Here is a 69,334-nt window from a genome sequence, read left to right as displayed (position 1 = left end):
GAGACTGACATGCCGTTCATATAAGTGCAAGGTTACAAGCAAACTAGCAGCAAAGAGGATGGGAGAGAGAGGGAGATCAGCATCAGAAAGACAGCGAAAAGACGGTGCGACACAGGAAAGGATAAGATAAAGGAAACAAGCAACATACAAAGATGGACAGATTTGGGACTGGTAGCAAGCGCAAATCAAAAAACTACCTCAACAACAGCCAAAAATAGATAAAAGCTAGAAACGAGGCATATCTGCCCCTGAGCCTTACAAGCTCTATTGTGAACATTGAACGCTGACAGAACAAATTTGGGAAACACTGACCTACACTGACACATTCATATGATTGGTACTTGCCGAGAGTCAGTTGCATGGTACGGTTCAAACAATAGAGAGGGACATATTTGTCGAGCGTGCATGCTATATAACAAAAAAAAAAACTGAAAACCATTGACAATAGAAAAACTCCCCAAAAAATGAAAAACCCTTCGATGGGGAGAATAAAGGAAAGAAGCCTTAGGCAGAACGTCAGAGGGGGATCCCTCTCCCGGGATGGACAGAATGCAACACCATAAAAGATGTACAATATGTTCAATTTCAAACTACAAGAATGGTTCAAATATACACATTACTGAGATTGATTTGAATCATCGGGTTAATTTAAGATGGCTAATAGTTAACAATTGAAATGCTCAATAAACTAGTAGTCTAGTTGTGTAAGCCTGCCACGGTGGAGTGGTGGTTAGTACGGTCGCCTGACAGCACGAAGGTCATGGGTTGGAACCACCCTTTCTGTGTGGAGTGCATGTTCTCCCCGTGTATCTCTGGGTACAGTCCAAAGATGCTCTGGGGGTTAGTTGGCGACTCTAAATTACCTGTAGGTGTGTGAATGGTTGATTGTCTCTATGTCTGCCCTGTGATATACTGGTCCAGGGAGACCAGTCCAGGGTGTGTCCTGTCTCAGGTAACGTTTGGCAGATAAATTGGTGCATCTCTAATAACTGAAAAACAAATTGTAGCACTTTAATTAATGGCTCTTATCTATAGCAAGTTGTAAATCGGCATATTTGTTGAAATTGCACTTTCTTGTTTCTGGTCTTCTGGGTTTTGTATCCTCATGGCTGAAATGCACTTATTGTAAGTCGCTTTGGATAAAAGCGTCAGCTAAATGACATGTAATGTAATCTTTATTGATTTGTTACACAATAACATGTGAGGTATCTTCAGCGATTAGACCCATTGCCATGTGGTATATTTAGTGCAGGAGTCTAGACACTGTTGCTGTTAGTGAGGAGAGTTTATCTGAAGAGATTAGCACTTTTTTATATTCAGTGTATCCGAATGTGCGAAGTGATTAGATAATGGTGACACGAATAGTCCCAGGAGGATTCAAGTGCACAACTCTTGATACAGATGGGAAAGACGCAGGTAGTTCCTTTGTAGACATTGTCAATGAGAGGCAAGGTTCGGTACACAAAATAGTGGAAGGAGACAGTAGAAGAGGGTCAGGCAAAGACAGAATCCCCAAAAAACATAACCGGAGTCATAGACCTAATCAAAAAACTAGGCCTGAGACAAAGGCTGCCGACACGTGACGAACTGGCAACAAATAACTCTGAGCACGGCACTTCAGTACACAAAGGGGGGGTCAACAAGACATACGTGGACACAATCAGGAAGGGAAGACATGGTGAGTGTGTAGAATGAGTGCAAGAGGATAGTTTATCCTAATCCAAATGGGGAGAGAATAGATTGGTATGAGTTGGGTAACTAAACAAAGGCCAAAGTGACTTCTCCAGAGGCAGTCGCTCCCCTGGAGGAAGGGCCGTGGAGAGGGGAAATCCTCTCCACAATTAAGAGGCAATCAGGGAACAGGGGTGTGCAATCTCCCACGCTCTCCCGGGAAGCCACCGCCGCCGGCAGGCGAGCAGATGAAGGGCGGGGTCGTAACAGTGTGTGTGTGTGTGTGTGTGTGTGTTATTCCAGGTGCACGCTGCACTTTCCCAGGTTCCTAACATGCGTGTCTATACCAGACAGGAGATCCCTGAACGTTTCCACTTCAAAGGTGGGAGGTTTGTTTCCCCGCTGACACTGGTGGCTGATCCTGGCTGGTTTATCACTGAGGTAACATTTATACACACACACAACCACACACACACGCATTATAACCTCACCGTAACTTATTTTTAGTGTGTTAAAGAACCTTTAACTTGACTTATGAAGTCACAGTTAAAGAAAAGTCAGTAGCTATTCTGCATCACATGTGGATTGGTCCGGTTTCCACCATTCAAGTCTAACTGCACACCTTGTTAAACTCATTTAGTGTGTGCGTTTTTGTTTGTGTGTCCCTAGAACAAGGCAAAACTCCCTTACTGGGGAAACGACTCTGGGGAGCCGTCAGCATGGCAGAATGGTTGGCATGGTTATGACAACGAGTTCCTCGACATGAGAGGGATTTTCTTGGCGACAGGACCTGGTAAAAACAAGTCATATTTTAATAGAGAAATCTGTGCATTTTGTTCCTTTGATCAGTATTTTCTATCTAGCCTTCCGGTCTCAAAGAGTCAACTCTGCCAGTTTTACTATTCAGTTTTTTCGGATTTCTGTATTTTCCGTAATGACTTGAAAATAACCTCTGCTGTCAACATTCAAATTTATTTCTCTAGTTTGAGTTGTCGATCTAATTACATGTACTTCATTCAGACTTTAAGCAAAATTTCCGGGCAGCTCCCATTCGAGTGGTGGACATCTACAACGTGATGTGCTGGACGTTGGGAGTGAATCCGTTGCCAAATAATGGATCCTGGTCTCGGGTTGAGTACTTCCTAAATGGCTCCAGCGGTCCATCCCTACCCACAACCCTCTGCTGTATGGGAATGTTAGGAATACTGCTCGCACTATGGGACTAAAGTATGAAAGAGTTCTGTGTTCAGAGCATCTGATCATTCCTAGAAATGATCTCCTGGGAAGAATAAGAATATTAAAGCATCTAAAAGTAATGGAAAGGAGATAAAGCAGGCTGAAAAACTTAGGGAAATAGTTAGGGAATTCTTAAGGGCCGAAAACTCAAAGCCTTAAAATGTCCGTGACCTCATTCCACCTTCTGAAATAGACCGGGGTAAAAAAAGAATTCTACACACCCATAAGACTACTGGTAAATCATTAAAAGTTAAATATATAACATGTCAGCTGGACTTAGATTACAAACCACTGCGTTCACATACTCAAACAATAAAGCAGATTCTTATTTTAGGGTAAAGGTCACCTCATCTTATTTTGGACGAGGGGAAAACCGTATTACGGATTTCTGAATAATTGTAGCCTTGAAGCTGTTGAATGTAAACCTCTCCTCTCGTTTCCTGCCATTTTTGATGAAAGTTCAAAGTTTCTCCAGAAACCAGCAAAGCGTTTTAAAAACCATCAGATAAGGAATCCTTTTGGAAATCATACAGAGCAATTTTAAATTGATAGACTCAATAAAGTACCTAATGCTGACATTTCCTGCTTTAGCATGTGTAACAGATAGAGCATCGATTAGGAGGAATAATGTAAGCTATATTTTACCTGCAGCAAAGCACAAATATGCTACATTTATTTTCTGGTAGGTTTACTCTGTATGATGGCTGATTGCAGGTGAGTTGTTTATTTGGAATTGGGCAACATCTTTATTTCATTGGACAATCGTGTATTGTATAATGACAATAAAGCTTGACCTTGATCTCAGCTAGTCTTTACTTTATGACTCTGAATGATATGATTTGTGACATGTGCTCCATAAATAAATGTGCTTTGATCTGGAAAAAAAATGGCTCTGTGTGTAGATCTGTGTTTTATAAGGGTGCTTAACCACTTATTTTTGCTTCAGAATGAGCAATAGCTGTGAATCTGGAATCAAACCACTTTATGTTAATAGATGATTAATTCAAATGTTGTCAAATATTGTTCAAAATATTGTAAAAATGGGAAAAATAAGGTTTGAAATTGGGCTGTCAATAGATTAAAAAAAACCATACTAATTAATTTCACATTTTTAAATTAATTTGTCGCTATTAAAGTCTGTTTTTCTTCTAAAGACTAGATAAATAAATTAACATAAGTGAACAAGTAATCAGGGTAGATGTTGAGATGGAAGTAGCCTAGCAGCTACCATGTACCTGTCCTTATAATTGGCAACTGTCCCGAACAGTGACAGATGCCGTGGTACCGGTAACTGATATCAGTGACCGATCAAGTTATAACTGTCCCAATTTTCGGCAATTGCGCGAGCAAGTCGTGGCAGCTAAACTTTCCACTGGCTGTGCCACTGCTATCTGCGGAACCCAAACTTTAATCCAGCTCCGGCTGTAGATGTGTTGTGTACCATCATGATACAGAAGTGTCTGTCGTCCTGAAGCCTTGTGTTGTGGAACATATTCTCAAACACTACCCAGCTGCAATACCTCATTTAGTCACTGATGTTTGTATGAACCAAGGTCATAAACCCGCCCACCTTATCAATACACACACACAATCTGCCCAGCCAGGGTTGGTTTGCAACTGCAAAGGAAGTGTGGGAAAGCTGTCATGTACAGCGTCTTGCAAAGGTATTCACCCCCTTGGACTTTTTTCCCATTTTGTCACAAACTGGAATTCAAATATATTTTTTCCCATGTGATCAATACAAGATGCATAGTACTTGGTTTGACTGGGCCATATAAAAACATTAACATGCTTTGATCCAAACCATTCCTTTGTAGCTCTGGCTGTATGTTTAGGGTCATTGTCCTGCTGGAAGATGAACCTCCGACACAGTCTCAAGTCTTTAGCAGGCTGCATCATATTTGCTTCAATGATTGATCCCTGTATGTGGCTCAGGTCGATGGGCAGTGTTGGGTTTGCCATTTTGCTCTTATCTGACCAGACCACATTCTTCCACATGTTACATAGCTTGTGGCAAACTGCAAACAGGAATTCGTATGGTTTACTTTCAACAGTGGCTTTATTCTTGTCACTCTTCCATAAAGGCCAGTTTTGTGGAGTACACGGCTAATAGTTGTCCTGTGCACAGATTCTCCCACCTCAGCTGTGGATCATTGCAGCTGCTCCAGAGTAACCATGGGCCTCTTGCTGTCATTTTCTCCTTGTCCGCCTTGTCGGTTTGGGTGGACGGCCTTGGTAGGTTTGCGGTTCTGTCCTGTTCTTTCCATATTTTGATGATGTATTTTTTTGGTGCTCCGTGAAATGTTCAAAGCTTGGAATATTTTTTTAGAACCTAACCCGGCTACATATTGAGCTACAACTTTATTCCTTAGCTGTTTGGCGAGTTTGGAAGTCATCTAATAAAAAAATGATCGGAATACATATGTAAAATCTGAAATAGTTCTATCTTCACTCCAGCCTAGGATCAAAAGTTGGCACCGCTGTTATCCAGTTTATTTGAATGACACTTACTGTAAACATGTTTACATGTCTTGCATATTAACATTTGCTTTAGTCATACCCTATTGATAAACTTGTTTATATTTTGTTTTATTTGCACTTTTTTCTACATTGTAACTGCTTTACAACCAGTCCCCTTGAGATGAATAAAGTTTATGTCCAAGTAAAAAGAATTGTGTAGCAGAAACAGGGAGAAAAGGAAAAGCAGGGCTGTTATTGTTTGTCTATTTAAAACGCGATAAATAAACCACATCAATCATTATTTAGGGATTGAAAGAAGCCTTTCACTTGTTGACCGCGCTGAGACATTGGGTGCTTACCTACTAATTCAAAGCAACTAACACACAAAGAGCAATGCTTTATGTGACACCTGCACCTCTAGAATGAGGAACCTGACGTGCAGCCTGACACTGGCCGCTGGGGGCAGCAACGGGCGAGCGCCGTGTGGTCCGCCGGACGTCCACCGACACACGAAGAAGAAATAGACGTCATAACAACCGTGCACGCTTTGTCGTGATTGGCTGCTACGATATCCGGTGTTTGCTGTTTTTCTGGCGTCGTTAGCAGATGCTATTTTAAACCGCACTGCCTTCGTGAGCAGTGGATTAACAAGTCAATCTTCGAAAAGGAGTAAGTCAATAATAAGATACTTGGTTTTCGGCGGCCATTTCACTGACGGCATGTAATGAATGCAACCAGTTGGATACGGATAAAAAAGATACGGTTGGTCGTATCTAAATGGGCTGAATGTGCTGCTGCTGAGACTGTAACTGGATAAACCAACTGAGTGAAGACAAGTTAGTGGTCCAACCATTATTCCGTCAAGTCGTCCGGTGAGAATGTGTTGACGATGCTGAACAGCAGGGGGACCCCCGTCTCCTCCGCCCCCCGCTCATCGAGACCTGCACCGGGTCCGTCCGTCCTGGGAGCCCCAACCGTTAACGGTACGCCTCGGTGATGCGAAGGCACATCTCGGGCAGAAGGGAAGGCCGAGCCCAAAACTGAGACTGGCGATCTCTCGTGGAAGAGGTACTTGTGTCCTTTACTCGGCGTGGCGATTATCTAAAGATGCACCACGACGAGTACGGTGACGGTCCTCCTGGTGGGTGCTGGTGTGGAGCGAGGAAAAGTTAATGCGAAGTACTTTTATATAATGTTTTGGTGGTTTTATCCATAACAATGCGTCATCTGTGACCATTAACTTTAAGTTGTGATATTATGACATTAAGTAAAAAGAAAAACCGATTCCCTATGAAAGACATTTTCATACAATGGAAGTACTCCAGAAAAAGTACCTCAAATTTGTCATTTTGTCAAGCGTGTCAACTTTAAAGAGGCACCTGCAGACTTCATGTGATTTTTATGCTGAATGAAATGATATGACTGTGATCAAACACAGCATTGCTGTGCAGCATGTTCATTTTTACATTTGTTACCAAGCCACTGGCTCAGTGGAGAGCACCACAACAAGAGGACCGTCTGTTCAATCCCTGGCTCCATGTCGCTGTGTCCTCGGGCGAGACGCTTAAACCCAAATGCCCCCCTGTAGCTGCGCCTATGACGTGTGAATGTCAGTCACTGATGGGCAGGGAGCACCTCACACTGCCAATGGTGACATGTGGTGTTAAAGCACTGATTGGAGGACTGGAGAAGAGAAATGTATCGTGCAGCTAAGGATGTCCAAACTGTCTGTTCACAGCTTAGCTACAATGTTCTGTGATGGAGCACAGCCACCAAGAGATTCTGACAGATCCTGGTGGAGAACCTGTGCCGACAGCAGGTGGGAAAGTAATCTAAGATCTGGTCTTGCTTGGTCCAGTGGCGATAGTGTCGTTCATGTTGTTTTGATGTTGTCTGAGGATTGTGGTATTTATTTGTCTTTCTCCTCCAGACCGGGAGAATTCTGAGTCCATCTGTTCAGAAAAGGAGCAGGTTAGTTTAGTAAAAGATCCTTATACCTGTTAATGTGATGCCATATCTGTCTATTAATGGTAATAATAGAGAGGGGCCAGTTTACATTGACAAACCCAGATCAAATTACAACTGCGGCGCCAAGCTTTACAGATGACACCGTACAGGACAGCGCTGACGTGGTCAAACTGTCCTGTGAAGCTAAATTCCATACCTGCAGGATATTGTTGGCCAAACAGTTTTCAAACATTAGTTTTTGAAAAGTTGAATCAGTCTCAGAAAAAACAATTTTGCAACATTTTGAGGCGTGACCAAATTGTTTAACTGAATTGGTATAGCAGTGATGGAAGGTTTCTTCTAGGAAACGTATTGAGTGATTGATGATGTCCCTTTGTGTCTTTCAGAGGACCTCCTGCATGGTGAACGAGGATCTGACCACTAATGGTACTGTGTACACGTGACGGCAGCAAATGAAGACAAAGTCATCGAGTCCCGCTCTGATTAGACGATGGCACATATCTCTGTCCCACATCCTACTACACACTGCATTTATACAGGATGTACTACATGCAAAGTGTCACAAATCACCATGCATTACTGCGCCATACTAACAGGAAATACGATACAGGTGATGTCCAACAAGCTGCGACTTTGGAATATTTCTGCAAACTAAACGATTCTTTATCTATTATGTCAGCTGTGAGCAGCTCCTCCGTGGCTTTTGTACGCTGCATTCTCTGGTAAAGAGAGGGACATCGTTTTGCATTGGTCACTACCAACAAAAGGGTTTTAGAACTCATACAGATATTAAATATCAATGTCCAGCACCTGCTGAAAATTCCAGTTGATGAGCTAATGGTCAATGAAGACTTTGTCCTCCTGTTTGGTCTCCCCAGGTTCCTGGTTTCAGAGGTCCCTCTCGCGTTCCATGCAGCGAGCTGAGTCTTTACTCAGAAGCACCTTTAACCCCAGTCTCAAGTGGCTGTTCCACGGGCGCAGTCAGGATGAGGAAGAGGCAGAGGGACATTTTGTGGTCGCTCACAATCTGGTGTCCCGCTCCTCTGCACGTCTGCTGCATCTGCAACAAGCTCTTCTGACCGTGGCCCCCCAGTGGCGGCCGGTCAGCCGGGCTCTCAATGGATCTCCACAGGTGGGTTCTGTGCAGGGAAGGTGTTCATGTGTGTGATTACCTCATGATTGTGATAAACAAAGGACACACATTTTATTTCTCTGATTTCATATTGGACGCGTTTTGATCTCACCACTGCACGAGTTCCCTCATTGTCGTTTTGACTAAACATACGAGTTGTGTGTCGTCCTCGGAGACGTTGTGATCAGCATCGTAAACTGTGGAACGACATGAGGGAATTTTCAAATTTCGCGCTGACGTGTGCTTGAACCCAAGGATGAGCCCATTACATTGGAGGTCAAAATATAATGTAATTTAAACAAGCGTGTTTTACCCAGAACTTCATACAAATCTTTGAAGGGTAAGTTGAAATTGATGCAAGCGAACATACAAGGACCACAGTGGACTAAATAATTGCTTTAGATGTTAATACTGGACTGAGGTGAGACTTTAACGATGGTTTGGAAACCAGACCATTCTGTGGGCTACATGGTTCCATGTGACAAAGATGTTGTAGATCTGTCAGTTAGGAGAGTTGTTAGCAGCTGTTGTTTCACTTTATGTTTACAATTGGATAAAGAAGTGACACAAGGATAAAATGAAATGTTGGTAAAATAAAGAACTCCAGTTTTAAAGGTGATTGGGGTGACTAGGGAGAATAACTATTGTCATAATTTGAACAGATGTCATCGTTTCAAACCCTCCTCTCTCTTCCTCCAGGTGTGTGTTAAAGGTGTCCCGGCCGAGGTGGGTGTTCTCCTGCGGCCCTCCTCCTCCGTCCTACAGGCGCACTACACGGCTCTGTGGAGGCTGCTGGAGCAGCGCTCCCTGCTGCTCTTCATACACGAGTACAGCAGGAGGGCTCGCCTAGCCGCAGCCTACGTGTCCAGAATGAGCCACCTCCTGGAGGAGTCCCACCGGACCTTCCAGCAGGTACGGATGAACTACAGGAACCCGTTAAAAAGCTTCTTTATGATTTTCTTCATTATGACCTCTGGCTTCTTACCTGGACTAGGGTACAGTATCGGGTGCACTTGTTTGTACCGATTAGAAATGATACCAGTAACACAAGCATTCTGCTCTCCTCCCCAGACACCGTCCTGCTGGCCTTCATCCAGCGTTGGTCTCGGTTCCCTGAGTCAGGAGCTGCGGGTCCATCTCAACCACTGGTCTTGTCTCTTCTCAAAGGTCCGCTCTGACCATTACCTCAGACCAGCTCTGGTCCAGCACAGCCGGCTGCTGGGGGAAATCAAACAGACTCTGGACTTACTCGGTCTGCAGGCACTGGTTTTGATGGAACGTTACGTGCATGTCATTCTGTGTGCCGTAGCCCAGGCCGAATTGGACTCTGTGCCGAGAGACGTCTTGGAGGATATTTTAGCTGGAACAGACCTGTACAACCAGGCAGTGGGAGAACAGAGAGTGCAGCGCAGCACCGCCCAGCTGAGGACTGCAGCATTACAGCGGGCGCAGTTGTCCACACTGGACTGTAGTCTTCCAAACAGCAGAGGGCGACACCCTGCTGCCTTCACCGTCAAAGAGCTGATGAGGATTTTAGCGGTGCATCAAGCAGACATGGTAGCCAAGCAGCTGTACAGCTGTGCCTCTGAGCAGAGCTGTCCCGTCTGTCAGGTCCACACCAACCACGAGGCCTACGCATGTTCTGTTAAAGCCGTTAGCCGGGGGCCCAGATCCAGCTCTGGGACCTCTGCACTAAGACCCGAGTGGTCCTGGGAGCAGCTGCAGCACATTTCCTCTCTGATTCATCAGCGGTCATCGTCTAGTCACACGTGTCACAAAACTGTTTACATCCCTGAGCCTCATTTGGACAGTACTGTCTTTGAGCACCACCATCCTCTGTTAGCAAAGGCCACTTTGGTCCAAAGCAGACCCGAGGGCTCTAACCAGGCCCAAACCAACCAGTGCCAAACACACACATCCCACACGGGTCTAATTCAGACCATGGAAGCTTTGGACTTGGGTCGAACAAATCTAGAAAGTTTAGATAACCATCAAATATTGCAGACCATTTCACCCCCCTCCACCACCAGCACCCCCCAGCACCCCTCAGCCCCGCCTCCGTCAGGGGTTTGCCAACAGGACCCTTCCTGTGTAGAGCTCTTGTTTCAGGTGCTAGTTTCCTCCAATGACCTGCTGGCTCCACTGGTGTCCCATACGCCGGCCCCGGAGGCTCCACCTCAACCACTGCTCCCAGATGCCAGGACAGATGTGCTATCACCAAACGGAAGGACCGACCAGATGATTTTAAATGCTCCCAGGATGAATTCCGCTGATTCAATGGGCCGGATTGGTCACAGGTCAGAGCCGAGCAACGTCCGAAATGTGGAAGGACCTCAGCAGGAATGTGCTGAATTGAAACTACCAACCAGGTCAGAAGCTGCTGTCCGGTAACGCCAACACCACCCAGCCGCTGTTGGTGCTCTATTGACAGCCGCCTCCCGGCCCTCCTCCTCTGGCTCGCTCGCATGAACAACAGTATATTATATATCTGGAATCCGCTTTTAGTGCATTTTACACATTGTGGACATTAAAGTTGATTCAGCTGAAAATGTCTTTCCTTGTATAAGTTTAGCCCTGAGGTTTAGATGTGACACAAAACACAGATGCTAGTTAGAACATTGACTTCACATCCGTACGAATAAGCATAAAATAATATCTCAATATTCCAAATTTTATATGGGTAATGCAAACATCGGTTTGGCTATTCTGAATTGGGTCTTATTCCAAATATTTGTGTTATCAGCCATATTAACTTAGTAGATATATAAAACTATACTAGCATATCTGGTGCAGTTATTCTCTGTTATTCTGTTGATATAATGTATCATATGTAATGTAAGTCATTTAAAGTTATTTACAGAGCTGCGCAAATACCTTTTTACATAAAACAGGTTTTCAGCGCACATCCACTTATTTGGAGTTTTCTATACCAACAGCTCAAACTCTTGTGCGCTTAAGGGGTTCCAGGTCTTGTTCAGATATGTGTTGTGTTGATCTTCATGTGACCACACTCTAGGTCCATGTGTACTAACTGCTGTGTTGTGTCCTTCAGCCCAGGAACCGGGAGGGATGCAGACGTGGCAAATGAGGAGACCGCAGTGGAGCCGGACAGTCTTCGTTGGCCTCCTTCGGTCCAGTGGTTGGACCTGGGTCAGTCTCTGTTGTTTGTGGATCTGTTCGGACAGTACCGCAGCCTGCTGTGGACCCTTTGCAGCAAGGCCTTGTGGCTGCAGCTGCATGCGCCCCAAGCAGGAAACCGCGAGGGGAGCATCAACCTCCAAGACAAACACGGGGGCCTCCAGATCCTGCACAGGCTGAGTCGGGCTTCCAAGACTGGTGAGGAGATGAATGAATTGTGAAGCGTTTCTTCATAGACGTCCACAGCCTTTATCCTTCAGTGGCATTATTCTCAGAAACACCAGGGGGCGTACAAACCAGAACAGCTGAGAATCCAGGAGACCACAAAAAAGCCCCCAAGCAACTTCTGCTACAGATGATGGATTGTTGTCATCTGTGAACTCATATCTCCTATAAATGGACTACTGCGTTGAACATCAAGTAAACTATTTGATTGGGCTGCAAAGAGATTTTTAAGACCTCCTGTTTCTTAAGTGTTTAAAAGCAAAGCTTTTCAACGAGAATATGTATTTCTGGGCCCCATGGCACCACATGGTGGACCTAGAAGTGTGTGTCCCAGGGCTTGGCCGTCGCTCCAGTGACACTTCCTCATGGCTCAGTTCTGAACAAGCCCTCATCTTACAATGACAATATATATTAGAGGTGTCTGTTTGGGACTTATCTTGGCAGATTGAGATATATAAATATATATATATATATATATATATATATATATATATATATATATATATATATATATATATATGCCATTAGAAAATATACACTCAATGTAACCATTTGTCAGTGGAATTGTCTTCATGATGCTTTGGGTCTTTGTTGATGTTTGTTGTAGATCTGGTTCCAGAGGAGTGCAGCACCATGCTGGATGACTTCTGTCTCCATCTGTTAGTTATTACAGCACATGCTCAGTGGGACTATGGTTGGTACACACACACACACACACACACACACACACACACACACACACACGCATGTCCTTTCAGCGGGAACATAAGTACATCTTTGTGCCGTCTCGTTTAGCCTTCGTGTTTGTGATGCAGTGTTTTGGTTTCCCCACTACAGTGCGTTGTAGCCATCTTGGATTAGTGGTTTTCACTCGGCACATACTACTGAATCCCTCTGTTTGATATTTGTCATGTTGTCTTTCTTTAGAGGTGTGCAGAAGTTTAGGTTCAGCTCTGAAGGACAAGTGTCTTTCCCCTGTGAGTCAGAGTAGCAACTCTGCAACGCCGCCATCGGAGCAAGATGCAAATGTGATGATGTCGTTGACTATGGAGCACCTCCTGCGGCTCCCCCCTCCTCTCCTGTCCTCTCTGAGCTGCCTTCAGTCAGGTAGGAACACGCAGGGACATTTCTGCTGTGTGTTAGCACCTTCCTCTTACTTTTTGTCCCACAGTCGTCTTATAGAGCCACGTCCGAGACAGCAAATGTTCTTGACTTTAGGTAAATGGCACGTGTGCATAAATGAGGTGCGTTCATGACAATTGTAATTTAGCATAATTAATACCCCAGTATGTTACATGTTTCTCTTTTGTAATCTCTTCCATATCACCATTCATCCACTCACACACGGATGACAGCAGCTACCATCCACAGTGACACCTGTCCATCACTAACTAGACTTCACAATAACCAGGGCTGTAAATGCAACAGTCACTGAGATAAAGAAGAAATTGTACCAAATGAAAATGGTTTTATAAAAAGGTATGGCAAGGAGATCTGAAAGATAGCCTCAAAGTTTATATATATATATATATATATATTATATATTCCATTAGTGAAAATAACAGCAAAATAACTGCACTCAACTCCTAGTTAAAAAAAAAGTGAATTGTGTTCATATCATGGAGAAAAGAAGAAGAAGAAGAGGAGGAGGAGATGGTGACTGGTAGGCTGTCCAAGCTTCTGAATCCCAGCAGTAGCATCCCGTCCTGCAATGTCCCCCGATCCATCACTGAGACACCACCGTCCCAGCCCAAGCTCATCTTCAGGCACCATTGAGAAAAATTATGAAGCCGCCTTTTGGAGCTCTGCCAAACTGTCCGGAATAATGAACCCTTTGCTGAGGCCAATAACATGTAGCCCAGGCCAGCTGTGACCAGGGTGCAACAACTGCACTGCTCCTTCGAGATTTCATGTATTGCTTACATTGTTAGATCTTCGTCCATTGAGCCGTTACTCCCTCTCTCCCTCTCAGGTTCTTCTAGCATCTCCCCTTCCAGGCTGCCTCTCCATAGAATCACGGTTAGCTTGGTGTTAGCCACAGTGCAGCTGTCCAGGGTCTGGGTCATGTCCAAGGCCCACCAGTTCCTCTCTTCATGGAGCCTCAACAAGTTCCTGCTCATCACACAGGGAGACCTCAAAGTAGGTTACTCATTTATATCAAGCATAACGTGTATTTAAGTTACAGGAATGACTAGACATGTGCACAACAGTGAACTTGAAGACACAAGACTATAGTACTCCTGTACTGCCCTCAGGATAGAGTGACATGTGGATGTTATCAAGCTTTAAGGGATTCTATTTCTGTTCCCTAGTCACACGGTTCGCCCTGAAATGAAATCCTCACCAGTTTGTAAAAGACTTTGTCATGTGTTCTTTCCCTGCAGGGGCTGAGAGAGTCAATAGAGATGATGGTGCATCAGACGAAGACCCTGAAGATGAATTTGGATAGGAAGCAGCCTTCCACTCTTCATAGCCACAACCAGCTTCTGCTGATGCAGCAACTCGTGGCCCTGGACACGACTCTATCCGAGCTGCAGGTGACCTGTCCCGCTTACCCTAAGTTTAACACCACTATAGCAAAGGACTGTTCGTGCTAGAATGAGAGAGAATTCTATCAGCTCTGTTTGAATGTCGATACGATTTGAATCTGAAAATATAAAATGTGCAACCGAAAAATATACATGAATATCCAAAAAATACATATATAAAAATATATATATGTGAAGATTGAAAAAAAAAATATATATATAGTCCATAGTTCTTAGTCCACTTATTTTAATTTTGAATACATTGTTGTATTTTTCAATGTTCAACAACAAAACCGGTTCACATTTGTTTTTTAAATGAACAAAACTTTTGCCCTGGATTTGGCTCCATATATATCTCCTAATTCCTTCAATTGTAAATTATTGAAGACATTTTAATATGGAGGCTGAAATTGTCTGTGTGTGATCATCTGAAACACTCAATGAAAGCATTGCATCTAAAAATTTCATAAAGTTAGCACAACATAATGTTTCAAACAGACGTGGTATTTTCAACTTTCTTCCATTCTGCCAGCATATATGTGGCATTGAAACCAAAGAATGTGGAAGTCACTGATGGTGATGCCACTCTTGTTTCCACCAGACCTTCTCTTCTCTGGTGCTGAAGACCTTCTCCAGCGACTGCAAGCGGATGTCAGGGGAGATCTTTGAACAGACTATGCCTTCTGCTGTACACTGGAGACCCAGTCTCAGGACCGGTACTGTTGTTAGTGCTCAGTCCATGTAGAAACTCACTACCACCAGACACACATCCTCTATCAGAGGAACACCAGTCCATGTTGGATGGGTCTGTATGTAAAATGTACAGTACATTCACTTCTAAGGGTCATTTGTGCATACAGGACTCCACCTGAAAGACACATTGACAATGTCCAATGAACACATTCTTTGGCTTGTTATAAGGAGCGTTGTATATTACACACATATAGTTGTGTGTAATATATAGTTGTCAGGTGGATTTGTAAAAACGTTCGGTAATTGAAAACTGTTTGAAATACTTGGAGATCAAACCTGCCCGTCGACCTCTGCTGCCCGAACCCCGGACTGCCTCCTGTCCATCCACCACTGCAGGCTTGTGAAGGGGAGGCGCGGCGCACCTACAGATCATGGAGACGCACCACTCACAGAGCAACTGATCAAAATAAGGCAGGAAACTAATTAACCCCGTATGCAAACATAACTATATGCAAATAGTTAAAATGACTAATGCAGATGGATTTAAAAACTTGCAGATAAAATGATCTAAAATTGCTGTGTAATTTCAACCAGAGTGCGTCTAGCGGTGGCATTTATATCCAGACCTTGAGTCATAATTCCTCCTGGGTACCTGTCCCATGGACACCATGAAGGCCCAGATGACCTTCTCAAGGTCTTTGAATGGGAGCGATGAGGAGTGCGTTGCATGTTTGGTCTGCTGATGAAGGCCGCGTGCTGATGACCCTGCAGAGCAGCCTGCACTCTTCCACTCACACACACTTTAACTCGCATGTTCTTTAGTAAGGCACTACAACAAACAATCCCATGTAGCACCCACTCCGCAGCAGCTTGATGCGTTGGTCAAAATAATGAGAATACAAAATAAATATAACAATATAGTTTATGTATGCAGCATTTTTTTCAAAAGAAAGTTGTTTTACAAAACCAAAGTGGTGGGCTTCCAGGGATGTCCCACCCGACTATTGGTACATTTGACTTTGTACTGACCATTGTGTATTCCTCTGTTTGCACAGGTTTTCCCAGTTGTCCCAGTGAGTACGCGTCTTTGGCAGCTCAGACTGTGATCGGTCAGGTTTTAGAGGGGGTGGCACCATTGTCTGATGATGCCCGTATCCAAGCGCTCAGTATAACAATGACCGCTTTCATGGAGGCGTGGATGGAACACATCCTGAAACAGAAGATCAAATTCAGGTACATTTAGTTCATACTGTCATGCATCGATGTCTACACGGTAAGAATATCAGTCTAGGAAGCCCTGGTGGTGGGCACTGTAGGCTAATCGTTAAAGGTATCCAGCCTACACATGAGTGCACATCCCTTCCTGTGGTTTCGATCCCATCTGTTCAAATCTGCTTACCTAACTTACCTCAGACTCTACCTGGACTAAAAGACTAGACAACCCAAATGCTGTGTCCTGTCGCTCCTCCTCAGTGTGCAAGGAGCCCTCCAGCTGAAGCAGGACTTTGATTCCATCAGAGACTTGATCCAGTCAGACAAATACGGCCTGTCGGCTGAACTCCACCAACGGCTGCTCAGCCTCAGGTACTCTGATATTCAGCATATGTACTCAGCATAGATGATCTATAACAAATGTGATGCAATCCAAGCTCCTTGTACAGGCTATGTAAAAAGAGCTGAAACATACTCACTATCCTAAATCCTAAAATTGTAGTTTGTGAACCCTGTTGCAGATATTTTAAACGCCGCGGTGAAGAAAACCTGGTCTTGTGTTTCATATTCCACATCCCTTTGTGTTAGTGGGTCGGCTCATCCTTCTCTCTGTCTGCAGAGTTTTTCAACAAGTGGACTCAGCAGTGGTGTGTCTGCTCCAGCAGCCACAGGCCAGACCGTACCTGCAGTCCAGAGCCTGGGAGCCTTTCACGCGCTGCTGTGAGTATCACATCCAGCCATATTTCAAACCTCACTGACACTTAATATTCCTGCTTATGTAAAGTAGATGCGGTCAACCAGGGCTCTTTACTGTACACAAAGTAGTTATGTGAAGACCATCGACACTAATCCAGGACGGGAAACAAAGGTTTCTTTAATGTGACCTCCGTGCTGGCTGCACAGGGCAGGACGTGCACGTGTCCTTCACTGGGGCTCTGCTCCAACATCAATCAGCTACAATTTTCAACATCTGACGCATTCTCAACTCAAACTTGAAGCATTCCACTTGTTACTGCACTTGTCTGTGTTTTGATGACACTTTTTAAAACTTTTTTTCAATCATTCTTGATTCAATTCATTTTATTTTGTAGAGCCCAAAATTACAAATGAGGGCTTTACAGTGTGTACACATGCGACATCCTCTGTTGCCTCACACTGTCTGACCCACCGTTAGGTAGCCTAATATGTTATGTAAGTTAAATGTTATTTAACTTATCTATATATTAAGTACATGTTTTGTCTTTGAATTAAGTGTATGGCATTAAGCGGTGTGAGGGAGACATTTCAAGGTGGATCATAATGTCATCCATTCAGCTGAGCAAACCTAATGAGCATTCAATTCATTTAAACAGACGTGGTGATTGGTTTGATAAAAGATGGGTAGGGTGAGTGTCAGTAACCTCGATGTGGGCCTCTGCAGGCCCGACCAAAAGGAGCAGAGACCGCCTTGATGCAGCAGTGGGGAGCAGTATCACCAACCTGAGGTGTGTGGAGGGGGAGAACCTGACTCTGTCTAACCCGTCCGTTGTGGCGGCCGACGTCCCTGCAGTGAACCCTTCCAGCCCTGGAGAGCCTTACCTTGCTCCAAGGTATATTTTTGATTCCTCACTGATATGGCTTGGAATATGAATCAAACTCCAGGCCTGTCCCTCCCTTTAGAAGATGTGTAACTAGTTAAAATAAAAAGTGAGTTTAACAGTGAATCAACATTATCAACAGAATAGTTTTTTTTATAAAACAAAATGTCCGTAATTTAGATGTAACGCCTGACATGTAAAGTGTTCCAGCCTACCTATAAGTTCAAAGTAGCTATTTTTAACAATATTTGAACAGATTTTCACTCCGCCACAACGGTCAGACAATATCCTGTAAACTGGTCTGTACTTCAAAATAACAGTGTAATTTACCCTCTTCTCTTTTGAATCATCTCGACCGCTAACAATTTTTGGTATTGCAAATAAATGGTTTATTTGATTTATTTCAACAATAAAACAATTCTCAAACTATTTTTAGAATTACATAACAGCTTTCCAATAACCTCTTTAATGCAGTAGATGAAATCGGCATTCTGATTGATTGAGAGTGAGTCACGGGGTGTACTTTATTGAGCCATAAGGTACTATACCTGTTAACATTGACCTCAGCATTTTATTATTTTGAGTGTGCACTCAAAATAACTTGATTTTGCACCACCGTCATTTCAGTTTTTTAGCTCTGTGGCGATCGCCAAAAAAAGACCGAAATCGCAGCAAATGACCGGTTTAGGCCCTGATGGCCTGATTTAGGCCATCTTTAAGCCGAAGAGGACAATTCAGGTGCACGCTATGATGAATGTGAATAGATGAAGAGGTGCGACATCTTGCAAGGAGACCTGGGATGTTTTGAGACAGAGCACAAACTAACGTCGATCTCCGAGCTAATCATCAACACCCCTTTGGTTCTAGGCTAACAAAAGTGTTGTTGTTTTTGTCTTTCAGTACCTATTGAAATGTTAGTATTCATGCCCTGCTGTAAATTAGTATTTGGCTTTTTTAAACAACTGATGGCTGTACGTTTAACTTACATGGACCCAGTAGTGAAGGAGAACCCCTATGTCCTCGAAGCACGTGGCCTATTTTTACACTGGGCTTATTTAAAGTAGTCAAGGGTATAAGTTCTGAGAAAATCTGCTGTGATGATCTATAGCAACTCCTGCGGTTTGTCCTTTGTGCTCCCAGTGTAGCTCTGGGGGTTGCTCAGCGGGAATGGTTGGACCTGAGGATCCAGGGCAGTGCCCGTCGCTGGAGGCTGCCGGGTCTGCAATGTCTCTCAAAGTCTGAGACCTGAATACACACACACACGAACCTCTCTGGCTTTTTGGTTTCGTGTCCAAAAGCATTTTGTAGAAACCTGTTCAAAATGATTTTACTCTAATGTATATTTTTGAAAATGAGACGTCTACTTTTGAAATATCTAAAACAAATGTATATATTAGTCTATTTATATTCATTATGAAAAGCTATTTTTTATTCCTGAATAAAATACAGAATATCATTTGTGAAATGTTTGTTGTTTATATTGATGTGGGGAACTGGAATTGAAGTGGTCTACATAAAATGCATCAGCAACATGTTGGAAGCTTTTCTATAAATGTTGTTGATCAGCTGTCTTAGACACAACTCGATTAAGATATATTTAACTCTTAGAGAGCAAATCTTTTTTTCATTTTCAGAATGTATCTTTTCAATTTCAGACTTTTGCCCCGATCTGGTTTAGGGGGCGTGGCATCACCCGGAAGAGGCGTGTCACAGGATATGTCAGTCTGTGCGTTCAAACTGTCAAATTAAAAGGAATACTTTTAAAACAATAGAGATCAGAGATGGACAAAAACACAAAAATGCAGTCAATACTATTTTGACAAAAATCTGTATTATATAAATATTATTTAAAATGACCTATCTTATGAAGAAAGAGCCTGGAAGATGTTCAAATCAGATCGTAAAACGTATAAAAAATTGTGAAGGTATATGTGGCAGTAAAAGTGCTGTCCCCTTTACATTTACACCATTTAAAGTCCTCACGGACTTTCACACTCAACCACTTACGAGGTGACGTCGGTTAGGGGGGGACATTGCAATTGGGTCTACAATGGTTTAAACACGAATGGCAAACTCCGTCACACACTCCAGCTTACTGGGTGGCGGTATTGTACTTTCAACTTAAGCTGCCAACGGCCATTAACAAATGAAGAAGAAGCAGCAACAGCCGCCTTTCGCCTTTCGCCTTCTTCCTGTCTTCGCCACCCTTTCCGGTCATGTGACTTAATGGCCCGTTTGGGACCGCGCGTCTTTCGGTGTTGGCGCGTATCTTTACATTGCCAGGCTTCAGTAGAGCCTCACACCCGACAACAGAGATACTTCACCGCTAAAGCTACTCGCAGAAGTAGGAGAAAATGTCCGACTGGACCAGAGGCAGACGGCGGGATGCTAACAACAGCGAAATTGAAAATAGGTACCGTTGTGTTTTTTGAATTTTGAGGTTTTACCTTTTAAATATTCGTCTTTACAAGCTTCCAGTGTGTCTTTGTTCACTTCATTGAAGGCACTGTGTTAAGTTGACTTTAGCTAGAATTCGTGTTTAGCAAATTACTTCCTATGTGTACTCAGCTAGCCGATGTTAGTTAACACTTGTACTGCTAACATGATTGTATGAATGGCGTAAGTTAATGGATTTGTATAACATAAACTAGCGTTAGATCTCGGTTGATGTTCTTCCGTCCTGTGCTAGCTTGTATGACCAGCCGCACCGCAGTAAGTTACTGATTTGTAAATGGTATTTGTAACGTTGGTTCAGTAGTTGTTGGCTGGGGAGAGAGGCGCTACAGGCCAGCCGCGGGAAAGCTGATATATGTTGGTGAAGATGGATGAAACGTTTGTAACCACGTCGGCAATAAGACCACATGAACAGTAAAGGTCTGGGCTTGATGGGAAAACGTGAACTGGGGGGTTTGATGGCGATCAGTCCATTGTTGGTTGAGAGGCCTCAGCCCACCCTCCCCCCAGACACCCAATGGGGTCATCTAGATAATGGATGAACAGCGGTTTTCTTTACGAAGAAATACAGCTGATGTAAGTATGGCTCCACATAGCGTTAGCCCGAGCTACTGCTACGCTAGTGAGCGAGAGGTAACTAACGTTACTTTCTCCGGAAGGAGATTATACTTAAATACCTTATACTTATAAACCAAATTCATTTTAAACACGTGACGTTTAAGCTCCCGCCGCCCTGTGGATCAATAACTGACTGAATCATCTTTGGTGAACGTATTCCGTTCGCTTCCCGATAATCCAGATCTGAACCCGTTTGGCCGGCTGCGGCTCGGTCTGTTATCGCGGTAACATTAGCCGGGCTGCCATCTTTGTTGTGACTGTCGGTGAAGCGCGTAGTTCCTGTACGGTGAGCGCGAAGACGTGTGTGTGTGTGTGTGTGTGTGTGTGGATGTCTCTTTTTGTATTTGCTCGACATGGATACAAACATATTGAAGAAGAGATCTTCAATATGGTTATATATGGTGTCTTCCCTGTGTAGGACCTATGGCCCGTCGCGGTGGTCCAACTGCAGGAAACGGGGCATCGACGGAAGCCTGCGGGCCAACCGGGAGGAGCACGGGGCTGCGGGGGACACTGACAGTAGCACCAAGCACGCCGACAAGAGGCATGATGGGTAAGCGGTTCCAGCCGGGTACCAGCATACACAGCGGGGCTCTTCAGGATGGAACGTTAATCACGGGTGTGTTCACGTGTACAAATACACCGTAAGAGGTGGATCCAGGCAAGTTATTTGCAGTGGGAAAGGCTTGTTTCAGCGGGTACGTCAACAGCTGAGGGGAAAGGCTTTCGGTTTCAATTCGGTTAGCTATATGCTAATCTACTATTCTATATCGTCCCTTTCTGAACTCCATTGCGTTATTACGGAGGCTGTCAAAGTAAACGTGTTAATGTATGACATTATTGTGGCCGAGATTAATGCAATAAAATATTTTAACGCAGTTAACGCAACTTTGTTTATTTCCGGTCTGCGTTGACCCCTGCATGTTCCACCTGGTGCAATTCTGCCTCCAAGATGCTCAAATGTGTGTAGTTTGATGTTTAACGAAATACAATTAAACTTTTAAAATGTGAAAACATTTTAAATCTATTGACGGCCCCAGTTATTACTTTTATTACACGGTTCTGATACTATATGATTATATATTTTTTATGTACACTAAATGAACCCCACGCAGCCCTTTGAAACGCTGTATGTCTTTCAGCGAGCACTGTGCCAACAACGCGCACGTACCCTCGGTTTGTTAATGCTGCTTTGTAACCATTGTGTTTCCTCCCTAGTTTCACAACTCCAGAGAGCACAGGCCCGGTGTCTCGCTGTAGTAGACAAGCTGACTGGGGCAGCCAGGTGGAGGATGATGAGATGAGGAGGGGTGTACACAGAGACATGCAGCGGTAACCGAAGTCTGCTTCTATCTCAGTGGCTTAAAGCACACTCTTTATTGAGTGCCTGTCCTCACTGACTGTGTGTGCCCTTTGTTCAGTTACAGGAGGAGGATACTGGGTGCAGAGGTCACTCAGAGGGAGAGAAAGACCTCGTCTGGCTCTTCTGGGAGGTGGGGATCTTCTCTTTTTCATATTTTATCTTTCTGATGATAGTGAACTTGGATGAGGGGTTCAATTTGATACTGTAGATATATTTATAATTAATTATAATAATGAGTAAAATGGTGGTTAAGTGAATCAATTTCTCAGATCCCAGCTGGTATTTGGAAGCTTCGTTCATAATGCAGCTTTCTTGTTTGGATACAAATGTGTGATTACATCCTGTTTCTTTTGCAGCTGTGACTCAAAAGAGGGAGACAACATGGAGACTGATGAGGCGGTGTTGCTACGGCGACAGAAACAGATAAACTATGGCAAGAACACACTGGCCTATGACCGATACGTCAATGAAGTTCCAAAGTAGGTGTAAACCTACACACGCGCGCACTCACCCTCAATCAGGACAGCAATGCAACTACGTGTAGGACAATATTCATGTTGAAAACCTAGACTTTTGCACTTATCGCCATCCAGCAAGTCACAAGACATATTCTTTGTACGTTCAGACCTACTCTGCAATAAAACTTAAAAAACTCATCATCATCTTTTCAGACACATGCGTCAGTCGGGTGTTCACCCAAAGACTCCCAATAAGTTCAGGAAGTACAGCCGTCGCTCCTGGGACCAGCAGATCAAACTGTGGAAAGTCAAACTGCACGCCTGGGACCCCCCAACAGAGGACGGCCAAGACAATGTCCTAGATAACATGTAAGAAGATGCAGACGTCCCTTCAGACCCATAAAGACCCCCCCCCCCCCCCCCGGCACATGCTCGCCACTATCAATCAGCTGGAAATCCTGTTCACGTGTTTTCCCTTCTCTGTCCCAGCAGTGAGGAGCTGGGTCTTGGAGATGTAATGGACGTTGAGCTGGACTTCCCTAACTTACCAGACACCCAGAATGCCCCAACCACACACAGACTTTCTCTAGACGTGAGTTCGTCACTTCGGTTTCATTGAACTCTAAATGCACTATTAAATCTGAATCATTTACAGACCTTTTAGTTTAGGTCAAGTTAGCATTTTCTAGTTTTAGATGTGAAAAGCAATGTTAATGAAAAAATGTTTGCTTTTATTTAGTGCCTCGTTTTCTGATCATTTGTAACAATCTCCTTGTTACAAATGAAAGAATTTTACAATGTCACTCAATGCATCTTCCATTACTTCTTAGTGTAGTTATTTAACCACGCAAGACTTTGCTGCTGTCGGCCAACTTTACCAAGCTTTCTTTGGTCAATTTCAACATGGATCTGTTATTCCCATTGTAGCATTATCAGGGGAAAATAGTTTTAATTTGCAGTACCAGTCTGCTTGGATGCACAGATTGTGTAGCAGCTGTACATGTTGTTCTTGTGTGGCGTAACTGAGCTGACAATTAGTAGATGGACGTAATGGATAAGTGCACAGACTCAGGAGGCCAGATCTAGATGTTTAGATGCTATTGGTATTGTAATAACTTGTGTAAAGCCATTGATACGGTTTTGTGGAAGTACTCCAGTTTCTAGGTTCTCAAAACCCGCATGTAGTCCTTAACATCACTGGTGTTTAGAAAGAAGTATAAGTGCAACACATAACCGGGGAAAGGAGACTGTATTGTATTGTATTGACCGTGGTTGTGTTTCCTCTCCTGTGCAGGGGGAAGACTGTTTAGGCACTCCAGTTAAAGTACAGAAGACTGAAAGCCCAGCGGAACCTGAAATGGCATAACTCCTCCATAGAAAAGAAAATACATGTTTACCCACTTCTCCCCCGACATGTTCCCTCACTTCCAACAGCCCTCGATGTTTACCCAGAAGGACTCCTGGTACTTAATCTGCTCAAAGCAATGCTGAATCTGCACAGTCCCCCCCGGCTGTCTGCGCACCTCGGTTTGTAGGGAATGGTTCAACATTGTCCAGCGTACGCTGTGTTCTGCCTCCGTCATGCTAGTGCTTCTTAATCCATAGGCTGGGATCTTTTTACAGACTGCTAATCTGCTCAGGGAGTTTTACAGTTGCATGTTGAATCAAGCTGTGGTTAGTGTCCATTATGTACAAATGTTGAATCCTGCTTCAAGTGACTGAACTCAAATGCTTCTGTCACCTGTTTAAAGGAGATGGGCAAACCAAAGGTAAAATACTTTCCCATTAATAACTCTGACCAGACCCCTCCGCAAGTATGTACAATTTTAAATACCGAAAAGCATTAACTACACTTATTGAGCTGTAATTTGTTTTTATATTGGTAGTTTTATAATGCTAATGTTGCTGTGGTTATTGCTGTTTCCTTCATGTTGAGGACTTTCAAATAATAAATAAAAAAGACTTTGTTGTTTCATTGTCCTGAGGGAGAGATGTTTTTTTTTTTTTGGAACCAGAATTGCAACTGGGTTGACTCATGGTGTCTGCTTTGGTTGTTCAACCAGTTTAACAGTGGATTGCCGCAGCCGCCATACTGTTATTCTATGATGACGTTGATTATTACCAGGCTTGTGTATTTTGCTGAAAGATTGAGTTATACTCCTTATGTTAAACAGGACTATAAGATATTCAGAGTAAAATGATCTTGGTGCCTCCAGCTAGCAAGTTGCCTGGCCTTCCCCGCGGACGACGAAAGGAGGGGTAACCAGTGAAAGCCTGGTGACTTTAAAAAAGAGGAATGAGAATGGCAAAAAACTCCTTCCAAAATCAGTCTGTAGTTTACAATTCATTCATCAAATATATTTTGATAAAATAGTGAAAACATTTAGAATGTCCATTCATCTTCTGAGTGAAGCGTCTGGAAGAAGCATACAATGAAAGCCCTCGGGGCATTGGGGTTGTGCCTCTGACAAGGCAAACACATCAGACTCGGAGGAGCTTGCGTTGCCTCTTTGCGACTAAGGGGGCAGTGTTGCGCACACGCGTTTAAATCAGCTGCTGAAACAGACGAGAAGAGGTAGAAGAAGAAAACGGAAGAAGGACGCGAAAAGAAAGCCGTTTCTGCTTCTGTGCAGGTTGAATTGATAAGCAGTTGAGAAAAGCGGTGGTAGTGGACCATGCTGAGGGCCTGTGTGAGAGGCGCTAAGGCCACAGCCCGGGTAAGCTTCGCGCCTTAGCTTCTGTGGCCCCTCCTTTGCTAGCGTGAGCTACCGTCTTGGCATTAGCATGTTGCCACTCAGTGACCCACAGACTGTCCAAGGTGCCATAGTGTATTTTACTGTTAACTAAGTTAACGTTAGGTCTGATAGTTCACGTCAACATGCAACAAAACGTTAGATTATCGAATGCAAATGCCTTTTTATTATTTAAGTTACCTTCAGAAAGAGCTGATGACAACGATGCTTAATGTCATTGCTAGCTTGTTAGCTTCTGGTGACACATTGCTAATGACATTTCAACCCCAAGTAAGCTAACCCCTCGAGCTAACGCTAGCTACGTTTACTGAACGAACGCGGCGTCCGCGGCCTCGAGACTACACATGCGACTCTTTATTCATATTAACGTTACATCATTATTTCGTTTAAAAAAAAATCAATTTAAGTCAATTTACATTTTAAAATATGGGTAACACAACATATTCTCGTGCCGAGCTGTCTCACGTGTTAAATAATACAATATGAGACACAAGTGTGTGTGTGTGTGTCCGTTTTGGTACCTTCCTTAATCTGAACCATCTAAATGAACTTTTATATTGCAAACGTTAACTCTCCCACCGCGAGGGGCGCCGGCCTCTCGCCGGGAGGGAAACGCTGTTCACCCGGGAAGCGGATTTATTAACGTCTCTGGATTGACGCTAGAGTTACTTCATTGTCCACTTCAGTCCAAACCTTTCTGTGGCTTCTAAATAAAGTAACTTCCAGCAACTAGGACGGTTTGCAGTAACCTGACCGATTAATAACAAAATATATTTCAAATTTGGACGGGTAAATTTGTTTGACATCAATCACGCATAACTCTTTAAATTCGGTTACATCAGAGAGAACAAAACGGGGCCAAGACATCCACATCTTTACACATCCATCACTGGGGTTTCTGTCTGCTGTGTTACCTCGTTGTTCACAGGTTAGAGATTTGCTTTTACATAGAATTGCATGGTTTCTCCATGTAAATCATGACCTACAGCTTATTTTGATGTACACATCAGCCTGTTAATAAACACTGTTCAATTAATAATTAATAATTAATGTGCTTTTAATCAAATTCCTTCGTGTGTGTGAACAAATCACCATTAGATAAGACACACTTTTGTGCTAACATCTGAAACCACAAGGCTACTGTTTCAAAATCAAACAATATATTCATCGAGAGTCTTCACATGAGAAGGTAGCACCATCAGAGCACCAGATATATTATTAACTCATGAACAATTCTTTGAACGAGGCAAACAGCAGTTTGTGTCCCTTCTCTCCTTTCACTTGTTTGTGGATCCCTCCGATGACGGGAAACCAGAACCCGGCCACAGAAAGTTCAGTTTACTTCCCCCAAAAGCAGGCCGACTGAGAGAGCGTGTCTGTTTCAGTACCACCAACACCGCTACACGCAGACACGCACACACACAGAGCTCTGGCCATTATTTGCAACAGCGTGGCGATGTAATATTTTGTTTAATTTCCCATGGATGCATAATGTTTAAACTGATGGAAATCAGATTCAAATCAGATACATTTCATGTGCCAGTTGCAGTGTTATTGATTTGCTCATTGAATTGATTTTCTTTCTAAATGCTCCTGATACTCTCATTCAACTTCTTATAGTGTGTCAAATTAGTTTTACACGCACCGCATATGTGTATGACAGTAGATGTGTGTATATTTCATGAAACAAATCTCTGTTCCTCCCTCTGTATTTCCACCTGTCCTTTCTATAGAAGAACACCAGGAGAATCCCACTCACCAATCTGCAACCATGCCGGCAGTACACAGCAGGAGGGAGCAGGTAACACACACACACACACACACACACTAACAATACTAGCATAAATGAATACAGTATGTATAAATGTGATGTCATTTCCAGTGCAAACCAGAGTAGTAAAATATACAATTCTTGGGCGATGCGGGTAAAAATAATAATTATACAACAACAATCTGATTAACACAATGTGACTGAATGAAATGTCTAAAATTGTCTCTGTTAAAGAGTACAAACCCTAACCAGTTAGATACCCCTCATCATAATCTATCTCATAACGATGTGTATGGAGATGGAGTAAAGTTAAAGGAAAACCAGCTCTCCATCAGACTCCTTGAACACTGACGATGACGAGGCATGATGACATCACATGATGACGTCACATTCCTGTTGATTCTTTGCTGTCTTCTTCCACCACAGTGGAGCCGCTAAAGTGGTGGCTGCTGGCCTGCTGACAGTGGGGGGGGGCGTTGGAGGAACAATACTCTACGCAAAATGGGACCACAAGTTCAGAGCCGCTGTGGAGAACAATGTTCCATACTCAGACTGGCTCCTGGGTCTGGCTCTGGGACCTGCTTATCAAGGGGACATCATGAAACAGGTCAGGATGGATTCACAACATGTTTGGGTCATTATAGCAGACTGCTTTGAGAAAATAACCGGGTGTGAACGATAAATAAATCCCGCCTAAAACAGAGCCAGAAATTGCACAAATGTATTATTTGAGATAACCGATGTGCTGAGTGAGACCAAAGCAGCCGTATCAGAGCCCCAGATACAAAGCAGCTCAATATAGGAGTGAGTTTGTTTGGGAATATAAAGGAATATTTCTGTCAAATCATCTCTCCTGTATCCCAAAGTCTGGGCCTCATTTCTTTATCCCGAATGGAAATCTTTTAATGTCGCTTACAGTATTGACTCGCGACGCAAGCCTCCCGCAGCGCACAAGGCTGCGATTGGTCCGCTAACTACATCCTTTAGGGAGTTTCACATTTCCGTTTTCATAGCACAATACCGCCATTAATAAAACGAAGAATGTTTACGAGAGAAAGGGGGGAAAAAAGGGGATGTTGCGATCTTCACAATAAAACGTCTTTGATGTGACGGGACGACCCTTGGCCAATCAGCGCTGAGACCTCTACTGCGTCTTTATTTCCCCCGCAGCGTTACATCCTTTCACTCCAAATCAGTGCTGCCTACTTGTCGTCTTTCTCGCTAAATCTGGCGACTTTCCTTACGTTTTATTTTGTCAAAAGCGACACACACCCTTGTTATAGAAAAACAAGCTACCTTCCGTGATCACAACATCATAACGGGGAAGTTAACATTTATAGAATTAGTATGTTTAGGCAATAGCACAAATGTTTCTATTATCAGGGAGCAGCATAGACTATCAATAATCTCTAAGGACATAGCTGGGATTAAAGTGCTAGTCTGTGAAGTTTATGTTGGTACTGGATTTCCTTTGGAGAATCACAGTCAAATGAAAGAAGAAAAAAACATTTTCCGTGATGCAGGTTGCTAACGGTGGCGCATGTTTTGTCTGTATGTGAATTCAGAGCCAGTGAGCAACATACTTAAAATTATAATTTATAAACTAAAAGTCTGTAACGTGGAAAGAAATAATGGTCTGCATTCATTTTCCCAGCCCCAGAATAAAATTTCATTGCGTTAAGTTACTAGCTCCATTTCCCATTCAGAACGTAACTAAGTGAATCATCTCAAAGTTGATGACTCGTTGTTATGGAACCATCTCCTCTCTATCTGTGACGGGACTGTGATATGTGGCTCTGTACCAAAACCTGTGAGACCCTCAGGACTCGGTCAAATGTCTGTCCAGGTGGAGATGGCCCAGCCTCCCTCCATGATGGATAAACCAGGAAAGGCGCCCAAAGGGAAGAAGGCGCTGAAGGAGCCAGAGAGTCCAGCCAAAGAGACGAGTCCTGTCCCCTCACAGCCTGCACAGAGCATCGAGGGTACGTCTCGGTTGGTTCCAACGCATACATTTTGTACAATCGTGAAGCCCTTGGCTCCTGTAGTGCTGAGCTCCTGCCTGTCTCTAGATGTCAGAGCTGAAACTATTAAAGGCAACATACACACACACAGCAACAGTGTTCACACTTAACACCTAAATGAATCATCAGTCTGTATTTAAAATATTTTTTATCAAAATTCTGTTTATATTCTTCTTTGATACATTTACATTGTTATCTTTGATTAATTCCTGTTCTTACTTAATTTTATCCTGAGAAAGAAGCAATATTAGTCTGAAGTCGGATCTAAAATCCAAGCAAGCACTCTCGCAGCCAAGATACACCCAAAGCACACTTGTTAATATGTCTGTTAATATATTATTGGTTATTATAACAGAACACCCAGCATCCAGCACCATCAAATAGCTGACAACCCTTAAACAATTAAACCCTAAGTGGTGCTAGATGTCAGTGAATATATAGTCAACAGAGTTCATTAAAGGTCAGTGGGCTTACGATAGAAAGCCTTCAGATGGGACGGCCGCTCTGGCACAGGAACCTGGATGTCGGAATGTAGGTTTCAGTTTTAGTTGACATTTCCCAGCAGTGAGAGCGGAGCTGGCATTGTGTTCCCCTGCTGATTCTGAGTCTGCATAGCACACTCAGCTACTGAGTACATGGCACTCCGTAGGCGGTGGCTAGTATGATCCCATTGCATAATGGTCCCTAGTTTTCGTCATCCCAAACTGTGTGTGCATGACATAAAAAAAGACACTACTGAATCTTGAGTTCTGAATTTCTGCCCCATTCAGAGGCTTCAGCAGAGGCATCTCATATCATCTCAGCCATCAGTGAGATCTCCACGGTGCCTGCTCCATGTGACACAGAGTCAGCAGTCAAAGGTAAGATAAGACTCCAAATGAGTGTGAATGTGGACCTTGTGTCTGTAAATCCCAAATGACACAATCTTGAAAAGACTATCACAGTGAACACAAGTCAAACGGGTTTTATGGGCATAACAAGTCCCATTGTGTCTGTGCATGTTTTCTCCAGAGGAGTGCAAAGAGTGTCAGCACCATGCAGACCCAGCAGTGGTTGCCCCTCACACGGAGCTCCCACTGAGAGAGAGACCAGTAGAGGAAGTGGCAGCTAGACTGGCTCAGCAAGACCAGAAAGAGCAGGACACCCTATCATGTACGCTGGCAACACACACACGCACACACACACCCCTGAACAGATACACATGCATAAAAAATGTATAATGTATAATGCAATCAACTGCCATCACATATTGTACATTAAAGTGAAATAATAATTCTTCAACAGAATATTGCTTCTTTACTATTTCAATCTGTGCGCTCGGGGGCAAAGTGTAAAAATAAATTCTGCTGACAAGGAACGTCAGCTGTAGCCGGTATGACGGTACGTGAAAAACCGCGAGGAAATGTGACACCGGTGGAATCGGTGGAATCGGTATACCGCACAGCCCCAGTGAGGTCATTGCTCTCCATGGTCTCCTAGCCTGTCATGTTTCCTCTCTGTGTCTGACTGTTCTGCAGCTGTATCAGCCAGTCTGGAGGAGTGCCTGGCTAGCTCGGCTAAAGCCACCCTGCAGGCCATTGGCGCGCAGGAGGCAGCCGTGCAGGCTATCACGCAGCACATCCACAAACTGAAGGAGGCCATGGAGGCAGAGGTACACGGGATTTGGGTTAATTTGTGCGGAGCAAAGGGCGAAGACTCTTCAGGCTCCTGTTCAGGGCGAGCGGGGTTCACTTCCATCGTTATTATCTTTGACTTCCACCATGATGACGATAAGATGTGGATCAATCTTCATTGCGCAATCGCTTAGAAGGTGGTTTTGCAGTAGACTGATTACAGTTCATATTAAATCCAGGTCCCACCTCCGGAGAAGTCGTCCCAGTGGAAGGATCTGGAAGCAGCTCTAGCTGATAGAACCTCCGCTGTCAATGATGCAGAAACTGCTCTGTTGAAGGCCAAGTAAGACTTATTTTCAAACACACACACCTGTTGGGCTCAATCAGACATATCATGCTAATCTCATCTGGTTTATCAAACTAGATTTAGACAATGTGTCCACTTCAGGTTTTTAGTCTTTGCTTTGTGACCATACACGACTGCTCTTCCTCACCCCATCTCTCCTGTCCCTCCCCCCCTCTAGGGAAGCCCTGGACAGTCTCAAGTCAGAGATTGACAAGTCTAAGGGACTGAGGGTCTCTGCTGTTCGCCCACTGGTTCTAGCGGCAGAGGAGAACCTCCATAACATGGTGGTGGACTTGGACCGAGTGGTGACTAAGGTAAGGACCTTATTTTAGACTTTCCTTACATACTAAATAAGTTTGACAAGCGATTTGTAAATATATAGATTGGGCAACCGTTGCTGTATGACTGCAACAAATCCAAATATGTGTTTGATGAAATTATTTTGCGATGTATGTATATCGCAAAATGCGATAAAATGACATATCACTCGTTTTTGCACTAGGGCCGAGTGCGAAAAGTGGTCGGTGGAAGGTTCCTTTGTCATAACGGCAGGTTGCCTGGTGGGTGGTCGGATCCTTTTTCAGAACGGCATAAGCCGATCTCAGTTGGGTATTTAGCGGCATGCAAATACTATGTAACGTTAAATGAGTATATCGTGACCGTGGGTTTGACCCGTTTCAGACTTAATAAATACAGAATCCCTTCATGTTCATTTCTAAAGCCGCAAGACATACATTACTTTATTTAAGACGCTGCGCTACTAGCAAGTCGCTGTGATCTGCTAGATTGTCAATAAAGTTAGAAAAAAACATGTACGGCAAACGTTCTGAAAAAGGATCCGACCACCGCAAACTACCACCGACCACGCAACCTGCCGTTATGGCAAAGGAACCTTCCAGCGACCACTTTTCGCCCTCGCCGCCACTCCATTTTTGGTGCTGCTATATTCACTTTACATACAAATGAGCGTCACATTTAAGTTGATCGCGCTGCCTCTGTCCCTTTTCCTTGTGGAACCCGGGGGCGGGGCTTAGGCAGCGCACACAGACACAGAGCGGACACCGACAGGTGAAGAGAAGCAGTGAACCCAACTAAGCTAAAATCTCAACTAAAACAACAAGCATCCGCCCGGTCTTTCAACCTGAACTACTACTGTCGGTTCCTCCGGGCTGCTCGTTCGCCTCTTTGAACTTGTTACCTGTATAAAATCTGTCCACACACTCAATCGAACAGACTCCAACCTCTCCACAATGACCAAGCCCAGAGAGCTGTGTAAGGACATCAGGGATCAAATTGTAGACCTGCACTAGGCTGGGATGGGCTACAGAACAATAGGAAGGCAGCTTGGTGAGAAGGCAACAACTGTTGGCGCAATTATTAGAAAATGGAAGAAGTTTTAAAATGACGTCAATCTCCCCTCGGTCTGGGGCTTCATCCAAGATCTCACCTCGCTGCAGGATTTTAATCCATGACATCGTAGTATGTTACGAATGGTTTTCTTTGAGACTGTGGTCGCAGCTGCAACGGAACTGTCCAAAAAAACAGGCTGCTTCTTGGACATAATAATAATATAATTTCTAAAAAATAAAGAAATACTAATCCAAAAACTTTGGGATTTATTTGAACGTCAGAACTTGTTCTCACACTTAGAGAGAAGAGGCGCACACACACACACACACACAAAAGTATACACCACATTTAAACACCGCTTAAGATGAAGTGCTACCAGAAGAGCTGCTGGAGGCACGTTACGTTTCTCACTTCAAACGGAACATAAGAAGGAATCCGTAGTGACTTGCTGCTGTTGAACTCCCTCCTCATCAAGGACCCCCAACATGCTTTCGTTTGAGGTACTGATAGCATTCTTCTGGTGTTTGTGTCTCTGTCTCTCCTGTGTAGTTGCAGTCTGCAGAGTCCGAATCTAAGATTGTCAGCCAGTACAGTGACCTGGTTAATGAAGCCAAACTACAGTTCCAGAGGGAAGTAAGCAGCCTCACTCCAGAGATCCAGGCCAACTGGAAGGGCCTCAGTAAGACTGCGCGCGCACACACACACACACACACACACACTTAGTGGGGAAAAGAGGTGGGTAGAATCAACGTGTGGTAAAGAGTTCCTCCAGCTCCAGAACAGGGACTTTTTTTCGTGTTAACTGTACATCCAAATTAGCTGCATCCCATCGAACGCCACTGATGTCTACAAATATTGTAAAAACAATTTAGGGGGGGGTAAGAAAATCTAGCTGAAGTGGAGTTCTTTGGATGAAATGTGTTTGTGTGTTAGCTGGTAAACTGTCAGCGGACGACCTGAACGCCCTGATCGCGCACGCACACCGTCGCATTGACCAGCTGAATCGGGAGCTTGCTGAGCAGAGAGTCAGAGAGCAGATCCGCATCGATGCATCGCTGGAGCAGCAGAAGCTGGAGGACCAGAAAGCCCTGGAGAAGGCCGTCCTCACCGCCGTGCAGCACATCAAGGAGGACACGCGGCTGGAGCAGGAGAGGAAGGTAAGGAGGCCATACATTAGTCTTCATTTGAAGGTGCCAGCCATGCATGGCTCAGACAAGGGGCTGTCTCTGTGTATGTAACGGTGTGTGTTGTGTAGCTGTCTGAATTGAGGGAAGTGATGGAGGCAGAGATGAGGACTCAGCTCCGGCGTCAGGCAGCGGCTCACACAGACCATGTCCAAGATGTCCTCAAAGTCCAGGAGCAGGAGCTGAGAGCTGATGCTGAGCAGGTCTCTGCCACACACACACACACACACACACACATTCACCTGTTCACACCTGCAAACATGTCGTTTTTTGGCGAAAATGGTCATTTTGAATTCAAAATGGGTCATCCACGTGAATCGTGTAGATCCAAAGAGCTTTTCTTTGGGGGGGGGGGGTCGGATGAACTGGCTGGCCGGCCATTTTTGTCAATAACGACAAATCCAGCAACTTTTCTCAGTGTTATTGGAGACTTGTGGTGTCTGACGTGAAAGCTTGTATCCTTCTGTAGTCGAGTCCGTCTGATCAGGTAGAACTGTTACAGCCCACCAATAAGTAAATAACGTGTCCATCTAACGATCTTCATAACGATGCTTTCAAAGTGTGTTAGAGGACTCTGTGGCACCTGGGCAGGTAAATGGATGAAGCCAGCTTGGTGTCATCCACGTGTCATGGTGCACATCTCCCCTTCAACGCTGCTCTGTGTGCTGTGTTCAGGTCCTGGGCAGTAAGTTGCTGGAGCAGGAGACAAGCTACCGCCAGCTGAGCCAAGAACAGCTGGATAACTTCACTCTGGATATGAACACGGCCTACGCAAGGCTCAAGGGGATGGAGGAGGCCATAGACAGTGAGATACACACACCCGTACCTTTCTACCTAATTGATGTTATAACAGTACCTGCAGCCAGTGTGTCTGTTTAACCGTTGTTGTTCCTGGTTACTCTACCAGTAGTGTAGAAACGCACGGAAACACAGAATATAATTAAGCGCTTGGTTTCTTGTACAGACCATAATGGTACTTGCTCACTGGGTGGGTTATGTAGGATTTTTTTTAAATATGGACTTGGGGAGGAATAATTGTACAACTGGACTCATGCTCATACCCTTCTGTCTTCTGAATGCAGGCCATGTAGTAGCAGAGGAGGAGGCCCGTAAAGCCCACCAGCTGTGGCTCTCTGTGGAGGCTCTCAACTACTCGTTAAAGATGGCTGATGCCGACTCCCCCACCATGCCTCTAGAGAGCGCTGCTCAGGCTGTGCGAGACAGCTGCCACGACAATGACTTTGCCTTGGCTCTTGCGACGGCCCTCCCAGAAGAATCCCTGCAGCGCGGCGTGTACAGCGAGGCCTCCCTCCGGGCCCGCTTCAACGCCCTTCGAGCGCTGGTTCGCCGGGTCGCCCTGGTTGACGAAACTCACAACTCCTTGTATCAGTACTTCTTGTCCTACCTTCAAGCTGCGCTGCTGTTTGAGGCCAAACAGGAAGCACCCCCCGGCCAGCTGTGCAGCGAGGATTTAGACCCATTCAGGCTTCTGTCGTATGCTAGCTTCTGCTTAGAACACGGGGATTTGGAGCTGGCAGCTAAACTGGTGAACCAGTTGAGAGGAGAGGCAAGGAGGGTGGTGGAGGACTGGCTCACTGAGGCCAGACTCACACTGGAGACGAGGCAGGTGGTCAGTCTGCTGTCTGCTTATGCTAACGCTGTGGGGTTAGGAACCACCCAGGCTCCCTAGGTCACAACGCTCATGCAGCCTAGCAACCCTTATTGGAGCGATCCACTGAAAGTCCCTCTTTTGAGCATCAAGGAGTCTCCACAGGTTGAAGCGCCTTTGCCAAGGGGAGTGTTTGACGCTCAATGGAGATTCAGTGGTGAATTCCTTTTAAAGGGTCTGAAGTTAACCAAGTAGTTCGTATTCAGATGTAAAACCATCAAGTCACTATGGAGGATATTTTGAATAATTAAATTAATGCACTTCAATCTATTCTTGTTAATTCAGATCCACAGGTTTGGTTCAGATATTTATTCTTCTCATCCACTCGTTAAAGAATACGTCAAGCTGCATTTCTTTTTGTCAATACTGCACACCAATAAATCATGAAAAACGATGCTGTGTGTTAAGTGTTTTATTTCCACTGACACGATCACACAGTCACTCGGGACCAGCCGGTGTGCGTCTCCTGTGGAGTCGGCAGGAGCAAACACGTTTATGTCTGATTCACAGATGGATTCAGTGATCAGCAGAACGTGTGTGCCGCTTCAGACAGAACGCAAGGAAGCAGTGGTATCGTTGGGCTGTCACACCTGAACTCGGAACCAAAATAAAGGGCAGAAGGTCGGATATGTTTTTTCCGAAGGATCAGGTTTGTAAAAACAGCCACATTAGAAACTCGAGAACTGGGGTTGTGGCACAATCCGAAGGAGACCAGGACCACTATGTTGGATAGAACGAGGATGCCGCGCAATCCTCAGTGATTGAGTTAATTGACACATAGTTGACAGTGAATTTATGGTGACTGAAGCTTTGTGTACGGTTAAAGCGATTTGTACAAGAATGGTTTGTGTTCCATACCAGACGACAGCCACACATGCTGCCAGATGAATGACACACGGTCCAGCTGCAGATCACGGAAACCGGTCATCAGGCTGCCCTTTGGGCCATGTGTCATAGACATGATGCTGCCGTATTTAGGTTCAACCTCCATTATATTGGCATCTGTACAGGAGACACAGGCAATATAACTGCATGCAAATTGGATCCTTTGTACTTAATGTTTAAGTTGATATAAAGTCTTTTAAAAGTAAATTTAAAGAATTGAGTCATGACATGCGATCGTTATCTGTTGAGTGAGGTTGCGCTGCCATCTGCTGGCAGTCAGCGCATAATGCATCTGAAGTGTTAACGTGCACAAGTTTACTTTTAATGGCGCCTTGTTCTCTGAACAAATTCGTGGATCTGAAGAAAAATCATGTAAGTGGTTTTAGAATGATGGTGAAAAAGCGCCATCTAATATATTGCAATTTGTCCTTTAGAACACAAACAAGGTCCCCTAAAACAAACTAGCAAAACTAGGGAAAGTAAATAGTTCAACATTCCAAACAACCTCAGCAATGGAATCCATAGTCCGGTCAAATCTTTTGATTGTTTATACACTTTTATAGGAACAGATGTGATCTCTCCTCACTTGGCAGATTACAATAAGTTTACAAAGTGATAGGGATAAAATGAACAAAAGACATGGACTGTGTCATTTGTTGTCATCTGTAGTTTGGGCAGAGATAGATGATAGAACCTAATATCTATACCACAGTATTTTGGGAGGTGTTTGATGAAAATAACGACTAGTGTGTCATTTGAGAACACAGCAGCTGGTTTCTTGAGCCGCTTCTCAATACCGAGAACGCTGAGAATGGACTTGCGTTCTCGGGAGAACAGACTCAGAATTCCAGAGTCACCAAGCAGAGGCTGCAGGAGAACGGCCATTTATAGTTATATCTCATGTATAACCGCTTGGGAGACGTGAACACCAGTGGATCATTTCACACTTTTCAAGACTTGCCGAGAACAGGCTGCTCTCTGCGGGCTGAGATGAGGCTGTCTGACGGTCCCGTTAACTACACCTCACATCTCCCGCATCTTGGAGCTAATAGTTTAGAAGGCTCAACGTTAAACATACTACAGAAATAAAACAACAAACTTATCGCCTGAAAAAGTCCTAAAATGACCTCCTGTGACTTTAATATAGGAGTATTTATAATATTCAACTTTGTTGTGATTATTTTCCTCTGCCATTGTTGCTCAGATGAAATGCATTCTGGGATATTAGTTTCTCACAAGAACGCACGTTGAGAAAGGGCCTTGGATTGAGCAGAAGGATGGGTTTATTTCACACACGGGGCAGTCAACTTTGATACAAGTACAGCTCAAGTTCCCACGTTGCAGCAAAACATGTGATATATCAGTTAAATGTGTGACATCGGGGGCAGAACGATTATCAGATGAAAGGTGTGTCTGACTAACAGCAGCTTTATGGATAATTAGAGACTGGGACTTGTTGGTGATGAATAGTTTATCAATGCTTTCTTCCTCTCTATTAAACAAAGTTGACACTAAAAGCAAGAATGTCTCTTTGAGCATTAATCCAGAACTCATTTCATGTCAACTGTAACAAATCATTCTCGATGGGTTTTTGCTGACACAAAGCTTGTCATGCTCACTGCTTGTGGCAACGGGCTCTTTTGTGGGGCTCTGCAGAGAGAGTATCTGAAGCTGAACACGACTAGGCCAGAGAGGTCCTCCTCCGGATCTCATCGACAAGAGCTGCTCTAGAGACGTCCACCTGTGGAGAGAAGACAAGCACAGCTTAGTCCGCCAACAAAGCTCTCACTATTGTCCCTGTATTAAGGCTCAAAGGGTGTGAGCAACGTGTCCCCCATGGAGATCTGTATCAAGGCTGGTCGGCTGGGGGATTTTCAGATCCTCTATAAAGCTACATTACATATTTATGTCATAAACCTCTCCCAAGAATTCGAAAATGAAACCAAATTATCTCTGATACACTGCCCTCATGTGCACGTCATTTGGAGTCAAGAGTCTGTGGTGATCAGGGGGAAGAGCCTAAGCATCGAGGGTGTGTTCTAACATAGCTGGCTAGCATCAGAGTAGTAGTTATCCAAGGTCAGCACCACGGAGAGCAACCAAATCGATAAATACTAAGGCCATAGATTTAAAAAAATTAACCAATTAATCAAGTAAAAGTTTGTTTTTCTTCTAAAGACTGAATATGACAAGTAGGGAGTAATAACTTTAAAAAACAACAACAATTAAACAATACACACTTTCTAAACTACACTACACGCGGGCGTTTGATCATCTCTAAAGCAGAATTCCAACGGGTTTGACTAGCGACTCTTGCTCTCAACTCTCCAAAATCTCCCGACATTTAGCCGGGACGTTACCCAAGCACAGTGCTGGTCCTCTGCAGACTGTGCAGCACAAGATAGATGTTGAGCAGCAAGCTTAACAGAGCGGTGTTTTAAGTGGTCCGTTTGCCACTCGTCCCCCTTCTGTTTGACACGTGGAGGAATAGCTCTGCATTTTTCTTCGCTGTATGTCGCGCCTGTTTTATTTTACTTCCAATGCAAAAAGAGCTCTCCATTTTCAACTACCGTCTCGGTCTCTCGGAGCTGACTGACTGCAACAGGTGGTTTCATGGAAACTTCCGGCAAACCATAGTTGCGCTAACTGCGTTAAAAATGTACTGTACCGCTTTAATCTTTAGATTTATCGCCCATCCAATGATCAAACAAATCATCTGTTCTTTGGACTCGTACCTCCTCTCTGGATGCCACGACGCGGAGCTTCACCACTCCATCCTTGAGCTCCTGTTCTCCCAGGATGGCTACCAAGGGGATCCCGGACTCCTCGCAGTGCTGCAGCTGACTCAGCAGTTTGGGGTTTTTCTTGTACATCACCTCAGCCTGGATGCATTCAGACACAACATCCACTTGGTCACAATAGTCCGGTCTACATGACAGCATGGTATCGTAGAACACTGTGGTTGGGGGGGGGGGGGGGGGGGTCCTCCCCCCCACATACCTCCTCTAGGCCGCCCACCGCAACAAATCCAAACCGGGGCAGAAATGTTCAGGTTTACCAGTACTGCCTGAACCCGAACCAACGCTGCTCATCTAACAAGACATGACCCACAGCACAGCCTTTCTGTGCACAGGTTCTCCCGTCTTGTTAACTGGAGCTGAACTGTTTTCTGCTAAATTGAATAATTAAAGCTTCAATCTGCTTTAGTTTATAATCCATCAGTAAAAAACCTCAGTCAAGAGGAAACTACTGATAATAAATAGGATTGTCATTGGGACTGACCTAAAAGTTAGCATCATGTTAGAAAAGAACACAACTGTTCGGCAAGACACAACAATTTTAAAGTTGGCTGTGACACCGGATCAGATCTCTGAGAACACGAGAACACACACACACACACACACACACACACACACACACACACACACACACACACACACACACACACACACACCTTGATGCCAGCATTCCAGAGCTCGGTGAGAAGTCGGAGTCTTTCCTCCAACAGGTTCTTCTGAGCAGACGCCACCATGACCTGAACCTCCGTGGTACGGACCTTCTCTGCTGAGGCCTGAACATCACAACATCATTACAGTCTGGACATCTACACACTTAACAAGCAAACACTTGACTGACCAACATAATTCAAACAGGTCATAGTTTCTGATTAACTAGGTTTCCTTGAGCCCATTTTTGTACATCAAGGAAGTACTTTTTGGGAGAAACTTATTTTAGACTGGTACTGTAGAAGATGAAGATGTTTACACAGAACATTTACCTCCGCCTTCTGCTCCAAGATGGAGAAGATCCTCTCGATGCCGATGCTGATGCCCACACACGGCACCTTCCTACCCTTGGGGTCAAACATGCCCACCAGGCCGTCGTATCGACCGCCGCCGGCCACGCTGCCCACGCTCACACTCTCCTCTGCGGGCGTCCCATTTTGGGCTTCAGTGGACCCGGGGGCCACACCCGCCTGAGTCAGCACACCCTCATAAATGATCCCTGTGTAGTAGTCCAGACCCCGAGCCAGACTGAGGTCAAACACCACCTGGAGAAAAAGGACATTTTGCTAAATTTGTCGCTGGTCAATTTTGAGCCTCAAAAAAAGTGGCCAAGAGGGTTTGGAAAGTTTCCACGGTAGGCAGCACTGATTTGGAGTGAAAGGATGGAAAGCTGGAGGGGAAATGAAGACGCTGTAGAGGTCTCAATGCTAATTGTCTGAGACTCAAAAGATGTTTTACTGCAAAGTTAATCAAATCACCTATTCTCCTTGTCTCACTCCAATCCCAGAAACGCTGGCAGGCTGGTTAACCCCCAACACCTCCCCCCCACCCCCCCAAATAAACACAACTAAATTTGCCGAAAAGCGACAAGTTTGCAGGTCATTTGACTAGCAAGTCTGTCGACTAACAGCCTCTCTCACCTTGTCTGTGACCTGGAAGAGCTGCAAGTAGCTGAAGAGCAGCTTGATGTCGGACAGGCCGGCACAGGCCTGCTTGCTCCGGCACATCTTCTGGTCCTGGAGGAGGCGCTCTGCTAACTCCATTCCACCTGCAATAGAAACAGTTGCCTGTTTACAAGTCTGCCGGAGTTTCATTTGTGTCCTCCTGGTGAACGGAGGTCAAATATTCAATGTTCATTCAGCTCCCTTTTGGTTCTTCTCAGCCAGGCAGCAGAGGGTTCATCACGAGATCATCTTCCTGCTGGGTTTCAGGGCCACGTTCCTCATACGTGGTTCAACAAAGTTGATCAAGTGTCCCATTTGCCGGCTCAAATCAACCCAATGATTGATGTCAGGCTATTTTGGTTCCTCAAAGGCTGATCCGCTCTCAAACAATGTCATTAATCTGAACCAGTTATTAGTCATCGGGATAATTGCGCGTGTGCATCCTACTTCAAGACTTGATTACCACAGTTAACCGGGAAATAAACTCAAAGGAAGAGACGCTTTTTTTCCTCCGCTGACAAGCAGGAGATGATGAACGCATGAGGAGACCATAATCTGTATATTTGAATTATTTCTGTCCAATGAATTGAACGTACTGTACATCTTTTACGTTGTTCATTCTGTACACATGACGTCCATCGCAGTCTCCGTCCCGGGGGAGGGATCCTCCTCCGTCGTTCTCCCTGAGGTTTCTTCCCTTTTTTCTCCCCATGGGAGGGTTTTCCTGTGCCGACGTGAGGGTTTCGGGACAGAGGATGTTGCATATGTACGGGACTGTACCCAAGCCCTCAGAGGCAGATTTGTGATTTTTGGGCTATTCAAAAAATTTAAAAAAAAAAAAACTTAAATAATCATGGCAAAATATAATGCAGTCACCGCTGAGAGGTTACAAGCCTGTATCGCAAATTAAATAAATGCGTAAGTGTTAAAATGTAAAGGCTAATTTTTAAGTGCCACGTGTGTGGGCGGAGCAGGACGTATGTATACTCATAATCAGAAATTTGATCAATTGAAGCAGAGAAACATGGAACATCCAGTTTAAGTTTCTTAAGCGCAAAATAATACAAAGAGCATATACAAAATGCAGCAGCTTTCCAGATGTTCTCCGGATCGCAACACTGTACAAAAACGGACAGCATGAGTGTGTGTGAGAGTCTGTGGGACAGTAAATGCTATGGTTTTCACCATGTACTGCTCAAGTAAATCATCGTTTGTTTTTGTAATTACTCCTTGTCGGCAGCATCGATAGGGCTCATACAGGAAGTCATTGTGATAACGGAAGAACTCTCCCTGTAAAACGCTAATCTGTCCGATATCGCTCCTTTATCAATGAGGAAGAGAGTTGCCCTTTTTTACGGAGGAAGGGCGAGCTTAGCCAAAGTTTTTGTATGTGTTGCTATGGTGATATTGCAAAACTTGTCATCTTATCCTGAAATGTATCCGGCTAACTCAGTCACGTACGAGGAACGCGGCCCAGAAGGTTGTGATCTTCACGCCAATCTAAGTCATCACATTTGGTGTGTATGCCAGAGGTACAGTGCTTGACATATACACCATCCTGGGTTCAATCCAGCCCGGCCCCCCATAGCTCTTTATACTACCTGTAAAATCAAAGACTAAAGAGGTATAAATAGAAGGAGAGGAAAGCCTCTCCGGTGACCAACATGCCCCTGACCTCCCCATCTTGAGTTACCTCGGGGAAAGTCTCACCTTGTAAACTGACGTACTCCCCAATCTGATCGGCTGCCTCCTCTGACAGGCCCTTCTCAGTCACCATCTCCTTTCTCACGTCCTCCCAGGGCATCTGATTTTGGACAAGGGGAAGTGGCATGAGGAGAACCACAGATGATCGGGTTCATGAGGGTAGAAGCTCAGCCTGGTCACATACCTTGTCCAGTTTATCCACGGTCGAACAGATGGTGCGGAACTTGTCATCTGGCACACCACACACAGCAAACATTCCATCAAGAATGCGTCTGTCGTTGACCTGGACACGGAGGACGTGATCATCAGTAAGAACCCCACAGCCCAGATCAGGCAACAGCTAAACTAAGGAAAGTGTGATCAGTCGACCGGTCTCATCGGTTTCAGCGAATGGACGAGACAAACCTTGATCCGGAAGTCTCCCAGGTCCAGCTCACTAAGGATGTCATGGACAATCTTCAGACACTCTGCATCAGGAATCATGGCGTCATACTGCCCTGCTATGTCAAAGTCCTGGAACACACACATTCACTAGTTAGAGCAGTGCAGATGGGGTTTGGAGATGGCGGATCTCAGGTTCAGAATGGACACTGGCCCCGTGGGGAGTGAAACGCGCATCTCACGAGGACTCACACACTGGTAGAACTCCCGGTAGCGGCCGCGGGTCATGGCCGGGTTGTCGCGGCGGTAGACCTTAGCGATGTGGTACCGCTTGATGTTGGTTATCTTGTTCATTGCCAGGTAGCGGGCAAAAGGCACCTAAGAAGGACGGGTCAAGGACAACACGCCGCTGCTTGCTTTGAAGGGGAGGAAGACGGGGACTCAACATGTTCTTCTTTCAGCATGTCAAACCCTGAGCAGAGTAATCTATTGTACAATCTGAGGCAACAATCAGTTCTGGTAACTAATCACTTTGAGGCAGCTGAATGCAGGTAAGCGGTCTGTACTGTAGAACAGTGGTTCCAACAGTGGCCATTTGGTACCGCGGAAATTTTTTCTTCTTTTGTTTTTCTTTCTGAAAAGTGTTTTATTTTGAAAATTTACCAGATTCTTTCCTAATTATGTGCGCTCGTCCCTCTTGACATATTTTACAAGCGTCACAAAGTGTTTTTCCTTCACGTTTACAATTGTCCTCTTACCGTGCACGGCAGTTTCGCCCACCAGCGAACAGAGAGCACGAGACTACTACCCCCCGTCGGTCGGTCCGCCCGCAACGACTACTACCACCCAGTTATTCTCCCAGACCTTCTTGACCGGTTCGCGAAATATTGTCTGACATGAAAACGCTCCGTGAGGTAAAAAGGTTCAGGACCACTGCTGTAGAACGTGAGCAGATGTGAAGAAGTTATTTTGCAGGGTAATCTAGTGTAATGAGAATGTCATCTCCGTTTGTGTCCAGTCAGAGGCCCCCTTAACCAAGCAGTTAGCCAGCTGATGCTCCTGGCGTGTGTCTTTGAAGGATACGGTCAGGTCATATCGGAGCGACAGCAACTCTCCTCCTTGGTCTTTCAGGTCATAGATGAGCTTGGAATCTTCTCCATATTTTCCCGTCAACGTTTCCTGGCCCCCACAGAGAGATCACAAGACACCAGGTTTGAGCGAGAGATGTTCACATGCGCGAAGCCGCAAACGTGTTCGATTGGGTTTTGATGATCTACCTTCAGCTCAAAAACAGGTGTGTCGATGGTTTCTGCTCCGTGGCGTTTGAAGCAGCCGATGATAGTGCTGAAGACTCGCTCTCTGATGGCCATCTGCTTGGGGTTGTAGTCCCTGGTTCCCTGACAGAGGCGGACATGTGCTGGGTGTTAATCTGACAGTCCAGAGAGGTGTAAAATGCTTCAAAAAGGAACGTGTATAAGAAGTTCAAATCAACTTTTAAGAATGGTTTGTTCTGAAAAAGATTATAATAATGTGTTCCTGTTTTTCTCATGTTAAAAGAATAACTCAATACCTTTCAAAAGGATCCTAGTTTACTCCGTTTTTGTGTCTAGGGGACTAAATGCTTTGAGTACTGAAGCAGAGCGCTGCAAGAAGCAGCTGCAATGTGGTCACGTGGGGCTCATTTAGCTCCACTTAAGGGCCGGTTTTATAGTCATAAAAAGGCCAAGATTATTATGAAGATTCAAATGAAGAGCTGTGTTTAAAAATATCCCGGTGTACCAAGTTAGTCATAGAAGATCAACAGTGACACAGAAATAGTAAACAACTCATCCCTTCAGCGTGAACTAGAACTTTTTCACTTGGTATTATGGTTTGGATGTGCTGGTATATAAAGGACTTATGCATGGTCCAAAAAATAAAATCGGTTTCAGCATGCACTTCACTTTGAATATGTTGCCGTGTGACCGCCCTTTGAGACGGAGAACTGAAGCCTTTCGGACTTCTTTCCCAGCAGTGCTCTGTGACTTGGGGACACCATCTCAACTGTGGTCTTACCTTTGCCGTCTTGAGGACAAACTGATGTTTGACATTGTCTCCTCCTATCTGGGCCTTCAGCGCCAGCAGTTTGGCTACCTCTTCATCGATCTGCAGTACACACATCAGGATCAGGAAACATTTGTTACCAACATATGCCAGACATACAGGGAATTTGACATGGCGATTGGTGTATAGCAACATGCACACACACCAGAAGAAGAACTTTACATTACATCTTTACATACAACATAAAAAAAAGACATACTGCATTGGACAACATCGCTAAGAAACATGCTAACCTACGGGCTACATAATATTACAGGACAGACACACACACATCACCAAAGGCCTACCTGAGCCACAGTGATCCCAGGGAAAGAATGCAGTGATCGGACACGCGGTGCAGCCCGAAGGCCCATCAGACCAGAACAAGTACGAACACAAAACATGCCCAGCATGTTCAGCAGACAAACAAAATAAAAATAAAATCCAGGATTTGGACAGGCAAAAATTCACACGTGCATCATGGGTACAACCATGTCCAGTAGTAATGTAAATGGCCAGCCACAGCAGCCAATCAAAAGTGTCAGCAGATGTAGAACCAGGAAGTGAGTTGAGCAATGATGTCCAGCAGGGTTGGATTCGCCAGAGAGCGAGGTAGATGATGACGGGTGAGGCAGGTCGAGGTCATCGATGGTCAGCAGGAAGAACAGGAGAAAAGGAGTAAGCAACCCTAGCACTATGGAAGGGCAGTGCATGACCGATCATCAGCATCATCACAGCGTGGAGGATAGAACATGAGATCACATGAGACCAAGTCAATGAGGGAAGGCAGAGCAACGCAGTCACAAACACACACGCACAGACAGGCTCCTGGTAGAACTCCTCACATTTAAACCCTGGTTCAGTGAAGGCTTTTGGTAAAGTTGCCATTTAATGCCTGATTGGCCACATGATTGACCCATTTACTGAATTGTGCGAGTGAGTTTTGAACTGTTTTGTATCCGTCATTTGTTGAAAAGAACAAACAAAGGCTTCTAAAGTGTCTCTTATTGGTGGGTAAACAAGAGCATCAGGGAATAAGTGCTTGCTGGGACACTTGACCAGAACAGGGCCCCTGGTTATGTCTCATCATCTCATCAAAATGTACTATGAAGAAGACTTTTTGCACCGCCCACTGCCACTTTTCCCTTTATTGTGTCCGGAGTTTAAGTGCGTGTGCATACCGATCATGTGCGGTTAGTAAAAGTCAGTCACTGACTTAACAGCAGAGAACTCAGACCAAACCAGAGGACTCCCACTCTAAGGTTTGAAACTTTCATTATGGAGCATTCATCTCACCGAATACCTCAACATTCCTCCACCTGCTGCATCTTCCTCTATGGTTGCACGTTAGCAGAGGAAGATCTCAAATATCGGATGAACCACTGGTTCCCACGGGCTGAGACTAAAGGGGGCACGTGGAGGTGGTCTTCAGCGATAACCGGTGTGCTGCCTGATACCAAGGACAGATACTCCCTGCCTATGCTAATAAGGCTGGTTATTGCATCAGATATACTATCCTCGGACTTTTTTCATTCACACGCTATTAAAGATCATCTCTGAACGCATCGGGACACGGTTCTCTTAAAGTGTCAGACTCGTTTGGTTTGGGAGTCGGTTTTAACACGAGCTACTAACCTTTAATAGACACAGCTAAGAAGGCGGTTAGCGGACGGGGCTAGTTAGCCAAGTGTAGCCCTTCCATTTGAGGCCACTAGCAGGACTAGCCGTGCTAGCAGCTCTAGCAGGACTAGCCGTGCTAGCAGCTCTAGCAGGGCTAGCCGTGCTAGCAGCTAGCTGCTGAGTGAATGGCCGCGAGGAGGACAGTGACGAGGAGACCCAGTTCGGCAGAAATGCACATGTTTAAAGCCGCTGATGTTACAGCAGACCAAATGTCTTTGGGCTATAAGGAGGATCCAAGTACACGTTAAAGGTTGAAGGAACCGGTTATAACGTTAACGTTAAATCACATGTGGACAACGTCCTGTAATTAGGCATAATAAAGGCTGCATAACAGAACGAACAGGTCGATTTTAGGATTTACTGTCAGTTTTACGTTATTCTCTGTTAATCCTGGTGATGGTCAAGCGATGGTTGGAGGCAACAGGACGTGCTGGGTACCGCATGTCAGCACCATCACAGAGGAGTACGCACCTGGTCTTTGCTCGCCTTCTCGGACTTTAACTTCCGAACGACTTCCCCTTGGATTTTAATCGCTTCTTGCATCTCTGCCTTGTTGTCCATGGCTTTTCATTAATGTGTCAGACCCGCTACTCACTTAATGTGTCAAGAGGACGGTGGGGGCGGAAACGGAAATACGTAAGACCTGCGATTCATATGCTTTTGAGTAAATACTTCCTGGTGAGAGTGAGCAGCAACTATGTAAAAGTGTATGATAGCATCCTCCCCCTCAGTCACTTTATGCCATATACGTCTCTGATGTATCAAAAGTTTACCTCAGAGGGATTTTTATTAAAGAATACACTCTGCTGGAACGTTGGAAAGCAGCCACCCCCCAAAATTTGCATTGTCCACTTAGCATTTTATCCTTATTTACCATGTTTATTCTTGACTTCATGGGTTGATTACCTTAAATCAACTGTAGCACATTTTTATATTTGTGTTAGAACATCCTAAGTTGTTTCCAACTTAAGGCTACAAGAACATTTAAAAAGATTTTTTTTTAAAGTCAGCGGAGCTCTCACCTCTCCAGTCCTCTATAACAAATGAAAGTTCACAAAATCCATGTAATTGGAATCGCTGCTCACAAACTCTGACCCAACAAGGGCTAAAGGACAACCTGTGCTATGGGGTCACAAATGTTTCCAAAAATAGGTATAATACACAAGGAATTCAAACCAGTGCTCTAAGACACTGCCGGAGGTCTTTGGTTTCTTCAGGAACAAAAAACAAACGAAAAGGAAACTGCCACTTTGAGATTTTCAGGTCACTGATTACATCAACTAATTCCCAGTAAAATAAAATCCAAAATATGTATCATATCATGTAAACCTATGGCATTGGTAGTTTGAGCACCATTCTAATTTTACATATAACGAATACAGTAAGGCACATGCACAGACATTTTGCAGGGCAGGTGCTCAAACCAAAACAAAAGGGCACCTATCACCAAAACTATTCATGAAATTAATAATAAAATAAAATAAACAAAAAAATAAATAAAAAACACAGTAGGATATTTTCCCAGTCCTTCTGCCTTTGGAGTCTCTCTTTTCTTTTTTGTCCATCCATCCATCCATCCATCCATCCATTGTCAAACCACTTATCCTGCACACAGGGTCGCAGGGGGGCTGGAGTCCATCCCAGCCAACAAGTTGGCTGCACATTTAAATGAGATAAATCAATGTTGTGCATAATAATCAAAAGCTGACAAAACACAAACTTTATTGTACCGTTTTCTGACAGAGTTGAAGCATAAGCAGCATTACACTAATAATATACCACAACCTAAGACCTACATTTCAAAACAAAAACTAGTGAACTTGTCTAATTTGTTCTAAAATTCTCTGTCTGTCTGTAGCTCTCTCTTTCTCTCTCTTCATTAAACATGACAAACGTCAGTAAACAGCTAGACAAGGCTTTGAAGTCACGGATTTCGTGTGTTTTTTGATTGTATATTTTTTAGGAAACATCAGACTAGCAAAGTAATGTTTTCAGTGGAGCTAATGTTGTGGTTCATTTATCACCAAACATCTCTGGGGAACCATCACCTTATCGTAGTGGAGGGTTTGTGTGTCCCTATGACCCTGAGGGCTGTGTTGTCGGGGAGCCTTGTGTTCCTGGTAGGGTTACCCTTGGCAAAGTGGTCTCAGGCGAGGGGCCAGACTAAGAATGGTTCAAAAGACCCTATGAAAAAACGGAAGAGGGAAGGAGTTACCCGGCCCGGAGGAAGCCCGGGGCCCCCATTTGGAGCCAGGCCCAGATGGAGGGCCCGACAGCGAGCATCTGGTGGCCGGGCTTGCCGTGGAACCCGGCCGGGTACAGCCCGAAGGAGTGACGCGGCAGCCCAAGACTCTACTCCCCATGGGCTCACCACCTGTGGGGGAAACCGATGGGGTCGGGTGCGCTGCTACAAGGGTGGCAGTGACAGTGGGGGGTCTAGACGGAACAGACCTTGGCGGCAGATGCTGGCTCTGGGGACGTGGAACGTAACCTCTCTGGGGGGGAAGGAGCCGGAGTTTGTGCGGGAGGTGGAGCGTTACCAGTTAGATCTGGTGGGGCTTACCTCTACGCACAGCCTCGGCTCTGGAACCACACTCCTGGATAGGGCATGGACTCTATTCTACTCCGGAGTGGCCCATGGTGTGAGGCGCCAGGCGGGTGTGGGGATACTCATAAGTTCCCAGCTGAGAGCTGCTACATTGGAGTTTACCCCGGTGGACAAAAGGGTCGCCTCCCTACGCCTTCGGGGTTGGGGGGGGGGGGCTCTGACTGTTGTCTGTGCATATTCACCAAACAGCAGCTCAGACTATTCTTCTTCACATCTGCTCCTTTTGGGAGACCCTGGATGGAGTCCTGCAAGGAACGCCGGTAGGGGACTCCATAGTCCTACTGGGAGACTTCAACGTGGGCGACGATGGAGATAACTGGAGAGGCGTGATTGGGAGAAATGGCCTCCCTGATCTGAACCCGAGCGGTTGTTTGTTACTGGACTTATCCATAACAAACACCATGTTCAAACATAAAGATGTTCATAAGTGTACGTGGTACCAGAGGACCCTAGGCCAAAGATCAACGATCGATTTTGTAATCGTATCGTCTGATCTGAGGCCGCATGTTCTGGACACTCGGGTAAAGAGAGGGGCAGAGCTGTCAACTGAACACTATCTGGTTGTGAGCTGGGTCAGAGAGGAAGACTCGGGACAGACCCAGTAAACCCAAGCGTGTAATGCGAGTGAACTGGGAACGCCTGGAGGAGGCCCCGGTCCAAAAGACTTTCAACTCACACCTCCGGCAGAGCTTCTCTCACATTCCTGCGGAGGTAGATGACATTGAACCAGAGTGGTGTATGTTCAAAGCCTCCATTGCTGAAGCCGTGGCAGTGAGTTGTGGCCTCAAGGTCTTAGGTGCATCAAGGGGCGGAAACCCTCGAACCCCGCAGTGGACACCAGTGGTCAGGGAAGCCGTCCGACTGAAGAAGGAGGCCTTCCGGGTTATGATATCCGGTGGGACTCCGGAGGCAGTTGCAGTGTACTGACAGGCGCGAAGGGCAGCAGCCTCTGCCGTGATGGAGCCGTGAAGGAGATTGGGGTAACTACGGAGAAGGACTTTCGCCCGGCACCAAAGTGCTTCTGGAAGACCATCCGGCACCTCAGGAGGGGGAATGGGTAAACCATCCAAGCTGTGTACAGTAAGGATGGGACCCTCAATTTGCCTGGTGGAGGTCACTTAGGTAGTCAAACAACTCCGCAGTGGCAAAGCCCCGAGGATTGATGAGATCCGTCCAGAGATGCTAAAAGCAATGGGTGTTCGGGGTTTGTCTTGGATGACACGCCTCTTCAACATTGCGTGGAGGTCTGGAACAGTGCCAAAAGAGTGGCAGACCTGGGTGGTGATACCCCTCTTCAAAAAGGGGGACTGGAGAGTGTGTGCCAATTACAGGGGTATCACACTACTCAACCTCCCGGGTAAAGTCTACTCCCAGGCGCTGGAAAGGAGGGTTCGGCCAATAGTCAAACCAAGGATTGAAGCGATGGACCAGCTCTTTACTCTTTCCAGTATCATGGAGGGGGCTTGGGAGTATGCTCATCCAGTCTACATGTATTTTGTGGACTTGGAGAATGTATGACCTGGTCTCCCGAGAGAAACAGTGGGAGGTGCTGCGGGAGTACGGGATGAGGGGGTCCTTGCTTGGAGCCATCTAATCCTTATACGTCCAAAGCGAGAGCTGTGTTCGAGAGCTGCGTTTCCGATGGGTGTTGGCCTTCGCCAGGGCTGCGCCTTGTCACCAATCTTGTTTGTGGTCTTCATGGACAGGATATCGAGGTGAAGTCGGGGGGAGTAGGGTCTACAGTTTGGGGGCCTGCGGATCTCATCGCTGCTTTTTGCAGATGATGTGGTCCTGATGGCATCTTCTGTCTGTGACCTCCAACTCTCACTGGAGCGTTTCGCAGTCGAGTGTGAAGCGGTCGGATTGCCTACTCCAGATAGGGAATGTGTCCTTACCCCAAGTGAAGGAGTTCAAGTACCTCGGGGTCTTGTTCATGGGTGAGGGGAAGATGGAGTGTGAGTTTGGCCGGAGAATCGGAGCAGCGGGGGCGGTATTGCACTCGCTTTACCGCTCTGGCTCTGGATTCCCAGTCAGAGCTGGTAGATGTGGCCCGGAAAAGGGAAGTTTGGGGTCCCCTGCTGGAGCTGTTGCCCCCGCGACCCGACCCCGGATAAGCGGCTGAAGATGGATGGACGTCGGGGGGCTTTTGCACAAAAAACATAATCACCTGGCTGTCTGATGCTGCAGCCGTTTGGCGCTCAGCACTGCACGAGCAGCGGAGGAGGAGGAGGAGGGGGAGGGGCGGGGCTTGTGAGCGCCGCAGAGCATGTTGGGGCGAAATTCTCACAAAAGCTCAAATAAATGCCAGTGAGGTATAAAACCCATTTGGGGGGAATTAATGACAGAGAGGGTGATTTCTATTGTTAAGTATTGATGAATGAAGAAAGAATTGGGCTCCAGCAGATGGGGCACTTTTCTCACCCAGGGCAAAAGGGCAGGTTCTAGAGCACCACTGGGGTCTATCTGTGCACGTGCTCGCCTCCAGTGTTTATAATGCATCAAAGGTCAATGAAACTTTACCCAGGACTTCAAACTGTGCATGAAAGTAAACATTGTCCTGTTTGAACATTGACCAAAGTAGGTGCATTACCAAAGTACACAGCTACTGTGTTAACAGAGACCTGTCCTTGTGTCTGTGAGTATCATTACATTATTTTATTTTGCATCTAAAGAGTTGTTATTGGTGGTAAAGAATGGCAACGTATGGTGAATATCAGGGAAGTTTAATTTGCTGTTTCAGACACATCTTTGTTTTGATCAGCCTCATGAATTTGTTGTGAATGAACGTGGTAAAAATGAACGACAACACATTTTGATGCTTGACTGCGGTAACCAGTGAGTTATTTGGGTTCTTTTGAAACCTAGTACTTTTATTATTATTTATTATATTTCATTATAATGTGAACAGGCTTATTCATGGTAATGAACCCAAAAACAATTATTACCATCAATGCAGCTCCATGAGGCATTGCAGCATCTTTCAGCTCATTGGTTTCATGTCCCACAAGAGGGAATAATAATGTTCATTCCTTTAAGTTGGATACTTAATGAGGATGTTTTTATGATAACAACGTTGTGATAATATGTAAAATAATTCATAACTTCTTTAACTCTGCCAAATTGTAACGCTGATTACTTCAGTTTTGGTATCCCTCCCTAACATAACACGTGTTATTTTATTCACAATGAGATCACATGTGTAATTAGTAAACCTTTCCAAACTTTTAAGGCTGCTGTTGGGGGCCACTAAAATGAGTCCCTTTCTGCAAATATGGAGATTGACCTTAATGAACCCACTGATATGTGTTGACTCTTTATTATCCACAGGGTCCAGTCAGCATGGAGCTGTCACCACCCCCCCCAGGTCTAGAGGAAGAATATAAGTCACTTTTCAGCACACGCTCCCTCCTTTTCCTCCAGGAGCTGATATCCACATTTGATGAGGAGGTGGATCAGGTAAGACAGCCAAAAAGGCTTTTTGCAATTCAATGCACGGAAGACATGTTTCTCACGTTGAGACGTTATTATACTCTACTCAGGTCCTGCAGTTACGGATTTCCAGAAAGGCCCATTTAGACCTCACAGCTGACCTGCCAAGTTTTCTGGAAAGTACGACACATATCCGGAGGGATCCACTCTGGAGGGTGCTCCCTGTTCCCCCGAGGCTCCAGAGAAGACATGTGGACATTGGGGACCTGGCTCCCTGTGACACCCAGCGCTTTGTTAAAGCCCTGCAGTCATCAGCACAAGGCCTACAGGTACCACCTGTGACAACACTGACACAGGATAACTGGACAATGAACATGCAATATGCAGTTAGTAACTTCGGTATACATACATATACATACGTATATATACGCATATATTATATATTAGTGCTGTCAGCTAAAAGCGTTATTAACAACCTTAATGCAAACCCATTTTAACGGCGTACATTTTTTTTCCGGGGATTAGCGTTTCGTTTTTTTTTCCAAATGTTTTTCTTTACATGTTGTAGTAGTAAAAACTTCCACCAGCACGACAGCATACCAACATATGATCGTATATTAAATTAATTAACATCAACATGTAAATCGTTTTTTTCAGGCAAATAATTTCCAAGTACATACAAAACCCTAACCCTTTACCTGAAATATGCACTTTATAATTTTATTTTGTACCGGCCTGTTTGGCAATGTTGTTTTTCAATCAAATGAAACATTTGCATAAAGCAAGCCAATCCAGTTTTCCATGTTGATAAGAGCATTAAAATGAAAAAAATTCCCCCAAATTTGAGATTAATCTTGAGTTAACTATGACATAAATGCGATTAATCATGATTAAATATTTAAACGTGTGACAGCACTATATATATGTATATATGTATATATATATACATATATATATATATATATATTACAAGCATATACATATGTCTAGCTAACACAGTATTTGTTTTGGCATTTTCGTGGGATTTCATGACAAAATAGAGAATAACTCCAGCTTTATCTTTAGATATACAAATCCTACATTTGAAGAATACCTCCTTGTCCATACATAGTGTCCGGACATACACTACTAGTGGGCTTCAGTGCACGTTTTCACTGTCAACTATTAGCAGTGATAACTCCATTACTATGCAAGTATTTTAGCCATAGATTTAAGGGAAATTGGGTCTCATGGGTTCGCAGTTGTAACATGAAGAAGATATCAAATGTATATTTTTTATATTCATCATTTTGAGCAAGCTGAAAACACACCATTGAGACCATAGTGTCCACAAGCACGGCTTCACAGAGCCACTACCATCTCTCCTGACTCCTCACATAGCTTTTCTGTTGCACTACTATAGATTCTGTAATTCTCCCTTTGGTTACAGGTTGACTTTGATGATGGGAACTGCCCTACATATTACAATCAGATCAAAGGCCTTCATAATGTTTTTAAGGCAGTTCACAACCAGTTCCCCAGTAAGTTGCTTACTTCATATCAATACATTACTGTACATCTGTGTGAGTATTGCAGCTGTGAAACAGAAAAGCACTCACAGTCACTCTACACATTGTCTCATGTTCCACATCATTCATCGACCTCCCTCCATGTGTTCACAGATCTTCCTCACATATCTCATGCTCCAGTGCTGATGCTTCGCCCTCGTGCCTGGAACATGGTGGAGCACAACTTGATGGTAGTATGACCTTTGTACTTGCCTCACTCACTTTATTTTATTTATTTAGTCAGTGCAGATTGGGTTTGAAAACAGACTTTTGTCAGTCTCATTTTCCTACAACAAAATTTGAATAATTTTTATTGTTTGGAAATATTATTTTATCATTTAATTGAGTGATGAACTAAATCAATTCAATTTATATAACATAAATATTACATTTTTTAACACCTGTTATGGTAGCTTCTGTTGTTTTAGTGGGAGTTATATGGGTATTCTAAAGTCTTGGCCAAGGACTTTACAAAGACAAAAATTCAAAAAAATTCACAAAATATTTACACCTATTTATTAGTCGAATAAACATTTGTATTATTTGTGGTAGCTAATATCTTTACTATGTTTTTTGTAAACTAAACTAAAAAAGTAACCAAAAGGTGTTTTTTTTTAATATTTAAATGAATGTAATTTGAAAACCATCAGATGAAATAAGCAGTTTTCTTCAATCCATTTCTTTGCTCTGGCCATATGTCACTTTTGTGTCATATGCTATATACTAGTATATAATTCATCTTTTTTTCTTAATCCTCCATACATAAAATATCTGTTTGCCAGGTGGCAGGGAAGGAGGCTCCGGGTCCTCTCTTTGACTTTGGACTCCTCATGTTTCACTGTGGGAAGACGCTTTTTGAAAACAAGAGTGGACCCTTTTTCTACCTCTCCAAAGTAACACACAGACATACATACCATCACTCAGCCACACAGATGAATACAGTTGACATGAAGCTCTCCTGTCTCTCATTTTTTTCTAGGTGGAGAGCTTCATGGAGGCCAGACTATGGAACAACATATTTGTCTGGACACAACACAAGGTCATACCCAATTCATGTTCTCCTACAAAGTCTTTGTTCTTTTTAAATGCCGTTCTACTTGGTTAATTTGATGTCTACATTTTTAACTTCATTCCCAGAATCTCAGATCAATTTTTTTGTGTTGCTAATACCAGGACTTTGTCACAGTCACACACAACTCCCCTGCTATATGCTTTAGTCTACACCTCCTCATGTATGCACATCTAGAGAAGGCAAGTGGTAAATGGTATATGGAAAACTATTTTCCTATTTTTTTTGTAGTTTCCTACCTCTCGTGTCCATGGTTTAGCTTCACTTCCTGCCTTGTCATGTCACCTCCTGTGATTGTCTGCCGTGTCCCTGATTGTTTCCACCTGTGTCCAATCACCTGCAGCTTCCCAGTGTATTTAAGCCATGTGTGTCTTTAGTCCCATGTCAAAAATCCTGGGGCTGCAGTGGGTGGAAGAGGTCAGGCCTGAGAGGGTGGTTATCTGCTCAGGCTCTGCGGCAGCCTTAAACAGCATTAAATCCAAACGATCAGAGCGAGAAGACCTAGGGCTGGAAATGTCCCTGTTAATGCTGAGACTCCAAAGAATGGGTATTAGTGTACAAATGTGCTGGGTTACGGCCCACGCAGGTGTTGAGGGAAAGAAGAGATCTGACAGGATCGCAAAGAAAGCGCGCCTCGCTCAAGAACAGAGAAGAAGAAATAATTAACATCCCATTTGGGAAAGGGGAAGTGAAAGCGGTCATAAGAGAGGCAGTGAGGGAACTATGGCAATGGAAGTGGGACAACAACCGCAAAGGAAGGCACTATCACACCATACAGAAAACCATAAATCTAAAGCCATTCAAAGTGAGTTTTCGGAGAGAGGGGGTTATATCAAGACTAAGACTCGGTCACACCACGCTGAACTTCTGACACATCCACAAGACAAAAAGTGGTTAGTTTATTGTAAGTAATGGTATAAAATAATCTGTGCCAAATGGCTCCTCAAATGTAGGCACATTTAATGAATTATTTTGTGTGTGCAGTTGGGCCTTCCACTGGGCAGCATCAAGGCAACAGTGCTAATTGAAAATATATTAGCAGCATTTGAGATGGAGGAGATTCTCTACGAGCTGCGAGACCATTCAGCAGGACTCAACTGTGGCATCTGGGATTATTCAGCTTCTTTTGTCAATAAATTTGGTGAGCCAAACCTTCACATCCCAATGAGTGCTTTGCGCTCTCTCTGAATCCAATCATGTTTTAGGAAAGGTCCAAGCATGGATAGAAAAACAAGTGGGTCCACTGGGAAACAATTCAGGGTCCCAAAGGGTCAAGGTACCCCTGGAATTAAATAAAAAAATAGCAGAAAAACGTAATGACTACAAAGAGACACAAATCTGGTGGGGCTTTTGCATATTTGGGAAAAGGCAGTCCTTGTCCCATTGAGGTCAACAGGTCATGTGTTTCCCCTCCAGGTCACAGACAGGATTTCCTTTTGCCCGACCGGAGTAAATATGTAAATATGGAGAAGCGTTTTCTGCGCAGTTACATGGACCTGTTGGTTCAGACGTGTCATCGGAGGGGAGCGCTGGCCACAGGAGGCATGGCAGCCCTGCTGCTACCTCCGGACCCGCTCAGTGACCCCCACAGCACAGTGTTGGCCACTGTCACCAGGTAGGAACATCGCTGTTCAAACACATCCTCTTGAGACTGAATTAGACTTGGAAACAAAAACTGACAAACCAGTTCAGGCAAATGTTAAAGAGACCAATGAGAGGCTCAGATTGCAACTACAATTTCAAAACGTCATTAGCCTCGATGAACACTCAACACATATGAACAACATCTGAAAACATCAGACAAATTTAGCATCAAACAATGCATTTTCTGACCTATCCACGCACAGTTTAATGTACATTTTCAAAAGAGTTCTGTAAATACATTCTGCATTCAGAATGTATTTACTTACAGGAAACCTATCGCTCCACAAGACAATCACGTGAAAAGAACAAACTTCACTTCCTGTTTTCCTCGTCACACCACGCTACTAGTACAGTGCCCTCTAGTGGCGAATACCATTTTCCCACTAGGCTACATATACATACTAGTAGTACTTTTTATTATAGTTGAAAGGAAAGTACTAGTAGTGCTTTTAGTACTACTACTACTTTTTTATGTATTAATATCAGTAGAAATACTGGTACTTGTAGTGTTAGTAATAGGGTCGACGGTGGCGCATGGAGTAGAGAGGGTGCACTGGAAACCACAAGGTTGGCGGTCCGATCCCCGGCTGCTCCATGTCGGAGTTTCCCTGAGCAAGACACCTAACCCCTAACTGCTCCCCGGGCAAAAATGTAAAAGCTATGGGTTAAAAATTAAATGTAAGACGCTCTGAATAAAAGCGTCAGCTAAGTGACATGTAATGTAATAGTAGTATAAATAGTAATCTTTCTAGTACCATTACTACCATTAGTAGTAGGAGTAATGTTAGTATTAATAGCAGTCGAAATAGTAGTAGTCGTAGTGTTAGTAATAATTGTGGCTTGTACCTTCTGCTTTCTCTGAGAATTATGTCAGCAGATTACGCGTGACATTAAAGTGAACAGTATGTGGTCTGAAAAACTCATGAAACATAATCAGTGATATTGAATAAAGTTGAATAGATATCAACAAGCTGACAAGTTGAATAAAGATTAGAAGAACAAAAAATTGCCCCATTATATTAATGAATCACACAATATACAATGTCATCCAATCTCATGCTGTGCAATTACCCTGTTGATGCCGATATTCTTTGCTGAGTTTTCAGATGTAAATCTTCACGGTTGATGCGTTTTTAAGACAAAACATTTTTCGCCCCTCTGACACTCTTTCCTCCTACTTATCAGATTGAAGTTGCTGGAGATCAAGGCGGGTGTGGACGGTTTTATGGTGTATGACCTGAGTTTGATCGAGCCAATGCAGAAAGTGAGTACTGTTTCACAATCCATTCAAAGCTTTCCATTAATACAAGGATTTTTTTTTTCTGTTCGTAATTCTTAACTTCTTCCAGCTCTTCAAGCTCCACACTGAAGGTGATAACCAGCTTCATCAGCTTCGACATGATGTTACTGTGACACCTGAGGACCTGCTGTCCATGCCTTTGGTCAGTTGCCCAGTTGTCCCAGAATAAGACAGCAGAAGATACCTTGCTAACTATTGATAGACTAAGCAAATAGCGTCTGTTGGCTTATATATTGCAGTTTACAGATTTAGTGGGCACCAATAGGAACCTCCCAAAAAGGTAATAAAATGAGAAACAGCTTGAAAGCATTCTTAACTGCCAAGCAGACTTCTCCTCGACTTCTAATGTAGAAGGCGAGGAGAAAATGACTGCTGTTGAATTATTCCCTCAGTAAACATTTGTAAATATAACTTTTATACTCTCAATCTTATACATAATGATGTTCATTTGGTAAATTAGAGTCCATTTACAGTCAAAGACCATAAGGCAGAGTATGCTTTCGGGCACGGCTAGCTTGTGATTGAAATGTCGCTACCACAGCAACCTGGTTGTTCTTTTCAGCAAATGGTTGTACAAAAATACACTCCAGAAATGAATACATTTTGTTTTAAATTATAAAGACTCGGATTAATATCACAGTAAATTATGGATGCACCATGCTAGCCAGGCTTTACCAGCTAACTTGGTGTGTGTTCTGCTAACTTGAGAGACTGGTTCTGCTAACTGTGTTACATCTCTATCCAAATATAGAAGATGGCAACGGCTAAAATGCCAAACTTATGACTTTTGTGCAATCCAAAATAAAATGAATTGTATTGAATATTATTGGGAGGGAATGTCAAATTAACTTAAAAAGAAACACACAAATTAAAATTAAATGGAAAAAAACTAGGGCTGCAACTAATGAACGCTGCTGGAGGCTCGTTACGTTCCTCACTTCAAAGCGGTACAACGTGGTGCTCCCGTGCCATGCCCCCCCCCCTTTCTTTGCTTTCTCATGGTGTTCCTCATTAGCACACCTCACCAGTAGATTGCCATCATTTAGGACGTTTGCATAGCTAGTCTCCCCTAATTTGTTTGACAGAGCCATTGTCAGCACAAATGGACTGATTTTCTTCTTGATCTTTTTCATGGAACCTTACTATGACCATACATTTATCACGTTTTTCGCTTTCCCCTCACTCATCTCCTTTTCTCTCACTTTCCGAACTCTCATTATTGTTATGTCTTGTTCGTTTGTTAGTATTCACAAGAACTCGTTGATTTTTGCTTCTCTGCCCCTTTATCTCCCCCTCATACTCTTCTTCACTCCCCTGACAATAATCCATTTCTGCCCAACTGCCTATGTCTCATCCATTCACAGGGCAGTCGTGCTCAACCGCCTCCAAAGCAGTTGCTCCTTCTCGATTTAATGCTGTACATTTTGCCAATTGGCATTTCCTCGTCCACCTCCTGCAGATGCCGCCGCCATCTCTCGGCCCCTTGGAAGGACACTGCTCGGCGTCGCTCTTGTTATGTTGTTAACCGGCGTGTCGCGAGACTCTCCCTGACGAGGGTGCGGCGAAGGGAAAGCCTAAAACTCAATCTATTTTAGGCTGCTGAAATATTATGTCACTCATTAACTTTCAGCAGTGAGCCCAGCTGAGACATGAAAAGCAGATATCTTAAGTTACAAATAATACTGGATATATTCCATGTTTCAAAAACACATATTGACTATTTGTAAAATGTAATTTTACTATTATTAAAATTATTATTATTAATTATTTTAATATAATTAAAAAAAAATTATAATTCTTTTGTGGCTCAAGGTGGGGCCATGCCCCATAGCCCTCTATGGACCAGCCGCCACTGGTAATCTCAGTTTAGCTAGAAGTCTACTTCAGGTATGAACACTATTTTTCAAAAACATATTCCCCTTCAAGTAGAGAGTGCTATCCAACATTTCTTTCCAAAATCTTTAAGTGTTCAGCTTTGTTAATAAATTAGGAATTTTCATACATGAGACAGAAGATGATATGATCAGAATGGAATTCTGACTTTGGTAGTAGGAATAATAAAGTATATTTGCATGTATTCTATTTTTCCTCAGGGAGGAGTCACCCTTTACGGTTTGAAGTATAACATTGCAGTTGGTGTCCTCTTTGTTAATGCTTGGCTATCAGGTACGTACATTCTTACCCCCCCCTTTGGCCCTCCAGCTGATAGGACGAAGTGAGCCTTATTGTGTGGACTGACTGTTTCTAGGTAAAGGTCACTTTTTCTACAGAGGCCAGGTCGAAGATTCGGCCACAGCAGAGATTTCCAGATCACAGGTGGGTTTAGGATTACACAATCCAACTCTAGCCCTCATCCCTGTGGGCCATAATTTACTGCAAAGACAAAAACATATACCTGCATACAGTGGTCCCCAACCACCGGGCCGCGGACCGGTACCGGGCCGTGGGCTGTTTGTTACCGGGCCGCACCACAGAAAGCTTATATATAATTTTTTTCTGAAAAATGTTTTATTTTGAAAATTGACCGGATTTTCTCCTAATTATGTGCGCTCGTCCCTCTGACATATTCCCCACGCGTCACCAGGCGTTTTTCTTGTCCTTTCACCGTGTGCGGCAGCGCGCCCCCCCCGTCGGTCGTTCCGCCCACAACGACTACTACCCCCCGTCGGACCTTCTCGACCGGTCCGCGAAATATTGTTGTACAGTACAACATTTCATGAGTCAGACTCATGACCGCTACTGCAAAGTTATCATTTCGCTGTCAGGCAGCCTGCAGGGTATTTATATGCAATACATGTTTAAAGGAATACCTGATAGAAGAAAAAAAAAGTTCTGCTTGAAAATATGGTTTCGACTGTAGAACGTTTACGAGACATAAAGTATATACAAAAGAGCATTTAAGCAAACTGAATGTAGGAAAATGAATTAGTGTCAAATCACGTTGACCCTTAAGTCACCTGACGTGATACGGAGTGTGTTTCATGTGTCAGGTGTGGCAGTGGATCCGTCATCAGACTCAGCTGGAAGACGACAGCAGGGTGGTGAGCAGGCGGCTGGTGACTGAGCTCATCATGGAGCTTACAATGGAGCTCAAAGCTCTCTGTCACTCTGTTAGGTAAGCAGACACTTCTTGAGGACACCTTTTTGGAAAAATCATATGAGCAATGTGGCCATACAAAAGGTTCCATTGACATAAGATAGTTTCCCTTCTCCCAATATAGCATACATATTAGATCTGCTATGCACATTGTGTAACCCATGCTCTCTTTAGAGAAATGTATACTTTTATTTTTGAGTTTCTCGACCAAACACACGTATCTGTTTATATACCAGTCAGACTACGGCTATGCGTAGCTATGTGTTAAATCATTTCACAATTTGATCATGTTCTAAACATTGTACTGATTTACTGAAATTTTGTTATTTTACTACGGTCCGTTCCAATAGACAGAAAAAAACAGCTATTAAAAATGATAATAAATAGTCTTAAGAGACCCCTTTACAAAACAAACACAGGTGTATTTAATTTATTAAGCAGTATTTAAAACTGCGTTTAATTGGGGGGGGTTCATTGGCAGATACTTTATAATATTCCTAATTAGTCAGTCTATGAATTAATCATTTCCTATTTCTTAGCTATGCAGCTGAAATGTGGGATTCCAGGAGTATGAAAAAGGTCAAATCTGCTACATGCATTTGCTAGTCTTGCAATAAAAGAAGATATTGGTAGGACTGCTGGATCTATTGTGTATATCTTTTGGAAAATGCTTCGCTGTGTTGCTAAACATAACTTAATGAGAGATGGTCAAACAACATTTGATCAATTCTAGATGATATGTTCGGGTGAAGAAGTGTCACAACCATTAGCTGGTGTCCTACCCGTTGCTATTGAAGGAGGAGCAGCCAGCCAAGAGATACAGTAATCCAGTCTAGAAGTAACAAACGCATGAACTAATTTTTCTGCATCACTTTGAGACAGCTTGTGATTTTCGATATATTACGTAGATGAAAAAAGGTCATCGTGAAGTCATAACGGATCTTTGTGATCTTGGAGAACTCTCCCTGTAAAACGTTAATATTGCTCCTTTATCAATGAGGAGAGCTGCCCTTTCTTTCCGGGGGGAGTGGCGAGCTAATCCAGCTGGCTTAAATGAGCCTGCACCCGAGCTGGTTCAAGTTTAGATGTGTTGCTATGGTGATTCTGCCATACTTCGGACAAGCTTCGAGACCCGAAAAGCCTGATCAATATAATCATATCCTGAAATTATCTGGCTAACACAGTTAGCCACGTTTGAGGAACAGGACCCTGCTCTTTGCTTTAGATGACATGAAACACTGTGATGGCTTACACGGTGCCTTGCATAAGCATTCACCCCCTTGGACTGTTAGGATATCTAATTCAAATAGACCTTTTCCCATTTAATCAAGACAACATGCATAGTAGTTTGAAGGTGCAAAACACCTTTCATTGGGACAAAAAAGAAGAATAAAAAGAAAATAGTGTATCTGTTGTCAAGATATTAACATAAGTTTTCACCCCCCTGAGTCAACACATGTAGAACCCCATTTTGCATCAATTACAGCTGCAAGTCTTTTGGGGGAGGGTTTTCACCAGCTTTGCACATCTAGAGATGGAAAGTACGTCCATTCTTCTTATTTAAAAAGCTGAAGCTCAGTCAGACTGAATGGAGACCGTGTGTGAACAGCAATGTTCAACTCTTGCCATAGATTCTCAATTGGGTTGAGGTCTGGGCTTTGACTGGGCCATTTTAAAACATTAGCATGCTTTGATCTAAACCATTCCATTGAACCTCTGGCTTATGTAAGTAGTCAGGTGAACAAGCAGCAGTAGTAGTAGGTAGTAACTTCTGAGAAAATGAGAAAGGCATCATTTTTACATATGAATTTTATTGTTTCTGGCTTTTGGGTTTGTATCCCGATGGTTGAATGCACTTGTATTTGTAATTGTAAGTCGCTTTCGATAAAAGTGTCAGCTAAATGACATGTAATGATACTAGTATATTTATTTAATTACAGCTGTCTCGGTACTTCCATCGATGTAGAATATTCTGTCCTATCTAAGCTCTGGCTCAGGGGTTTAGGCCTTATGTCTCTCTCTGTCTGTCTTCTTCAGGGCTGAACAGAGGTTACACACAGCAGCAGACATGTTCCTGGAAGTGGTCCTAAAGAGAGATTTCCCAGAGTTCATCACCACCTACTTAATTCAGGACCACACCTTTCTCAGCTCCCAGCACACCGAACAGATGGAGACTCAGAACACAGATTTGCCCCAAGCCAAACTGTGAGCGTCCTCTGCCCAACAAGAAGATCACACTTTGAGAACATCCAATGCGGCTTTTAGAGATTGCAATAGACGTTTTAATTGATGTTTCTAATTGATTGTTTGAATAGATTGTAATCTATTTAATAGACAGTTAATCAGTCAGTTACAAAACGTGTTAATTTTGGCAGTCCCTATGGACAAAAACGGTAGTGTTCATGGGCACCACAGTCAGCTGTGCCTCCCTTCCCTCCAGCGGGTCCTGGCCTCTGCCCCTTCCAACCTCCGATCAATGTCTGATGAGCAGCACCCTGAAAATCCAGAAATATTTGCCGACCACATTAACTTTGGATTTAGCAGAGTACAGTTGTTTAATGACCAATGTAATGCATGATCTTCATCAGAGGAAGTTCCTTATATTAAACTGAGGATCAGTGCATCTGGACTGTGACAGAGGAAAAGACACTAACACACACTTTCACTGACAAGCTGTTTTTTTAAAACAATTTGGTAAGGAGGTTTACTTTTCATTTGTGAGTGTTAAAAGTAACATTGGAAAATGCCGGTTACATAAACAACATTTTTTATTAAGCACTTTGCTTTAGAGCCAACTGTGATCTTTTCCTAAACCTAATCAAGTTAACCTATGAACTAAACTTAAACTGTGTTGTAAATTTAATTTGAAAAGAGTCTGGCTGCAATAAAGGCTACAAATCTGAATTCTGAAGTTATTTTTGAAACTGCTCTGAGTGCACGATTTAAAAAATATTTTGAATGATGATGAGAGTTGGATCTACTCTTGCCAACAAAATTGTTGTGCCTGATAACAAAATAGATGTGTTTGATAACCTTATTAAGGATAACAGAAAACCCCCATCCCTTAGTGGGGTAAATAAAATTAGATATAACTGGAATTGTAAAGAACTTCAAAGACAAAAGATAATCTGATTATATATTCTATCGACAATGTAATCATTAAAGAAGTAATTGACTTTATAGTAGGACCTCTGGGCTATATATCAGTCTTTTAAATAAGGCATAATATAATATGAAAACAGCAGGTAATACCAATGTTTAAAAATGGAGATAGGCTTTACATGGAATATACCAATATCACTACTTCCCCAGTTTTACAAAATTATTAGAGAAATTATTTGTGCAAAGATTGGAACTCTGAAAATGAAATATTGAATGAACATCAGTATGGATTTAGTATAAATAGAATTACTACCCATGCACTAATGGAAGAAATAACAGGTAGTTGAAAATGACGAGTATTCTATTGGTTTTTATGGTGACCTCCAGAAGGCATTTGATACGATAGAAAACAGCAAATTAATCGCTTAAAAGGAACCTTTCATTGCTGTGTCACGTTGTGTAAGAATATAAGTACTTTTTTATTTTTAAAAGGACCGATTTATGAAGCTATTTTTGAGGGTGCAAATGAAAGGTCTATTGGTATGGATGTATTTACTTTCTCCTTTCTTCCTGCTTCTTTCCTCTACATCAATATTTTCCTGAGAGCAACTTAATTGATAAGAATGTAGGATAGGAATATATAAGCATTATGCTTCTGCTTATACCTTTTCAGTCATAATGTATATTAGTTTGTATATATGCTTCACACATTGTTTTTTGTACCTAATGAACTAACTAACTTTCAGCAGACCACTAAATATGACAGTAGCCTGCAGTGGGAACACAAAGCCAGCTAGAAGATCAGGGGGTTGAAACCGAGCGGCCTATTACACCTTTTTACCAGGGGTCAACAACCTTTCTACAAAGGGCCATTCTGACAAATTTTCCAACCAAATAAAATTTGTCTGGAGCCGCAAAAGCTGTTTCATATCACGGCCAATTCTTGACATTTTATTACAATATCAAACTCCTATGAAGATGAGAAAAACCTACACTGGCATGTCTAGGCCATCATTGAGGTCAATAAAATACAGAAACTATTCAGGCCTTCCATCCTCCCCATACTTTTAGAAAATAATGCATAATAACTGGAGCCTGATATCATAAAAAGAGTAAACCTATAACATCCTGTTAACCATAGATGTGTTTCTTGTTTAATTTTGTCACTAATCTCCCTTTTCATTTCAGTTCCTGTTCTCGCGTTCCCCCTAATCCACTATACCTGCCCCAGGTTTACCCCCCTAACAACCACACATACTGTATACTCCTCTGCTTGCCAGATTGTTTTTGTGTAGTCCTCAGTGTTTCCTTCTAGTGTTTACTTCTGTGGTTTATGACTTTGCCTCTTTGCCTCCATTGACAGAACTTGTATGTATGACTACTTCAAGTGTGTTTTCCTCTGGTCCTGAGTCTGTTCCAAACCAGAACCGTTACTAGACTTAGATAAGACTAAAGCCCTCAAACGTAGCGCCTGAACACAAAGGTCTGAGAATAGATGCTCAGATACTCGAATGAACCATCTGTGAGCGTCTTTCTACATCTGTCTCATGAGCTGCAGTAGTCTGGTGTAGAGACATGAGTCTTCAAAATTATTGTAATGGACATGGATATGGATATATTTTCAATAAGTTGTTTGAGGTAAGAATAATAGTTATCACATTCACTGAGTTTAGGAGGTCAGTGAAGGTCTCATGTTCATATTGTCATCATCCTATCTACCTATTCGGATGGGGGTACACGTGAGGGCGCCTGTGATTTGCAGAGGGAGAGAGGGGGGGCAGGGCTGTAGTGGAGGGTAAACGCACGTAAACGCCGTTTACGCACCTCTTGAATTTTGGAAATAGCGTTTACGCACCTATAAATAGCGTTTACGCACCTATAAAGAGCGTTTACGCACCTCAAAGTTCCCTGCGCCTTGTATAATTCCGTTGGAATAATCCGAAATAAACTTGGTGTAATTTTAAAACAGCTAAGACTACGTTTCCTATTGTTGAACATATAAACGCCGTAGTCTGAATCATTTTCATCTGCGCTGTATTGTGGTCTGTGAGCATCCAATCAGCGCCTTGCGGCTGCAGCAGCGACACCAATCAGGATCCAGGAGGTGTGTAAACACATACACGCTGTGGATCAGCCCAGTGGTCCCCAACCTTTCTTACCTCACGGACCGGTTTCATGTCAGACAATATTTCGCGGACCGGTCGAGAACGTCCGACGGGGGGGGTAGTAGTCGCGCGCTCTGTGTTCGCTGTCGTGCACGGTAAAAGGACAAGAAAAACGCCTGGTGACGCGTAAATTACAAAACAAGTCAGTTCTCAATGTGGAAAAACCCCCTGCTGTATAGGCTATTTATGATGACGTAGGTAGTACATGAGTGTTCCTTTAACTTATGTTGTCAGTGTAATTGACAGGCTGCTTAACTGGTTAACTCTTAAATTCAACATATTTTTTCAGGCAGTGATAGGACAGGCAATGATGCAGAGAGCACAGGGAGAGGAGAAACACCAGGTCCAATAGAGAGAGGAGAAGCACAGAACACGCGTTCTGGGGTTCATGGCTCCTCTGTGTAAGGCAGGACCTGACGTGGAGGACAAGGAGGCCCTCTGGGCACTACTGTAAAAAGGAGACGCCGTATGTAGATAGTTCTTAATCTGCAATTGTGTTGTTGTGTTGACATACTTTTCTTTACTGTTTTCTTAAATTTAATAAACTACAAACTACTAACACATGTATTCATTGTCATTGATTGTATATGACTTTTACTGATAACATAATGCAATATAGCCAGGACGGCCTTACAAAGTCGCAACGCTTTGTGTTGCGTTGCTTCGCATCGCGTCGAGGTCTGTATGATCACAAAATTCTGAGTTTACCCACCTCTAATTTTACCACTACAGCACTGGGGGGTGTTCTAGTGTGGTAATGCTAGATGTTTGTAGATTAGTGTGTGACTGGGAGCTGATGTTCCAGCATATTCTGCAAGTCTGCAGATTGGGATCAGCCACACGCAGGGAAAGGGGCTTGACAGCGGTGTGTTATTATCTGATGCACATCTTGGTTGACAAAACGCTTTTTCAGTGACACTCCAACATCGATAGCAGAAAGATCCACTGGAAAAATATCTTATTTGTTCCCATGTTGTTTTTTGTCGGAGCCTCAGGCAAAAATGTGCTGAAGAGCCACATGCAGCTCCAGAGCTACAGGTTGACGGGCCCTACACTATACCAACATGTACACTGATCTTAATGATCCCTTATTGTAATGAGTGCAGCAGTCCGATTATAAACATCCATTGGATTATTTTAAAGGAGAATTGTACGTTTTAGGACACACGGTTAATTAAAATGCCTTTCCTGACTGATTAGAAGGTTTTTTTAATAAAAAATCATTCAACCTTATTCATAATTTAATTATTTGACCCCTGATACTGTTACTGATAGGTTTATAATGACCCGCGGCATTGATGGTGAACAATTCATTGCTGACACAGTCACAGGTTGTGTTTCATGGTCCGGAAGAAGACGCTGTTCGCTGGGCATAAACTGAGTTCCATTTGAGACAACACTCTAGACAAGTAAGTCAATTATTAATTAAGTAGTCACCACTACTAGTAACACCAACAATTTTGTTAGCATGAGTGGATGGTGTGATAAGGGCTGTGTCCTAAATCCCTGTTCATTTCAGATGTGCATGTTCACAGTGTTTTGGATGATTGCAATCATTTGAATAACCCTAAACAAGTGGGTTACGTTAGCTACTAACGTGTTGCATTGCTCTACAAGCTACACTACCTACTTTACAAGTAAAGAAAATCCAACACCAGCGGGCGGTAGCACAGTTTTGCATTTTACAGCTACATTAGAGCATGTTGGAAGACTACAGTGGACTCCAATAAAAGAAGTTGAAGGCTCTCTCTGGAGCCAGCATTCGGCCTGTCCATTCTGGGCTACTGAAGGAACATGTCATTTACACAAACACAAACATTGCCTTAAGCGCATTAACCTCTTATTGAGCAAAAACATTTGAAAATAAAACAAGAGTTTTACACCTTTTGTACATTGTATTTTAGAAGAAGACTAGGAATAGTCCGACAGTAAAATATGTTCAAAACAGTGGCCTTGTTTACTTTTGTGAGTTTTGTTCTTTAAATTCATATCCTAGGCAGAAAGTGTGTCACTGTCATGGTGGGTGTGACCCGGTTGCCTCTCTTGGTTTTGCCAGTCTTGCTGAGGCCGATGTACATCCCGGGGTAGGCGGCAGATTCATAGGCATTATAGTTGTTGGCCAGGAGATTCTCCTTGAACTTACATTCATCGTTGTATCGACCCTGTGGAGAAGAAGATAATAAAGTCAATACTACATTGTTTTAGTTTCTTAAAATGTAAGAACGCTACTTGATTGTGTGAGCATTCATGCAGTGTCCTTCACTGATTGGTCACACCTCTAGAAAACGTTTGACAACTGCCTTGGATATCAATGGACTACCAAAGGTTAATCCAACATGAATAATGTTTTCTAGGCATTAGTGAACGTAGAAGTGTGAATGTAGCCCTAGTGCAAGTCAGTGTTCCTCACCAGTTACTGGTTACTGTGCTCATACACTAGTTACTGCTGATAACAACATTAAATAGACACGCAAAAACCCACCTTTTGATGGGGGGGCGCTAAATTAATGTGCCATACTGTGACAAAATGATTTGTCTTGATTTACTAGTGCTGGCAGTTCTTCAAAATGCTGCAATTTTTTAATTTTACGATGGTGTTTTATGGGTACTTAATCTCCCCTTATTCTCTAAATGATAACATATACTATTACAAAGAAACAACTCATTGGCATGGCAGCCTTACTCAGAGGTCTGGGGGCAGTTCCAACCAAAGGTCAATCTTACTTCCCCTACCCCAACCAAACCCCCTAC

At 43.8% G+C, this 69,334-nt stretch overlaps 7 protein-coding genes across 16 annotated transcripts in view; 5 read left to right on the top strand and 2 right to left on the bottom strand.

The window, feature by feature from the left end:
• The window catches only part of enpp6 (ectonucleotide pyrophosphatase/phosphodiesterase 6), a 9,978-nt gene extending 6,184 nt beyond the window's left edge, over positions 1-3,794 (top strand). Inside the window, exons 6-8 of the mRNA XM_040174788.2 lie at positions 1,975-2,112; positions 2,341-2,464; positions 2,692-3,794. Of these exons, the coding sequence (XP_040030722.2) occupies positions 1,975-2,112; positions 2,341-2,464; positions 2,692-2,897 (468 nt within the window). The 3' untranslated portion in view covers positions 2,898-3,794. The remainder of the gene's footprint in view (positions 1-1,974; positions 2,113-2,340; positions 2,465-2,691) is intronic.
• A 2,080-nt stretch (positions 3,795-5,874) lies between these two features.
• On the top strand, positions 5,875-19,305 carry ccdc142 (coiled-coil domain containing 142). 6 transcript variants are annotated; one of them, XR_013467365.1, is made up of 18 exons: positions 5,875-6,435; positions 7,106-7,186; positions 7,298-7,338; positions 7,722-7,761; positions 8,214-8,467; positions 9,167-9,379; positions 9,539-10,836; positions 11,520-11,803; positions 12,438-12,524; positions 12,758-12,937; positions 13,803-13,969; positions 14,215-14,367; positions 14,960-15,522; positions 16,107-16,284; positions 16,525-16,635; positions 16,883-16,983; positions 17,684-17,852; positions 18,981-19,305. XR_013467365.1 is itself a non-coding variant. In XM_040174916.2 (18 exons), exons 2-18 carry the CDS (start codon positions 7,126-7,128, stop codon positions 19,087-19,089), a joined length of 3,489 nt encoding a protein of 1,162 aa, XP_040030850.2. In that variant the 5' UTR covers positions 5,875-6,435; positions 7,106-7,125; the 3' UTR covers positions 19,090-19,305. The 6 variants fall into 6 exon arrangements, 5 of the variants coding, with proteins under 5 accessions (XP_040030850.2, XP_040030846.2, XP_040030848.2 ...); XM_040174916.2 differs by having other exon boundaries at positions 9,539-10,764; positions 14,960-15,074; XM_040174912.2 differs by having other exon boundaries at positions 14,960-15,074.
• Positions 19,306-19,822: 517 nt separating this feature from the next.
• Positions 19,823-24,717, top strand: slbp (stem-loop histone mRNA binding protein). Of its 4 annotated transcripts, none has more exons than XM_040174919.2 (8): positions 19,823-20,253; positions 21,331-21,465; positions 22,131-22,244; positions 22,340-22,405; positions 22,632-22,754; positions 22,947-23,102; positions 23,223-23,325; positions 24,028-24,717. In XM_040174919.2, the coding sequence occupies exons 1-8, from the start codon at positions 20,195-20,197 to the stop codon at positions 24,097-24,099; spliced, it is 828 nt and encodes a 275-aa protein (XP_040030853.1). In that variant the 5' UTR covers positions 19,823-20,194; the 3' UTR covers positions 24,100-24,717. The 4 variants fall into 4 exon arrangements, with proteins under 4 accessions (XP_040030853.1, XP_040030852.1, XP_077957083.1 ...); XM_040174918.2 differs by having other exon boundaries at positions 19,840-20,253; positions 22,334-22,405; positions 23,226-23,325; XM_078100957.1 differs by having other exon boundaries at positions 19,841-20,253; positions 23,226-23,325.
• A 485-nt stretch (positions 24,718-25,202) lies between these two features.
• Positions 25,203-35,834, top strand: immt (inner membrane protein, mitochondrial (mitofilin)). The gene is made up of 14 exons (XM_040174909.2): positions 25,203-25,450; positions 27,220-27,287; positions 27,684-27,864; positions 29,104-29,239; positions 30,049-30,138; positions 30,290-30,430; positions 30,796-30,929; positions 31,131-31,234; positions 31,416-31,551; positions 33,137-33,266; positions 33,521-33,744; positions 33,843-33,974; positions 34,447-34,576; positions 34,854-35,834. Exons 1-14 carry the CDS (start codon positions 25,409-25,411, stop codon positions 35,459-35,461), a joined length of 2,256 nt encoding a protein of 751 aa, XP_040030843.2. The 5' UTR covers positions 25,203-25,408; the 3' UTR covers positions 35,462-35,834.
• A 1,751-nt stretch (positions 35,835-37,585) lies between these two features.
• On the bottom strand, positions 37,586-47,385 carry hars (histidyl-tRNA synthetase). 2 transcript variants are annotated; one of them, XM_040174910.2, is made up of 14 exons: positions 47,094-47,385; positions 45,251-45,636; positions 44,916-45,005; positions 44,138-44,257; positions 43,944-44,039; positions 43,113-43,238; positions 42,885-42,992; positions 42,664-42,762; positions 42,486-42,579; positions 40,752-40,879; positions 40,104-40,376; positions 39,780-39,896; positions 39,061-39,207; positions 37,586-38,066 (listed from the first exon to the last, which is right to left on the bottom strand). In XM_040174910.2, exons 2-14 carry the CDS (start codon positions 45,353-45,355, stop codon positions 38,007-38,009), a joined length of 1,563 nt encoding a protein of 520 aa, XP_040030844.2. In that variant the 5' UTR covers positions 45,356-45,636; positions 47,094-47,385; the 3' UTR covers positions 37,586-38,006. The 2 variants fall into 2 exon arrangements, with proteins under 2 accessions (XP_040030844.2, XP_040030845.2); XM_040174911.2 differs by lacking the exon at positions 45,251-45,636 and having other exon boundaries at positions 47,094-47,283.
• Positions 47,386-51,754: 4,369 nt separating this feature from the next.
• ugl (ureidoglycolate lyase) lies at positions 51,755-64,220 on the top strand. Its single transcript, XM_040175268.2, has 15 exons — positions 51,755-51,865; positions 52,558-52,686; positions 52,770-52,988; positions 54,089-54,179; positions 54,321-54,397; positions 54,989-55,099; positions 55,186-55,245; positions 56,260-56,416; positions 56,692-56,890; positions 58,105-58,183; positions 58,269-58,361; positions 60,313-60,385; positions 60,468-60,535; positions 61,210-61,334; positions 63,354-64,220. The coding sequence occupies exons 2-15, from the start codon at positions 52,570-52,572 to the stop codon at positions 63,523-63,525; spliced, it is 1,641 nt and encodes a 546-aa protein (XP_040031202.1). The 5' UTR covers positions 51,755-51,865; positions 52,558-52,569; the 3' UTR covers positions 63,526-64,220.
• Positions 64,221-68,250: 4,030 nt separating this feature from the next.
• The window catches only part of LOC120816872 (fibroblast growth factor 4-like), a 5,462-nt gene continuing 4,378 nt past the window's right edge, over positions 68,251-69,334 (bottom strand). Inside the window, exon 3 of the mRNA XM_040172544.2 lies at positions 68,251-68,745. Coding sequence (XP_040028478.1) covers positions 68,569-68,745 — 177 coding nt within the window. The 3' untranslated portion in view covers positions 68,251-68,568. The remainder of the gene's footprint in view (positions 68,746-69,334) is intronic.

Source organism: Gasterosteus aculeatus, chromosome 4, assembly GCF_964276395.1.
Source record: "Gasterosteus aculeatus chromosome 4, fGasAcu3.hap1.1, whole genome shotgun sequence".
NCBI classification, from domain to species: domain Eukaryota; kingdom Metazoa; phylum Chordata; class Actinopteri; order Perciformes; family Gasterosteidae; genus Gasterosteus; species Gasterosteus aculeatus.
The sequence above is the reverse complement of the archived record's forward strand: the minus strand, read 5'-3'. Positions and strand labels throughout refer to the sequence as shown.

Bases quoted from the DNA above. Each gene is read 5' to 3' on its own strand.
- ccdc142 (XM_040174912.2), top strand. From the start codon at position 7,126: ATGGAGCACAGCCACCAAGAGATTCTGACAGATCCTGGTGGAGAACCT. The intron at 13,970-14,214 runs GTAGGTTACTCA...CTTTCCCTGCAG, and splicing joins TCACACAGGGAGACCTCAAA to GGGCTGAGAGAGTCAATAGA. The intron at 16,636-16,882 runs GTACTCTGATAT...CTCTGTCTGCAG, and splicing joins CAACGGCTGCTCAGCCTCAG to AGTTTTTCAACAAGTGGACT.
- slbp (XM_040174917.2), top strand. From the start codon at position 20,195: ATGTCCGACTGGACCAGAGGCAGACGGCGGGATGCTAACAACAGCGAA. The intron at 21,466-22,130 runs GTAAGCGGTTCC...TTTCCTCCCTAG, and splicing joins GCCGACAAGAGGCATGATGG to TTTCACAACTCCAGAGAGCA. The intron at 22,245-22,333 runs GTAACCGAAGTC...CCCTTTGTTCAG, and splicing joins GTACACAGAGACATGCAGCG to TTACAGGAGGAGGATACTGG.
- immt (XM_040174909.2), top strand. From the start codon at position 25,409: ATGCTGAGGGCCTGTGTGAGAGGCGCTAAGGCCACAGCCCGG. The intron at 30,139-30,289 runs GTAAGATAAGAC...TGTTTTCTCCAG, and splicing joins CACAGAGTCAGCAGTCAAAG to AGGAGTGCAAAGAGTGTCAG. The intron at 31,552-33,136 runs GTAAGGACCTTA...TCTCCTGTGTAG, and splicing joins TGGACCGAGTGGTGACTAAG to TTGCAGTCTGCAGAGTCCGA.
- hars (XM_040174910.2), bottom strand. From the start codon at position 45,355: ATGCTGGGCATGTTTTGTGTTCGTACTTGTTCTGGTCTGATGGGCCTT. The intron at 43,239-43,943 runs GTATCCTTCAAA...CGTCCTTCTTAG, and splicing joins CGCTCCGATATGACCTGACC to GTGCCTTTTGCCCGCTACCT. The intron at 40,880-42,485 runs GTGAGACTTTCC...TTTCTATTGCAG, and splicing joins GGAGTACGTCAGTTTACAAG to GTGGAATGGAGTTAGCAGAG.
- ugl (XM_040175268.2), top strand. From the start codon at position 52,570: ATGGAGCTGTCACCACCCCCCCCAGGTCTAGAGGAAGAATATAAGTCA. The intron at 56,417-56,691 runs GTGAGCCAAACC...TTTCCCCTCCAG, and splicing joins TTCTTTTGTCAATAAATTTG to GTCACAGACAGGATTTCCTT. The intron at 56,891-58,104 runs GTAGGAACATCG...CCTACTTATCAG, and splicing joins GTGTTGGCCACTGTCACCAG to ATTGAAGTTGCTGGAGATCA.